Source organism: Amphiprion ocellaris, chromosome 1 (assembly GCF_022539595.1).
Source record: "Amphiprion ocellaris isolate individual 3 ecotype Okinawa chromosome 1, ASM2253959v1, whole genome shotgun sequence".
NCBI lineage: Eukaryota > Metazoa > Chordata > Actinopteri > Pomacentridae > Amphiprion > Amphiprion ocellaris.
This window is the reverse complement of record NC_072766.1, coordinates 41092995-41155118: the sequence shown is the minus strand read 5'-3', so window position 1 is coordinate 41155118 and position 62124 is coordinate 41092995. Positions and strand designations below refer to the sequence as shown.

Sequence of the window (62124 nt, the reverse complement as noted above, 5' to 3'; positions counted from 1 at the left end):
ATTTTAGCGTTTTCTGAGAAAATTAAGGTCTGTGTTTGCGGCGCTCTCTCCTTCCAAGGGCCTGTGTAACGTTCTCGAAGCCAAAAGTGATTCACCCCGGATAAAAGAGCAATAAAATGCAGTCTTGATTTTTATGTTCTTCAGGAGCAGTGACTTCAGTCGGCACACAAAGATGCAGTTTAATTTCTAAACAGAGATGAGATTGTGTTTATTTCAATAGCAACCAAACTCTGATGTGGAAAAATAAAGCAGAAATGCTGAAATCTGCAGTTCCTCTCATGACCACTAGGGGGAAATTCAGGAAATTCAGGAATTTAGGAAATTAGTCGATTCCCATAGACTTCCATGTTAAAATCTTTAACTTTACAGCAGACATAAACATGTTTTCAGCTTGATATGAATAACAGTTTTGGTTTCTGGAGGTTATTTTACGTAATCATGGCGACTGTAGGAGGTTGAGCCTTTTTATAAATCACCTGTTTAAATGTATTATGGCTTAAAGTTCTGCTTAATTAAGGCTGCTTTGGGTGACAGGTTGGTATCATCACAGGACAATCTGTTTTTCAGGAAATCTACATTTAAAAATAAAGATAGACAAACAGTACAGTAGCTAGCTTAGCTTTTGGCACTTTGGGAAATACTGCACTACAGCCAGTTAGCTTAGCAGATAGCATAACATTTGCAAGATTGGGAAAAACGGGCTACTGAGGAAACACAAGAGCAAAATGATGTAAAAATGGTGTATCGATCATAATTTAAGACATTTAGATTGAACTTGACAGCAGAGAAGCTGTTTTTATTAATAGTTTGTTGCTATTTTGGAGAATATAAAATATACAAATCGAGTTTGTGAAGTCATCTCGGATTTATTAAGTATAAAATCCAAATTCCAATGGTGTTTTCTTATATTTTAACTAGTCAGATACCGGAAATTCCAAGTTTCTAGTTCACTGTATGTGAACATTACTTCATAAATCAGTTTCAGTTGTACAAAAACTAAAATTTCTTAGTTTTGAGGCAGAAAATGCTTTGAACTGCGAACCATGAAGTCTTTATTTCAGTTATCTGATGATGTTTTATCTTTTCACTACTATGTATATTATGTTAGAACACCACTTAGTAATTTTCCAAGTTTAAAGTCAATTACAAGCCACAATTCACACCTTATCTTCGATTACATTACTCACAAAATAATCAATTAAATTAGCATTTTCATTCATCCAAACTCACACTTGAGCAGAAGCGATTTTATCTGCTGGTTGTTATTCTTATGATGCATGTAATACTGAAAAATAAAACACAACACCAACAGAAACTGAAAGGAAAGCAGATGCCTGCTGATAGCTTTAGTGGTGCGCGACAAACTGCACAATAATATCAACACAACTGAATTTAAAAAGATAAATCTGCTCAATTAATCACGCTGTGGAGGCAAAAGAACAGAAAAAAAACCTCGCAAACCTCTTTATTAAGAGATTCTGAAGCTGGACTGCAGTCAAAGTGTTCCTGCGTCACTCGTCCTCCTCCGACTGATCACACACTTTATGTTCCTTGTACTCGCTCCAACAGTGACTTCAGCTATTTAACTGCACAATTACTGCTATAAAAGGCCCAACAGTGACTGAAAGGACCTCTGCGATAGAGCAACTTCTGAAGTTAAATTGGGAGCAGCGTCGAGATAAAACCCCAGTAGCTAAACGGACGTCTCCATTTTAATAGGGTTCATTCTGCAGCATAATATCCTCCGTTTAAATAATGATTCTGGGTGTTGTAAAGGGACTCTACTCCAGAATACAGTCGCAGGAAGAGGAGAATGTGATACCCAGAATAGATTGAAGGGGAAATGGCGAATACACACTACTGGGCAAAAGTTTCAAGACATTCAAGTCTAATGAAGAGCTTGAAATGGTACAAAGGTGAGTGGTGAACCGCCAGAGCAATGGAGGTTGATCAAGCCTTGGAAGTTGGTGCTACCAAACCCTACAGGTGTCCCAACTTTTCCAGATTACTTCCAACCCCCTCTTTTCTACAGAGAAACTGCAAAGAAAATCATTGTGTCAGTGAGTCCAGTTTTCTTCACCATCAAAAGACACTCAGAAACTGGAGGAAACTCTGACAGGAAGAGGTTTGGAAGACCCAAAGACAACAGAATCAGAAGACACGTTTCTGAGAGTCAACAGCTTCAAGCATAGATTAATAGTGGTTGTAGTTTCAACTTGAAAATCTGCCCAATACAACTTGAATTGTGGCCAAAATAACACAATATCTGTTTAAAACAACTTAAAATGTGATTAAAATGACAAAACCTGTCCCAAATTACTAAAAATCATCCAAAACAACTTAAAATGTGGCCAAAATGACATAAAAACCTGTCCAAAATGACTGGAAATCTGCCCAAAACAAGTAATATGTAGCTACAACAACACAAAATCTGTCCATAACAACCTAAAATGTTGCTAAAATGACCAAACCTGTCCAAAATTTCTTTGGATTTTTCCAAAAAATATTTCAAATCTGTCTACTTTAAACTTTGAGTCCAAAAATGACTTAAAGTTTGTCAAAATGACTTAAAATGAGTTGAAATTTGACCAAAATGACTTCAGTTCCACTAAAAACTAAACAAATTGTAGCCAGAATAACTAAAGAATGTGTAGAAAACAACCTAAAACGTGGCTGAAATCACAAAACCTGTCCTCATTCCTAGTTGGTCAGTTGGTTTTGCATCTTCTCGTGTCATTTGTGCATCGTTTTGTGTTATTTTTGCATCTTTTAGTGTCGTTTTTGGATTTTTAAGTGTCATTTTTGATCTTTCAGTGTCATTTTTGGATTTTTTGTGGCAATTTTTGGATCTTTCAGTGTCATTTTTGGGTATTTTGGGGTCATTTTTGGATCTTTAAGTGTCATTTTTGGATATTTTGGGGTCATTTTTGGATCTTTAAGTGTCATTTTTGGATATTTTGGGGTCATTTTTGGATCTTTTAGTGTCATTTTTGGATCTTCTGTGGTAATTTTTGGATCTTTCAGTCATTTTTGGACATTTTGGGGTCATTTTTGGATCTTTTAGTGTCGTTTGTGCATCGTTTAGTGTGTGTTTTCTTTTTTTTACGTTTTAGAGTCTTTCTTGTCTTTCAGTGTCATTTTTACATCTTTTTGTGTAATGTCTGTCTTTTATTGTCACTTTGGCATCTTTTAGTGCTGTTTGTGTGTCTTGTAGTGTAATTTTTCCATCTTTTAGTGTGATTTTTGGATTTTTTGAGGTAATTTTTGGATCTTGTGCCATTTTTGGATCCTTTGGGGTAATTTTTGGATCTTTCAGTGTCATTTTTGAATCTTTCAGTGTCGTTTGTACATCTCTTAGTGTGTGAAATCAACTGTCAAACATGGAGGAGGAAGTGTGATTGTCTGGGACTGTTTTTCTGGATCCAGGGTTGGTGACTTGTACAGAGCAAGAGGAACCCTGAATCTGAACTGCTACCACAGCATTCTGCAGCACCATGCAGAACCCTCTGGTATGTTCCTAGTTGATCAGGGGTTCATCCTACAGCAGATAATGACCCAGAACATCAGTCCAAGCTATGCCAGAACTACCTTAGGAAAAAAGAACAAGATAGCTTGAAAACATGGAGTGGCAGCACAGTCTCCAGACTGAAACCCCATGGAGCTGGTTTGGGATGAACTGGACAGAAGAGTGAAAGCAAAGCAACCTCCAAGAACCACACATTTATGGGAACTTCTGCTGCAGAGTTGGAACAACTTTCTGAAGAATATTTGGTTTCCATTGTGGAAAGAATGCCACGAGTGTGTTCAGCTGTTATATCGGCCAAAATGATATTCATTTGTTAATTTGTTCTATGCTTTCCTTTCAGAGTACAATGAGACATAAACGTGCATAATTTCCAATAAAAAAAAACGGTAAAACTGGGGCGTTCTAAGACTTTTGAGAGCTGAGATGTGACCACGTCCACGTCGAACCTGCAGAACTGATAATACTTTACACATGCAGTCAGGGATCGCGTCATTCACTTGGTAATGACTTCAGGGAAGCATAACTAACGCACGACATCGTATGCGGCAGGAAATTTGGAAAAACAAACATCGACGGCAGCCAATTAATTCTGCACCACTCAATTTTTATGATGAAAACCATAACCAGCGAGGGTCAGGAGCCAAATGTGCTGATTGCGGTTTTATGTTCACCGGCGGTATTGGCAGGTCGGACTGAAGGCTGTTGTTGTTTTCTAAGTGTGTGTTTGAGCCGGCAGAAGTTATAAACTCCTGCAGACGCTGTGCGATTAGTCTGAATGTCATGGAGGGTTAAGAGTTGACATCCGCCAGGAGGCTTTCGGGGGTTTGGATCTGTGGCACCAGCAGAAATTTTAAGTTTCTTATTTGGATATTTTCTTAGCTTAGGATAACATCTCAGACACAACAAGCTCCTAAATACACGAAATGTCGATCAGGAGTCGACTGAGTATCAGCCTCATCGAATATCAGAACCAATATTTAGCATTTTTCTGATGATCTGTTGTTGTTTTAATCCATTTCTGATTAAACAAATCAATAAAAAATGCTCTGATGCAGCAACTCTGTGGTTTGATTGGTCACATGTCACAAGCAACAACTAATCAGTGGTAAAAGATAAATGCTAAACGTTAATGGTTTAATTAAACATTCAGAAAGCAGAAATTAATAGGCATTTCAATGAAACTTTGGGTTGCAGTTTGTGCACCAAGACTTTCATTTTACTGCAAGCGTACAGTTCTAAGTATCGTTTTTTGGTCTCCTTGATTACTAATAATCAATAGGGATGTTCCGATCTCATGTCAAAATCAGGATTGAGACTGATTAAAAAGCATTTTTTAACCGATTAGCTTTCTTGAGTTGGAATTTAAGTCCAATCCTTTGTTTTTATCTCCCAAGTATTGTAAAGGGATAGCACAGTTTGTAGCAGGATGTTAGGGAAGCAAACTGGCGACATCAATAATCAATAACCAATAACAGGAATTTTGTCAATAGGACAAAGGAATGCTGTTCAAGTCATTTCAGTCTTGTCCTAAATACATGAGTTCTGGTTGGAGGTCATTAACCGCCTCAGAAGTCTTTGTCATGGTGCCCGTTGCTAGTTAAACTCCCACAATGCTGTCTGCTTGCCAATGTGAGCTGTAATCTGAGTGACACCTTCTTTGGTTTCTACAGTATTAAACAGTAAGAGGTTCCACCTGGTGGAACAACCAGATACTACAGTTGATCTACAACGTATTACGGGGGGCTCTTGACTTAAGTTGGAAATCCGTTGCTATGGCGCGATGCAATGCAATTTTCGCTGTAAGTCGGAACTCGTGTACGTAAGTACCTATGTCACTCATCTACACTAACAGAGAGATAAAATCAGAATCTAGGACATAAAAACACTGTTCAGTAAAAATACTCAATAAATTAAGAAAAAGAGAACAATTCAATTACAATCTGCAAATGTGAACAAAGCCGTCTTCCTTGTATAGCACCGCGTGACGACGTATTCATCCACGCCTTTCGCCAACTACTTTATGCACAAAATTAGTTTTAACGTTCAAACGTCGGAAGTCGGAATGATGGAACAAGACTTTCTTAATAAATTTATGGGAGATGATGACATAACCACAAAACACTGTAAGACGAGGACGTCGTAAACCGAGGACCTGCTGTACTGACATGCACGACCTTCTTCTTCTGCCGAATCAGTTACAATACTATCAGTCACTTAAATTATTACCAGAAATTAATTAACTAACTGTTAACAATCAACATCCCACTGACACTAGTGTCACTGGAAAAAAAGAACAAAACTTTGATTTGAAGAAGATTTTGGAACCCTATCTGAATGATATGGATTATCAGTCATGTTTTTGTTGAACATTTTTGGATGATAAGAATCTTTGTTTTAGTTTTTTCCCAGTGTTATGATCATCACTGTTACAAAGTGTTTTGTCATCTGGTGTAAAAGACACAACATAAAGACATGTTAAAAAAATCTCTACAGAATGTGTGCAGGGTGGAAATATGTTAAACTGGAAAACAACAGCTGCTTGTAAAATCCGCAACTCAAGGATTGTGAGGAGCAGTGGACATGCAGCTGCTGTACATTCAATTCTACCACTTCAACACAGCATCTAAACCAGTGGTGGGCAATTAATTTTCATATGGGGCCAAATGAGAAACTTTGACGGTTGTTAAGGGCCGGACCAGTACACTTAAAAGCTCTGCTCAATATATATCTCAATAAAAACAGTAAATGAAACAATACAATGATGTACAATGCCCAACTCTTGAATCTCTGCTCTCAGATCCCAAACTCGTTTAAGCATCTTGTCCAGGCTGATCCATCTGACAGCTGTCTGGTAACCAAGGTCACCATGTTCACTATCATCTCCTCCACAAAGACAACAAACTGTCTGTAATTCAATGCTCTTGCCCTGATGAAGTTAACTACTTTAGTTACAACATCAGTCACGTGGTTGATTTTTAGCACTGACTTACACACCACCTCCTGATGTATAATACAATGCAAAAATATCAGTTTCTGTTCTGGGTTTATTTCAGTCACTTTATCTTGCATCCGTTTCAAAAGTCCAACATTTTTCTCTGTCAAATTTGGACAGCCATCAGTTGTAACACCAACCAAATTCTCCCATTTTAGTCCCAGCTTGTTCATGCATGTATTTACCTCAGTGAACAAATTACTCACCGTCGTGGTTCCTTCATTGGCTGCACAGCTGCCAGCTCCTCCGTCATCTCAAAGGTTTTTGTTAATCCACGTACAAAGATGAGTAACTGGGCTGTGTCACGGACATCACAGCTCTCGTCCAGAGCCAAGGAGAAAACGTCAAAATCGTCCACTTTTTTGTGCAGCTGAAGCTCCAGATTTTCGGCGCTGCTCTCCACCCGCCTCGTTACGGTTCGCCTCCAAAGGGTCACATTAACGAACGCTCCTTTCTTCTCCGGGCATATAAACGCTGCAGAGTCCACCAGACATTCTTTTATAAACTCTCCATCAGAGAATGGCTTACTGTTTTTGGCGATTTTGTAGGATATTACAAACTCGTCTTGACTGCTGCATCCCTTGATGTGAGCTTTGGTAAAACAAAGTCATTGCTGCTTTAGCAGTTTAGCTAGCAAACCTTCAGACATCCTCCCCGCTCTGCATCAGTCAATGTTTGTACTTCTCCGCCATGTTTGGTCTCTAATGTGGATTCAGATTAATATCCTTGAGCACCGCGATCTGTTCGCCACAAACTAGCCCACAGATTTACCTCTGACTTCAGTAAAGAAATACTTGGAAGTCCACACCTTGTTAAAAACTCTGCATTCGGAATCAATCTTTCTTTTTTGCCGTTTTTTGCTGAAGCTGACCAACAAACCAACCAGCGAAGTATGGAAAGCACGCGCGACAAAACGTTAATTTAGCAGATCTTTCAAAATAAAAGCAATGCAGGCGTATTGCTTGCATGTATTGTGATGAGATATATTTGCATTGACTTTTAATATTTTCCAGTGACCTCATACGGGCCAGTCAGGGTCATCCAGCGGGCCGTAGGATGCCCAGGTCTGATCTAAACAGTAAACACTTACTAGAATGCTGTGAAATCACTCGGGTATTCAGCTGTCAAGCATATAAAGTGGATTGATTTCAATGACTTTAAGGTACTTGAAGAGAGAATCATTTAGGAAAATGGTGCCAGATTAGGACTCAAACGTTACTAAATATTAAGTGAATCATATCAAATTAGGTGCAAAAAACCTTGATTTGGACATTAGTGGTTATTACAAAAACATGTTAGTCGACCCTTAACCCTTGTGTTCTTCTGCGGGTCAAATTGACCTGTTTTAAAGTTTGAAAATGTGGAAAAAAATATCTTTTCACAGTGAAACTTCTGATGTCCACATTTGCAACATTTTTGGGAAGTTTTGGAACATTTTTTTGGGGAAAAAAAGAAATGTTTAAAATGTTTCTTTAAGAACATTCACAAAAAATCAACCAAAATCCAGCGAATTTCGCTGGATTTTGGTTGATTTTTTGTGAATGTTCTTAAAGAAAACATAACAAGTTTTACTGATATATATGGAATCACTTTAGATATTTGTAGGATTTTTTTGGAAGATTTACTCATTTTTAAAAAATATTTACAAGAATTTTCTTGCCAAATTTGGGGGATTTTTAAAAAAAATAAACCTTTTAAGGAATTATTGGAATTTTCTTCCTAAAGGTTTTGCAAATTTCCGGAATTTTTTTGCTGAATTTCTGGATTTTTTTTAGACAAGGAAACAATATCTTTTGGTGACTGTAAATGATGACAACAGGAGGGTTAATGTCTGTTTGTAGCTAACAGGGAACTCTCACTATCTTTACCTCTAAGAGTTGAAAATGGAAAACTGTGTTCCTTCATCGCTGCTGTCAGTCCTGCTGATGACTCTAACAGTGTTGCTGGAAGCTGACACCAGATGCAAACGTCTGCTTCTAAACATTATTTATTTGTTTGGGTTGGCAGCTTCTCCTGGGCCTGACATCTCTCAGCAGGTTCCTCTACCAGGTTTCCTTCAAACCGAGAAACTCTGCACTCTTAGAGCTCAAATAAAGAGATATTTCTGCAGAGTTATGCTCACATTATTTCCATGTAAAGACATACCCTCAAGGTAGTGCTGCTGGAAACTCTCAGCCACTGTGCATTCATTTTACAGATAAGCCAGGCTGAAATTCTTTCCTATCATTTCAAACTAAATATATGAACATTTTCTACATTCCTGCACCAACAAGACAAGAGAGTATTATGTTCCTTAATTACCTGTGTTTAAGGAAGAATGAAGGACAGCAGCTTATTTAATGTCCTCAAACAGCCACACTGAGTTTCAAATATTGACTGAGACAACAAGTCATGAAGGACTGCATGAGGTGAATTCAGCAAAATAAAGTCTATGAAAACCAGCTGCAGGAGTGCAGTAAGTGACGACAGTAGCTTATATTTGTGTTTGACCTGAAAACTTCTGGTATTTTCCTGTCAAACTGAATGAGCTCTGCTATAGATGGCTAAAGGAAAGTGTCAAAGATCAGTTGTAACCGACCTACATCTCCTGGAAAGGCAGAAGATAGAATTTTCAACATCCTAAAAGATCGAAAAATTGGGCAATCTTTTATGAACTGGATGATAAAGTGATACAAGGAGACAGGAAGTGTTAATAATGGACTAAAATCAGGTCGTCCACACAGTGTCTTAACACCAAGACTCAGGAAAAGCATCAGATTCCAGGTGAAACCTTGGAAGTCCTTGAGAAAAATGGTTGTCTGTTACATCCATAGCTCAACTGTTTGTCTAAGTATTTGTAATTTTAAAGGTTTATTCCAACCAAATTGTACTTTCTAACTAGCATGTTATGGTCTTAAAGGTTTAATCCACCCAAAATACCACTTTCTGGTCTGTTACACACCCATAACCCAACTTTTTGTCCAAGTATTTACAATTTTTAAGGTTTGTCTCATCCAAATTGTACTTTCTAACTAACAAGTTATGGTTTTATTGGTTTGTTCCATCCAAAATACTACTTTCTGACCATTTACTTTTAATTTCAATGGTTTGTTCTACCCATATAGTACTTTTTAACAAACAAGTTCAGGACCTTTTTTCTCTGAGTGAGGAAAATAAAAAAGAAAGTAAGAACCAGAAGCTCTGAGACTAAACTAACCTAATAATGCTGTCAGATACCAGGTTTTCCATGATGCCCTGTTCTGATCTGTGTGGGAGTCTGCAGCAGCGAAGACGTCACCGTCCAGGGAATAGACTGGTCCACATCCACAGGAAAATGGGTAAGAAATGCAGAAAACCACACTGCAGTGTTGTGTCATCTTTTAAACAATGACCAGGCCTGAACAATCGGTTTCATTTTATTAACGAAGTGAGCCGCCAGCGTGGACTGTTTAGATGGCAACGAGAACAGAGACAGAATGAAGATTAGAGGAACACATGGAGCGAATGCCACTGTTTAGGAGCAACACTCGGCCATTTCTCTGCAAAACAACGCAATTAATCCTGAAGACAGATGGACGTTAGGTGGAAAAACGGAGGGATGAGTCAGACGCTACAACTCGCTGACAGTTTCAGAGAGAAGAATGGAATCAGAGAATGATTCAGTGAATGAGTCGATATGGAGCGTAGCAAACACAAATGACTCATATTCCACCCAAGAATGAGAATAAATCCACTTTAAAAAGGCGTAAAAACCTCCACAGATCTTTCCTCTCCTCTGTCAAATATGAACGCTGATTTTTAGAATTCATTTAAAATGTTTGACTGTAAAATTACACCGTTTATTTTTCACTCTATTTAAATCTGGAGCCTGAAAATGAACGATTGGAAAACGGTGAATGATTATTCTAACTGGAAAAATCATACCAAAAAAAATATTGATTCACATATTAGTTGCAAATACGAATATGAATAATAAAATCAGACAAAAATTAATTCATTCCAAATTAAAAATCTGTATTTTTTTGTTTATCCATAAAAATGTAATACTATTTTATTATTAAATTTAAATTTGAACTTGTTTTTATTGATTTGGTTTCTTTTTATTAATTTAGAACTTATTGATTTCTCTATTTACACATTGATTGATCTGATTTATTTGATGAATTTTGTTAATTTATTTTTCTTCTTAGAGATAATTTAGTTTATTTATTTATCTATGTTTTCATTCATTTGCATAGTTTAGTTTGTTTAATGTACAGTTTATTATTAGTTTTAAATTATTTTTAAAAACTTTTTTGATTGATTTGGTTTATTGTGTTAATTTATAGCTCATGTAGAACGAATTTCTTTATTTTATTTCTTTGTTTTATTCATCAATTTTTTCATTTATTGGCATAATTTAGTCTATTCAAAATACACTTTATTACTTAGATTTTTTTAAGTAAAATTTTGAATTTTTTGATTGATTTGGTTTATTTGATTTCTAATTTTTTTAGAACTAATTATTTAGAACTAATTCATTTATTGATTTGTTTATTTACACATGGATTGATTTGACTTATTTCATGGATTTTATATTTATTAATTACTCTTCATAGCTTTTATTTACTGATATATATAATATTCACCTATTTACACATTTTATTTACTATTTATTATTTCATTTAAAAATTCATTTGAGTTTGATTTATTTAATTTTAATTTATTTTCTCTCATCAGGTGTTTCCTCTTTGCATGCGTTATTTATAATAATGTTTTCCTCTGTTTTAGGGTTTTTCATTTGAAACATGATGTTTAATTTGTTTCTCTTGTTTTACTGGATTTTAATTCCCTCCATCTGTTTGTGTTCGATGTCATTTGTATAAAAACGACCATATAAATAAAGTCTGACTAATTGATGGATTGATTTTTAAACAGAAAAACTACATCCAGAGGAGACTAAAAACCTTTTTAGTCCAGACTGAGGAGTTTCTCTGTTTGGACGGAGCCTCAGAAATGATCTTTTATTCACTTGTGACACATTAAACCAGAACTGGACCAACATCAGCCGGATTCCTCCTGATGTGAGGAAACATCTGGATTCCTCATCTGGTTTTTCTACTTATTAGCATCTTTCTGCTAAAGGTGACGATTAATGAATCCAGAAAATGAACACAATCACTCTGAGATTAGAGGAAAACAATAAAGATTACGTCTGGGGTCCGTTTCACGAAGCAGGTTCAACAAACTCTGAGTTTAACCCTGAACTCTGAGTTGATCTACTCTGAGATGGAAAACTCTGAGTTTCCCTCATTTCAGGGTTAATAAACTCAGAGTTTTCACTAAACCTGCTTCGTGAAACGGGCCCCTGATCTTTGTAAAAATCACATTTACCTGAATCCAAACAAGGTTTTAAAAGCAGCGGAACTTTCTAAAAACTCTGATCTCATTCATGATCCTCAGTACTTCATTATTTTCTCGTTCAGTGCAACAGACTTGTGGGAAATGTTTGCTTTTTCCAACAGAAGTAAAATGAGACCATTAATGTCCAGCAGGTGAGGATTTAACCTTCATTTAACCCTCGTGTCGTCCTACGGGTCACAATGAACCGTTTTAAAGTTTGAAAATGTGGGGAAAAAAATGTAAATTTTCACAGTGAAACTTCTGATGTCCACATTCTCAACATTTTTGGGAAATTTTTGAACATTTTTTGGTGGAAAGAAAGAAATGTTAAAAATGTTTCTTAAGAATATTCACCAAAAAATCTACCAAAATCCAACGAATTTCGCAGAATTTTGGTCGATTTTTATGTGAATGTTCTTAAAGAAAATATTAGAAGCTTTACTGATATATATGTGATCATTTTAGATATTTTTAGGATTAGTTTGGAAGTTTTCACCGTGAAAATATTTTTTTCCCACATTTTCAAACTTTAAAACGGGTCAGTTTTGACCTGCAGGACGACACAAGGGTTAAACAAACATTTAGGTACTTTTATTAAATCAACTCTTCATTTCCTGATCATTTTATTTCTGTTCTTCACCAACAGAACTCAGCAGAACATCTTGTGGTTCTTCATCCTCCTGACTCTCAGAGAAACGCGATTTCCTGCTTCCAGGTTTTGAGTTTTTACGATGCGTGTCGCTGCTCTCTGAGGTCAACAGGTTCTGAACTCTGCAACTGCCGTTTGTTCCGACACACTTCTAGGAATCCGTTTACATTTCAGACTCCAGCAGCAGATTAAAGCAAGAAACCTGACAGTTATCTCAACAGTGATTTAAAAAAGTAGAATTTTCATGACAAATGTGCCTCATGCCATGATAAATATTATTAATTATCACTGAAAGCTGACTTTCTGTTGACATCGTTTAGTGTCATCATTAATAAATTTATTTCGCTGATTTTTGTACTTCACTGCTGTACCATGATACTGTTGTATTGCAGTTAATTATGTTGTCTTATGCAACACTGAAAAATGTATTATTATTAGGTGGAATATTTACTTCTTATTTGAAATATTTACTTTGACTTTAATTTAATTTTAACGGTTTCTATTTTATTATATTTTATTTAGATTTATTTTATTGATCTTTGGTTTAAAAAAAAGGTATTCAGACAAAATTTTATTGGTGAATTAATTAATTAATTAATTAATTTTAAAAAACTACTGAAGAAAATGTAGTTGAAGCAAATTAATTTTTAAAATGTTTGTCAACTTATGTAACATTGAGAAACTAATTTTAATAATGTGGAATATTCTTATTCTGTTTTTAATTTTTTAATATAAATTTTGACCTTTATTTTTCCCTTCACCAATCTATTTTAATAATGGGTTTTTAATTTAATTTAATTTAATTTAATTTTAGCTGTTTCTATTTTATTACATTTGATTGATTTTTTGATTTATTTTATTTGTCTTCTTCTTTTTGTCTTTTTTAAAAAGGCAATCAGATGAAATTTTATTGGTGAACAAATTAAATTTTTACAAAAAAATTACTGAAGAAAATTTGTTTTTAATGCATGTTTAAAGTACACATTTTCAAAATGTTTGTTAACTTACATAACACTGAAAAATTAATTATAATAATGTGGAATATTCTTATTCTTTTTTTTTAAAAATAAATTTTGACTTTGACTTTAATTTAATTTAGTTGAACGGTTTTTATTTTATTACCTGTTTTATTTCTTTTTTAAAAAAGATAACTGTTTTTGGTGAATGAATTAAATTGTTACAAAAAAACTACTGAATAAAATGTAATTTCAAGCAAATTCATTTTCAAAATGTTTGCCAGCTTTTGTAACACTGAAAAGTTCACCGTGGAAATACTAGTTGGAACAGTTTAATTTGTATGATTAATCATCTTGAACACTGGTGCTTATGCTTGCAAATATTAAATAAACAAAAATATCTTTGATTGTAGAAGACAAGCTAATTCTCTGAACTCAAAATTGTTCTTTAGTTGAACATAATCTCATTTAGTTTTCCGGTTTTATGATGTTTCTGAACTCCATCACCTTAAAATTACGAAGAAACTAGTGTGTAAATTGCGATTAAAATGTGAAAAATGATGTTTACTTTTCCATTTCCATATTTCTCAGAATTATTTCATTTCATTTCATTTCATTTCATTTATTCATTTATTTTTTAAATGGGACAATTTGTATTAATGTACATTTTCATGTAAATATGATAGATTGTAGCCATACGGCTAATTTCCGTCTCAAATTTCTGCCACAGAGTTAAAAAGATGGACAGAACAGTGTGTATGAAGACAAAAATATGTTTTGAATTTTATGTTTGGGTAATTCAAAGTTGATTTTGATTAAAATAAAGTTGCAGCAGTGTTAATTTTAAAGGAATTAAATGTTTTAGGTCCATCTCAGTTAAACCTTTATAAACTAATTTGAATAAACTCAATTAAATTGTGTGTTTTAAATGAAGTAAATCAGTTAAATTTGTTCAAAAATTCTGTTTTTTACAGGTTAGAAATCATCAAAACTGATTAAAACTGATGCAAACAGCTGCTTTTAGGTCTGTTTATGCAGTGAAATAACATTTAAAGTCAGATAATGATATTAAAATCCATGTTTTTACTGCAGAACAGCAGTTATTCGTCTTTATTCTGAGCTTCCATGACAGGATTAGCTGGAGGCAGAGAAAAGAGGAGCTAATTATTCTGATTATCCAGAGGAAAAGGTCACATCTGGAGGGATTAAAGCCAGCGGTTAACCTGAGCGCTAATGGAGATAAATCCCAGAATCCCATCAGAAAGTCGTTCAGAGGCGATTTAAAGCTGAAAAACTGGAGCTGCTCACTTCATTTTTCCTTTATTTATAGAAAAAGGATCAACTGAGGCTTAATATCAGGATATTTAAGTTAAATCAAACCAGATGAGGAGCTGCTAATAAAAACTGTTTTAATTAGAGCTGCTTATTCTGCTTGTATTTGTACTTATGCATTTAATTTAACTGATTTTTCCTGTTTATTTTATCTGTAATTTAACAAACAAATCTCTATAATGACAGTAAATTATTCAGTTTTTTTACAGTGTAGTTTTAAAACCATAAACACAGCATAAACTCCTCTAATCAAAGAGTTTTAGTAGCTGTAACATGTAAATTAATACTTTTTTCTGTAATTTTATGAGATATTATCAGTAATCTAGCAAAATAAATCTGTAAAATACCAGTAAATTAATAAAAATTTAGCTAAATGTACTTGTAAACTGTTTTACAGTGTAGTTTTAAACAGTACACAGCATGAACTGCTCAAATTTAAGAGTTTTAGTAATAGCAATGCTTCGTTAAAATTTCACCTAAATGTAGAAAAAAAGCTGTAATTCAATTTCATTTGTTTCAGTGTGAACTATTTAAGACAAAAACTGTTTATAAATAATTTTTTTCAATATAAGCAGAAGTACACTTAAATACATCTAAATAATTTACTGTTGTTTGAGATAAATCTCTACATTACAGTCAAAACCTCATTTAGTTGCCATTCTTTCTACTGTATTTATATAAAACTAATAATAAATTAATGTTTCTTTACAGATTTTTAAGTTAAATCAAACCAGGTGTTGAAACAGTTTGATTAAAGCTGTTAATGCTGCAGGTTTTCTTTAAAATTTCCATTCAAACGCAGGACAGCAGAGTATTCAGCTGTTTATTCTGAGTGTTCTGTTAAAACTCCACTCAGACGGAGGACAGTAGAGTTCTGTAGTAGATTTTACTGTGTTCTACTACAGTAGAGTTCTGTAGTAGATTTTACTGTGTTCTACTACAGTAGAGTTCTGTAGCAGATTTTACCGTGTTCTACTACAGTAGAGTTTTGTAGTAGATTTTACCGTGTTCTACTACAGTAGAGTTCTGTAGTAGATTTTACCGTGTTCTACTACAGTAGAGTTCTGTAGTAGATTTTACCGTGTTCTACTACAGTAGAGTTTTGTAGTAGATTTCACCGTGTTCTACTACAGTAGAGTTCTGTAGCAGATTTTACCGTGTTCTACTACAGTAGAGTTCTGTAGCAGATTTTACCGTGTTCTACTACAGTAGAGTTCTGTAGTAGATTTTACCGTGTTCTACTACAGTAGAGTTCTGTAGCAGATTTTACCGTGTTCTACTACAGTAGAGTTCTGTAGCAGATTTTACCGTGTTCTACTACAGTAGAGTTCTGTAGCAGATTTTACCGTGTTCTACTACAGTAGAGTTCTGTAGTAGATTTTACCGTGTTCTACTACAGTAGAGTTCTGTAGCAGATTTTACCGTGTTCTACTACAGTAGAGTTCTGTAGCAGATTTTACCGTGTTCTACTACAGTAGAGTTCTGTAGCAGATTTTACCGTGTTCTACTACAGTAGAGTTCTGTAGTAGATTTTACCGTGTTCTACTACAGTAGAGTTCTGTAGCAGATTTTACCGTGTTCTACTACAGTAGAGTTCTGTAGTAGATTTCACAGCGTCTGATGTTCCGAAGCAGCGTCTGATGCTCTGAAGCAGCGTCTGATGCTCTGAAGCAGCGTCTGATGCTCTGAAGCAGCTTCTGATGCTGCAGTCGTCCTGCGACTGAATGCTTTCCATGTTGTTATCCTCTGGTTTCTGGCAGATCTGCAGCTCTGTGGTTGTTTTTCTGGATTGAGCTGCTGATGAATGAATCTCTGAGATCACAGTTTAGGAACGACGTCTGCCGTCACCCAGAACATACAGAACCTCCAAACCTCCAGAACCTCTAGACCTTCAGAACCTCTAAACCTCCAGAACCTCTAGACCTTCAGAACCTCTAAACCTTCAGAACCTCTAAACCTCCAGAACCTCTAGACCTTCAGAACCTCTAAACCTTCAGAACCTCCAGAACCTCTAAACCTCCAGAACCTCCAGAACCTCTAAACCTTGTGAACCTTCTGAACCTCTAAATCTCCAGACTCTCAGCGGTTTTTATTTCTCTTCCAGATATTTTACTAGAGGATCTTCATGAAGGGGCTGCACAGTGGTGTAGTGGTTAGCACTTTCGCCTTGCAGCTAGAAGATCCCTGGTTCCCGGCTTCCCTGGGATCTTTCTGCATGGAGTTTCCATGTTCTCCCTGTGCATGCGTGGGTTTTCTCCGGGTACTCCGGCTTCCTCCCACAGTCCAAAAATATGCTGAGGTTAATTGATCATTCTAAATTGCCCGTAGGTGTGAATGTGAGAGTGATTGTTTGTCTCTGTATGTAGCCCTGTGACAGACTGGTGACCTGTCTAGGGTGTCCCCTGCCTTCACCTGAGTCAGCTGGGATAGACTCCAGCCCCCCATGACCCTAGTGAGGATTAAGCAGTGTATAGATAATGGATGGATCTTCATGAAGCTCTGAAAACTTCCAAAACGTCTCAACTCACAGGGAAAATTCCATCTACATGTTTTAAAGATGTTTTAAGGAAGCAAACGTTCAAAAAAGTTTTAAGGATATTTATTTTTAAATTTTAGTCCTTCACTGTAAAAAAAAACAGGGAAAATTTTAATGGCGATTTTATGAAAAATTTAGTATTTTTTTGACATACTTTCCCTGTTTTGTTAAAATTATGTAATGTTTATATAATATATAGTAAAAGTATAAAAGTCAAATTTAATGATTGAACAACAATATCAATATAAATTTAGTTAGTTATATTGATATTGTTGTTCAAACATTAAATTTGACTTTTTGTTAAAATACAGATAATATTCAGTAAAAGAAAATAATGGTAACAAAATGGTAAATAATGTCCACAGCAAAAATCTGCATTTTTATTATTAGTTTTTTTTTTGCAAAGCTTGACTGTGAAATTACTTTTTTTTTTACTGTATTTAAATCTGCAAACAATATTATCATTTTACTGATATTTTGGATTATTAGAAAGACAAATTATGTATGCTAATAACTGAAAAAAATGATCAATTATTTTCACGTTATTATTACTATACAGATATTTTCTATTATTAGAAAAAATATTTAGATTAATAACAAAAATATCATATTTTTTTTCACTTGTTAATTTATTGATTTTTCTGTTTTGTTAAAATTATATATAGCAAAATTCTAGAAAAAAATATGAATTTACACATGAACTATTTCATTATTTTTATTGGAAAGAAAAATGCTGGATATTAAGGATAAAAAATAGCAATTTTACCTATTATTTAACAGATTTTTCCTGGTTTGTTAAATTACAGATAATAACTAATAAGATTTCTGCTGTTCAAATATTAAATTTCAACATGCAGAAAAATAACATGAATAAAATCAAAACACCAAAAAAGTGCTGACACTAACTTCACGACTAATTATTTTAAAATCATTTCTCTTGGAAAGTACTTTATATATGAAGCTAAAATTGCACAAATATCTTCATAAAATCTATATTTTATGCTATAAAAGATTCAGAGAAATCAGACATTGTTAAGAAGAAAATTTTCTAAAAATGTGAAGAATTGAGACGTAAAAAAAACCTCAAAATGTTCCTGCAGAAGAAGCTGAAGCTGTCAGACCTGTGGAGCTCCTTCCGTTGTGGTTTTCCAGCTCCAGTTTAAAGAACCTTTGACTCGTTTACATCCTTCAGTTACATAAGAGCAGAAAAAAGCCCTTCTGGGCATCTGGCCACTGAACGTTAACCTCCAACATCTGGGCTGCAGCTCCACACGTTCCTCAGAAGCTCATTAAAGCGATGCAGTCATTTAATTCTAGTTTGATTTCTTCTGTTAGCTCCATTCATGCTGCAGGTCTGGGTTTGGTTTAAAAGCTGCTTCATGTTGAACTAAAACGACACGTGAGGCGGATTTTCCCCTGAATGTTCTGATATAGAAACTTGAAATGAACAAATAAACGGTTCTTTCTGTGTTCTCATTAAATCTCACAGCTGTAGAAGTTCAATTTCTGCAGATATTAAACCTTTAAAATGGATTTCCAGGTTTGACTTTTTGTTGAGGATGAAAATAGAAAAATTCTCGGGTCTGAAATTCTCAAAATTCAGCCAAAATCTTTCTACAGAGCTTAGTTTTGAGTTTCAAATAAGAAAATGTTGGATTATGAAGCAATATTTTTATCCAAAATGACACAAACTGACTCTTATTTCTCTTTTCTGGAAGGAAAACATTTTGGCTTAACTTCTGTTATTTGAGAGATTTGACTTTCTATTGCAGAAAAAATATCTGTTTTGAGTTGCTGCAGGAGTTTACAGAGTTTTGTTTCTTATTTATTTATTGATGTTCTTTACATTTGTTTTTTTCTGTCCAGATTTACATGTTGCACCAACATCCTGCTTATTCTGTTTTATGTTCTAATAATGACAGTCAAGTGTCAAAATAAATTGCATCTAAAATGTTTCACTTTGCAAACTAAACGAATGTGAAAGAGTTGAATCTCTGCAGACTTCAGCTGCAAAAACACACAGAAAAGGAGATAAATCAGTGCAGTAAAGCATGAAAATCTGACTTTTATCCATTATTTATCAGATTATTTAAATAGAAGAGAGCTGGTTTGCTCTGCTGGAGTTTCATTTCAGTGATGGCAGCTGTGAAAAATTGGACAGATCACAATGAATAAAATAAACTGCATCTAAATTTGTCCCTTTGCAAATCAAACTCATCTCAAAACGTCTGTACACTTCACTTACAACAACACGCGGTAAAGGTGATTAAATGTGAGTTTTATGCTTAGTTTACCAGATTAAGATGCAGTTTGTTCCATCTCAGAGTTCATTTCCATTAAAACACCTTTTCTAACCTGATTCTTAAAACACTGAAGGTCTTTCTCATGTGATCTAAATGACTCAAACATGGGCTACCAGGGAGCACATGAGGTAACCGCCGTGGTTTCGGTGTCGTGAAACAAATCTTTCCCAGTTCTGCTCCAGCCGAGGTGCTGCAGACGCAACTCTTTCCGTTCAGGACCTGATCCAGACCCTGATCCAGATCCAGATCCTGCAGGACGTTTTCCCGGACGGAGCCGGGCATGTCTGAGGATGATCTCATGGAGGAGGCTCCAGTGGAGGTGTCGTAGAGCAGATCAGACCTGTTCCAGTTCCAGTAAATCTGTAGAAACCAGCGCTGACCTCCAGTTAAACATGGAGGAACCAGGAACATCTCCAGATCCGCCTGGAGGCCAAAGACAGACTTCATCCAACAGTCAGAGCCGTAAATCCACCACAGAGTTGTTCTAGTGTTACACAACTCCTAAAGTCCACACGTTTAGCTGCTAATTACAGCTGAAGGAGGCTGGAGGTGGATGTTTCTACCTGTCACAGGAAGGAGACTGATTTGATCCAATTTCCTTAAAGGTCTCCTTGTGGAAGAAGTTCAATTACATCTAATGAGACCCGCATGTTTCTTGCTTTTTTACTTCTTTACACCCTCATGTCGTCCTGCGGGTCAAATTAACCCGTTTTAAAGTTTGAACATGTGGAAACAAAACATGTTTTCACAGTGAAACTTCTGATGTCCACATTTTCAGGAAATTTTTGAAAATGTTTTGGTGGAAAAAAAGAAATGTTAAAACTGTTTCTTAAGAACATTCACATAAAAATCAACCAAAATCCAGCAAATTTCGCTGTGATAAAAGTTCAAAATAATCTGCAAAAAGTGGAACAAGCTGCACAGTGAAGCATTAAAATCTGAGTTTTGCAGAAAAAGGGTTAGAGTTAGGGTTAGATTTTTGCACGAACAGTTCTAAAAATTACAAATTTTGGCGCATTCTGTCCAGATTTGGATGCTGCACCAACATCCTACTTACTCTGTTATGTTTTATTAATGACAATCAAGCACCAGATTAATTTGCATCTAATTTTTTCCACTTTGCGAACAAAACTAATGTCAAAGAGCTGAATGTTTGCAGACTTCAGCTGCAAAAATTTGTGGAAAAGGTGATAAAAGGTGAAATAAGGTGCAAAAAGGTGCAACAAAATGTGGAATAAAGCATTAAAATCTGAGCTTTGCAGAAAAGCTTTGAAAATTTTTTCTGAATTTTGTAGAAAAAACTTTGAAAAATATAGGATTTTTTTGCACTAAAAGCTTGGAAAAAACAAAACTTTTGGTTCTTTCTGTCCAGATTTGCATGTTGCACCAACATCCTACTGATTCTGTTCCATGTTTTATTAATGACAATCAAATGCACAATTAAACTTCATTCAAACTTTTCAGTTTTCAAACCAAACGAAAGTAAAAGAGTTGAATGTCTGCAGACTTCAGATGCAAAAAAAACCCCAGAAAAGGTGATAAAAGGTGAAAATAAACTGTAAAAAGTTCAACAAACTGTGCAGCGAAGCATTAAAATCTGAGTTTTGAAGCAAAAGCTTAAAAAAAAATATCAGAATTTTGCACAAAAGGTTTGAACATTTTGAGATTTTTGTACTAAAAGCTTGGAAAACATACAGCTCTTGTCTCTTTCTGTCCAGGTTTGCATGCTGCACTAACATTATATTTATTCTATTTCATGTTTTATTCACGTGAATCAAGTGTCAAAATTAATTGCATCTAAAATTTTCCACTTTTCAAACTAAATTAACCCTCCTGTTGTCCTCAATTACAGGCACCAAAAATATAGTTTCCTTGTCTGAAAAAAATCCAAAAATTCAGCAAAAAAATCCCCCAAGTTTCCGAAAATTTGCAAAACCTTCAGGAAGAAAATTCCAATAATTCCTTAAAAGTTTCCCTTAAAAGTTTTATTAAAAAAAAAAAAAAAAAAAAAAAAAGCAAATATATCACGAAAATTCTTGTAAATATTTTCAAAAAATGAGCAAAAAATCTTCCAAAAATAAATCCTTAAAATATTTAAAGTGATTTTTTCCCTCCACATTTTCAAACATTAAATTTGCAAAACCTTCAGGAAGAAAATTCCAATAATTCCTTAAAAGTTTCCCTTAAAAGTTTATATATATATATATATATATATATATATATATATATATATATATATATATATATATATATATATATATATATATATATATAAAAATCCCGCAAATTTGGCAAGAAAATTCTTGTAAAAATTTTCAAAAAATGAGTAAAAATCCTCAAAAAAATCCTAAAAATATCTAAAGTGATTCCATATATATCAGTAAAACTTCTGATTTTTTTTAAAAGAACATTCATGTAAAAAAATCTACCAAAATCCAGCGAAATTTGTTGGATTTTGGTTGATTTTTTTTTGAATGTTCTTAAAGAAACATTATTTTTAACATTTCTTTTTTTCCACCGAAAAGATTTCCCTAAAATGTTGAAAATGTGGACATCAGAACTTTCACTGTGAAAATATCTTTTTTCTCCACATTTTCAAACGACATGAGGGTTAATGAAAAAGAGTTGAATATTTTCCATCTATCAGCTGCAAAAACACCTGAAAAGGTGATAAATCAGTGCAGTTAACGATTAAAATGTGACTTTATTTAACAGATTATTTAAGTAGAAGAGGCCGCGTCGCTCTGCTGGAGTTTTCATTTCAGTTTCACAGACGGTGAAAATGTGACGGATTCCATGAAGGACTGGATCCCAGTGAAGCGTTTCCAGCACAGATTGGAGTCAGAAGAAGTGAACTCTTCCTGGATGAGTCTCCAGGAGATTTCCTCACAGAAGATCCTAAAAACCTGCTTCCTTTAATCTGTTGGACTTCACACGTTCCTTTCTGCTTCTTCTCATTAATATTCAGGGAACTGCAGATTCTAATTGTGAAATATTAAAAAGTGTAAAAACCACAACGATGAATGTTCTGCAGATCTTTCAACATGTTCTCCAGCTGACAAAATGATTTAAAAATGCATTTTTCTACAAACTCGTCAACAGTATTTATTCATTTAGCATTAAAAATGAATCACACAGGAATACTTTACGGCGCTGAATTATTAAATAAATGCCGACAGCTGCCAGAAATCTGACAGATTTGATTCTAAAACGTTCTGGATTCATTCTGACTCCGTAGATCTCACCGTGCTGTTTTATAAATGTCGTTCTGTTACCAGAAAAAAGTAAAAGTTTGGAGGATTTTTCAGCCACAACATTAAAACCACCGACAGATGAAGTTAGAATGAAAAGTTCTGCTGCAAAACCTTGACTCTTGATGTTAATATTGATGTTTATTTCGATATTTTTATAGATTGATCACATCCACTGACTGCAGCAGGTTAAAAAACACAAAAACTACTTTAAAAAAGGCTTGAGGAACCTGACCAAGAGCTCAAAATGTGGTTAAATCAAGTCATGCTGTGTTTTAATTCTGTGTTAATGTAAATTAATACTTTTTTCTGTGATTTTCACAGATATTATCTGTAATTTAACAAAACAGACACATTCTGTAAAATAACCATTTAAAAAATTATTATTTTTTAATCCTGAACATACACAATTTTTGCAGCAAAAATTTATTAAAATTTTTTAAAAAAGCAAAAAAAAAAAAACCCTTGTTATCAAATATTGTACAAGAATAAATAGAGAAAAGAATTATTTTTTAAAAATACAGATTTTTAAAATGTGGATATTATTTAGTTTTGGCATGTTTTTATTACTATTAACATGTAATTAATACTTTTTTCGGTGATTTCACAAGATACTATCTGTAATTTTACAAAGCAGAGGAAATCTGTAACAAAAGCCAGTATCTTTATTTTATTTTTTACTATTTTTAATCCTTAACATACACAATTTTTAATTTCAAATAACGACAAATATCTGTAAAATAATTAGATTTTTGCTGATTTAAAAATAGTAAAAAATGTTTAATTTTTGCATTTAAACATAGTAAAAAAATAAATGATTAATTTTTAAAAATATTGGTTTTTAGGTATATTATTTACAGTATTAGACTGTTTTTTAATTGTTTTTTTTATTAACATGTAAATTAATCCTTTTGTCTGTGATTCTGCTCTTCATTATCTGAAATTTAAAAAAAAAAAAAACCTGTGAAAGTCTGTAAAATAACGATTAATAACAATCTCTTTGTGTTCCTGCAGTTTCACAGCGGAAACCTCGAAGTGATCGGTGTTTGTTGGAAGTGTAAGAGCAGAAAATCTGAGCAGAAATGAAGACTTTTTAAGTTTTTACAGACATTTTTGCTGTTTTCTTGCATCCTTCGACTGCTGCTTTAGATTTTCATGCTTTTTTCTGCACGTTTTTCTCTCCTGAGCTTCATTTTTCCACATAAAACCTGCAGTCTGAGGTCTAATCTGAGTCTTGGATGACTTTAAAATGCAGAAAAGCCTCATGCAGATGTGAAGGTGAGTCGGTTATCAGGAGGAATCTGCTGACATCTAGTGGTGAAATGCAGCGTGTTGAAAACCGTTCAAACGAAATAAATCTGAATAAAATAAACACCTGGAATGAAACATAACAGTCTTTCTTCAGCAGGATGCGTTCCTGTGACCTCTGCATTATTCAGAGCTTGTTTTAGCTCCACCACAACACCGACAACGACTTATTTAACGCCTGTTTCTGCATTTTAACGCTCTAATTAAGGGAGCATTTTCAATTATTTTTATATCCAAATAAAACTCACTCCACAAGAAGCGATTAAATGCAGGACTTTACGAGTTAAACTGCACTAATGAAGCTCTAAAGGCCTTTAACGCCAACAGAAATCTAATTAAATGAGTTAAAAATGCAGCAGACACAAAAGAGTTTGATTCTGAGTAAAAATCTGAGTATTTCAGACATTTCTGCAACTAAATTTGGGGTTTTGTTAATGTTTAATTGCAAAATACTCTATTAAAATCAGCAATACAGGCACACAATTGTTAAAATAATTCAAAATACTGCAGAAAAATAGGTTTAGTTATTAATTTTTTAAGTCTAAAATAGACAATAGACATTTTGCATAATGGCTTTTCAGACAGTAAACATAAATTTGATGATATATACAAACTAAAACCAGAAAATTTAAACATTTGATCCATTTCTGCCACTAAAGTTGGGGTTTTGTTGATGTTTAATTACAATAGAATCCATTAAAATCAGTCATACAAGCACACGGTTGTTATAATAATTCAAAATATTGCAGAGAAATCTGCTTAGCAACTGATTTTTACAGTTTTTTATTTAATCTCAAAGAGATGTTAGACATTTTGCATCATGTTAGATCCAAATATGATGATATATATGAGGTAAAAGCTGTAGATTTCAAAGAAAACACAGAAGAGTTGTGTAAAAATATGAATACTGTAGCCATTTTTGCCACTAAATTTGGGGTTTTGTTAATGTTAATTACAACAGAATCCATTAAAATCAGTGACGTGCACAGAGTTGTTATAATATTTTAAACACTGCCGAAAATTAGGTTTAGTTAGTGATTTTACAGTTGTTGTTTAATCTAAAAGAGATTTTAGACGTTTTGCATCATGTTAAATACAAGTTTAATGATATATATTTTAACTAAAACTTGCAGATTTGAAAGGAAACGAAAGATTTGTGTAAAAATGTGAATATTTTCTGCCACTAAATTTGGGATTTTATTAATGTTAAACTGCAATAGAATGCACTAAAATCAGTCATACAAGCACACGGTTGTTATAATAATCTAAAATACTGCAGAAAAATGTGCTTAGTTACTGACTGTACAGGTTTTTATTTACAGTAGATATATGACGTCTACACACCCCTGGTAAAATGCCAGGTTTTTGTGATGTAAATAAATGAAGGGGCAGTGCCCAGAATTGGTCAGAATTTGTCCAAAATGACTTAAAATGTGGCCACAATGACTCATAACTCACCCAAAATGAATTAAATTGTGTTAAAAATTACTTAAATTTGTCCAAAATTACTCATAAACTCTAAGAATCTCCAATAAACTCTAATAAACTCTAATAAATTAATAAAGTCTAATAAAGCCTAATAAAGTGTAATAAACTTGAATAAACTCTAATAAACTCTAAAAAACTCTGATTTAAACCAACAAACCAGGAAAACTGGGAGCAGGAAGCCAAAAAATAAAAGTGTGCAGATTTTTCTCTGAGTTCCACATGATAGGTTTAAAAAAACAACATAAATAAATTAAAATAAATAAAAATTTTATATATATTGTTGAGAAACATGGAGGTATGAGATCCCAGAATCAGCCACAAGGGGGAGACACTGGCAGAATAACAGCTAAATAAGGGAACATTGTGATATTATAACCTGTGATTTATAAGTGATTCATGCTATAACCTAATAAATGTGTTAAATCTAACTCAAATACCTATTTTTATAATCTTTGTTTAAGAAGTAACTAAGTCAGAATAGCAGCTCACTGTGAAAAGTGATGATTTTGATTAATGTGAGGAACTGATGCTTTATGAAATGGAAATGCTTTTAAGAGTTTGGATTATTATTACTAATTATCATTTGTAAAAAAAATGCGGATTGTTGATTTGGACATTATGTACAGTTTTGTGATGTTTTATTTATTATAAACCTGTAAATTATAAAATAAATTATATTTTTAAGATTTGTTTTCATATTCATTGTAACTTAACCTTAATACACTGTAAAAAAATAAATAAGTAATAAAATAGTAAAATCTGGAAAAATATGTTAAGAATCTGGCAGCAAGAGGGACAGAAAATGAAAGTTAAAAAATGAGATTTTAAAAAGAAACAAAAATTGAGAGATCACTAAAACATTTAAAACAGGAAAAATGTCTGTCAATAACAGTTTTTAAAAACATTATTTACTATTTTTCAGTTTGACTAAACAAAACAACAAATTAAAATTGTAAAATTACATTTTTTTGCTGATTTTAATCCAGTTAAACGCTAATGTTATGGTAGAATTTGTAAAGATACAGATTGTTGATTTAGACATTCTGTACAGCTTTGTCCTTTTTATTTATTACAAACCTGTAAATTATTTTAAAAAAGGCACATAAATATTTGTTTTCATTAATTTTTTTTCACATTTAACAACATTGTTGTTCATATTACTTGTAACTTAACCTTAATACACTGTAAAAGATAAATAAATAAATTTGGAAAAATATGTTGAAAATCAGGCAGGAAGAGGGACAGAAACTGTAAGCCTAAAATTAAATAATAATTTCTAAATCAACAACCTGTACTTTAAATTCGACCGTAAAATTACAGTTTTGCTGCATTAAAATCAGCAACAACAACAACAAAGTTACTTTTACAGATGGTTGTTGTTTTGTTGAGTGAAACTGAAAAAGAGTAAATCATTTTAAAAAATTATTTACAGATTTTCTCTCTTTTTTAATGTTTTAGTAATCTTCCAGTTGTCTTATTTTCATTTTATCTAGCTTAACAAACAAAACAAAAAAACCTATAAAACAACAATTAAAAAATATTTACCATTTTTCAAATATCTATGAAGTGTCCTGTTGTCTTCATTTATGGCACCAAAAAATATCGTTTCCTTCCAAAAATTCTGCAAAAAAATTCCCCAAATTTCTGAAAATTTGCAAAACCTTCAGGAAGAAAATTCCAATAATTCTTTAAAAGTTTCCCTGAAAAATTTTATTAAAAAAAAAAAAAAAAAAAAAAAAAAAAAAAAAAAAAAAAAATAATAATAATAATAATAATAATAATAATAATAATAATAAAAAATGTCCCCAAATTTGGCAAGAAAATTCTTGTAAATATTTTTCAAAAATGAGTAAAAATCTTCCAAAAAAAATCCTAAAAATATCTAAAGTGATTCCATATATATCAGTAAAACTTCTGTTTTCTTGAAGAACATTCACATGAAAATGTGAATGTTCTTAAGAAACATTTTCAACATTTTTTTCCACCAAAAAGTTTATTTTTGCACTTAAAATCTAAAGTGATACTAAATTTCAGGGATTTTAATTGAATATTGAACCAAACCTTCTAGTCTTATAAATGTTATAATTAAATTCAATCCATTATTTTGATGGTTAACGTAAAAATGCTGCATCAACTGAATATCATGAACAATTTTAACTCACATTCATGCATTAATTGATTGAAAACTTCATGAAATTGGCCCGAAAACTTGACTTTTCTCCTGCTAACGTTGCTAATGCTGTAAAATCCAACCAGAAATCCAAAAACTTCTACAAACAGACTGAAGACAAAGAGGAAGTTGGAGGAAAACTCTTCTGGCTGCAGGAAACTGAGCTGTTCTGGACTCGCCTCAGCGACCATCTTGACTCTTTAAGCAGCCAATCAGATCGTCCGCCAGCTGACCAATCACCTCTTCTGGCTTCAGCAGCACAAAGTAAACAACAGACTGAGCTGTCTGGTTTTTATTTATTTTATCTAAAGCCTCCAGGATTAGTCCACGTCGTGTTTTCAGTCCAGGATTTTGGTTTTACTTCAGTTTAATTTAACAAATGTGTGTTTTTTCTGCAGATTAACTGTAAAAGTTTCAACATTTCTGGCTCCAGAGCTGCAGATTTAGAGAAATCAAATAAAGTCTGACTGATTATCTGATCTGCTCCACATGTCCGGGTTTATTGTAGTTTCTGATAAAGAGAAGTAGAGAAATATTCAAGTTTTACAAATTTAAGAAGCAGAAAATATAAAATATGTCCTAAAATATCAACATAAGTAGAAAAATATGTACATAAAATATGAAAATGTGCATTACAATAGGAAAATAAAAGTATAAATGTGCAGTGTAATAAACAGTAATGGAGTTATAGGAAAGGAAACAAAAGAGAGTTTGATTTTGTGTAAAAATGTGAATATTTGATCCATTTCTGCCACTAAAGTGACTGTTTTGTTCATGTTTAACTACAATAGAATCCAAAAATGTTGAATTCTGGAGAGAAGTACGTTTAATTACTGATTTTTATAGTTGTTATTTAATCTAAAAGAGATGTTAGACATTTTGCATGATGGTTTTTAAGATGATACATAAATAAATCTGTGATATATATGAAATAAAACCTGCAGATTTCAAAGGAAACGCAGAAGATCTGTATAAAAAAAATGAATATTTTAGCCATTTCTGACTAAATTTGGGGTTTTCTTAACGTTTAATTGCAAAAGTATCCATTAAACTCAGTCATACATGCTCACATTTGCTATAATAATTAAAAATACTGCAAAATATGTCTAATTATTGATTTTAGATTTTTTTTTTATCTAAACGAGATATTAGACATTTTGAATCATGTTTTTTTTTAGATTCCAAATTTAAAATTCAGTGATAAAAACCCAAAAAGTCCCTGCAGAGTTGATAGAAAGTTTGATTTTGGGTAAAAATGTGTGCCATTTTTACCACTAATTTTACTATTTTGTTAACGTTTAATGACAACGGAATCCATTAAAATCAGTCACACATGCATACAATTGTTAAAATAATGCAAAAATACTCCAAATTTAATAATATATCTGAACTAAAACCTGCAGATTTTAAAGGAAACTTTAAAAATATTTGTATCTATTGTATATTTGACTATTTATTATCTATATTATGTACAATTTTTCAGGTATTTATAATCCTACATACATCTTTACATGCATTATGTCATTTAAATATCACATATTCTTATATTTTTTTATATTCATTGCATTTATACTGTTCAATATTGTTATTTTCTACATTTAGAGGAACATCTAGATCAGGGATCACCAACCTTTTTGAACCTGAGAGCAACTTCAAGGGTACTGAGTCGTACGAAGGACACCTTGTTTGATACAAACTTCCTCAATAGCAAACTTGCGCCATCATCTTTAAACAATAATAATAATGAAAATAACATGTAAAAAGACTGTCTCATCACATTTATGCTAATTATTCCTTACAATAATTATTCACGACGACTTCCACAACAATGACGGTCAGAAACACACACACACACACACACACACACACACACACACACACACACACACACACACACACATATATATGGAAATCTGTTCCAATATTTAAAAGTCAGAGGTATCCCATCTCTGAAACTTTGGTAAATATCTTTCTTGGCAGTTTTGTATGAATCAACATATTTGCAGCATTTTGTTCAAAATCACACCAGCTACATTTCTGTGCAAATTATCACTTCTAACATTTTTAGGAAATCATTAACTGTCATCAAATCATGCTTCATTTGTGCAAACCACTACCTTTGTAACATTTTTGAACAATTCATGAACTCTGTCTCAAGAAAATCTGTAAAATGTCAGATTTTTTAATGCATTTTTTTGTTTTGTTTTTCCAATTTTTCAATCCCTAATATGCATAATGTTTCTTTCAAATAATTACACATATCTGTAAAATAACGATTTTTTTTTGCTGATTTAAATGCAGAAAAAAAATTGGCATTTTATTGTCAAATATTGTAAAAGAATAAATGATCATTAACCCTTATGTCGTCCTGCGGGTCAGATTGACTGGCAAATTTCACTGGATTTTGGTTGATTTTTTGTGAATGTTCTTAAAGAAAATATTACAAGTTTTACGGATATATATGGAATCACTTTAGATATTTTTAGGATTAGTTCGGTAGATTTTTACAAATTTTTTGAAAATATTTACAAGAGTTTTCTTGCCAAATTTGGGGAATTTAAAAAAAAAAACGTTTAACAGAAACTTTTAAGGAATTATTGGAATTTTCTTCCTGAAGGTTTTGCAAATTTTCAGAAATTTGGGGGATTTTTTTGCAGATTTTTTTCAGACAAGGAAACAATATTTTTTGGTGCCTGTAAATGAGGACAACAGGAGGGTTGTTGTTATGCATAATTTAAACTCAAATTCCTGCATTTGCAGACTGAAAGCTAAACCCAAGTTTAGGTAATTTAATAAAATTGGTTTAATAATTTCTGTTTTCTTCACCTTTACTTCAGAATTTCAAATCTCCTCCCCAACATTTTTAACAACTTTAAACTTGTGTTCAGAATTATTGTACTTAACTACATAAGACCTTAAAAGTGCTTTTGAAACACTTCTTAGAACGATTTAATGTTAATGAATAATCAACTTAACTTGTGTTTATGCTACCAATCATTAAGTAATTACAAAATACCTTTGGTTGCAGTGAAGAAGCTGCTTCTTTTTACCCTCGTGTCGTCCTGCAGGTCAAATTGACCCGTTTTAAAGTTTGAAAATGTGGAGGAAAAAAAACTTCACAGTGAAACTTCTCATGTCCACATTTTCAACATTTTTGGGAAATTTTTGAACATTTTTTTGGGGAAAATAAGAAATGTTAAAAATGTTTCTTAAGAACATTCAGAAAAAAATCAACCAAAATCCAGTGAATTTCGCTGGATTTTGGTTGATTTTATGTGAATGTTCTTAACGAAAATATTAAAAGTTTTACTGATATGTATGGAATCACTTTAGAGATTTTTAGGATTTTTTTGGAAGATTTTTACCTGCAGTTTTCAAACATTTTCTATCAATTTTATTGGCAAATTTGACCTAAATTCTGCACACGAATTGATTGTTGTTCGTATTACTGCTGAAAATATCAAGCCAATTTTGATGAAGTTACTTAAATTATTTAGTTTTCAGTCAACTAAAGCATCAATTAGAGTTTAAATTAAACATAATATTAAGTTGATGCAACTTTATTTTGTCAACAGAAGCCTTGAAAATAAAGTTTGCAGCTTTAAAGGTGAAACAAAATCAGTAAATTAGATTTTTTTCTGATTAAAGGAGCTTTGAGTGACTCTTCAGGGCGTAAATTAAAACACTGATTTCCTATTTTAATGTGTCTTTACAGGCGGCTCTGAGTCCCTGATTTTTTAATTACATGTTTTCACCTCAGACTGATTTTTCTTTTTCCTCTTCTGGAGGAAAATTACTGCAAAATTTCATTTTCACTGAGAGCCAGAAACCATTAAAACCTCCTCTGAGGGAAATTATGTATTTTTTTATGATCCATGGAGGAATTAAACAAGAACGAAGCAGTTTTTATTTTCATTACGTCTCTAAAGATTCAAACTGAGGATCAGAATCTGCAGCAAACAGGAAAAAACACAAACTCATGCTAGAGGAAAACTTTTTAAACCAAACAGACAAAACTGTAGCTCACATTTATAATGAGGAAAATGGAAAATAAATGGAAAAAACGATTTAAAATCATGTCCCTTAATGTTTTATTTCTCTGATTTTATTACATATGATCTGTAATTTTTTTATTTCTGTAATTTGTTTTTCCATCCCTAACTACACATTTTTAAAAAAATTTATAAATGTATTATAAAATAGAATAGAATAAACAGAATTTTTGGCCAGTTTTTCTTTTCTTTCTTGCAGTTAACAGACAAATTGATACGATATGAAGCTGCAGTTTGAAAAAACAGGAAAAATCTGAAAAAATTCAAGGATAATTTACCATTTTTAAAAATCCTTACACTTTTTTTAAAACACAACAGCAAATAACTGTAAAATAATAATATATTTTTAAACAGATTTTAATAGATTTAGTACAGATTTTTAATGTGGATGTGAATTACAGTTTTGCCCTGTTAAATGTATGTATGGTTATGTCAATAATATATTATTTTTTGTGATTTTATTAGTTATTGTCTGATATTTAAGAAAACAGGAAAAATCTGTGTCATATCCATCACAAAAATGGTAAAATAACATCTTTTGCTTATTTAAATGAGAAATTTCCAGCTGTGGAGTGAAAATCTTTGAAGCTTTTTCTTCCGTTTTAAGCAGCAAAGCTTCAGAAATATTTGTCTCCAGTGTTGAAAATGGACATTTTTCGCTGATAAAATAAACATTTGTGTTGAACATAAACAGTGTGAAGCTTGTCTGACAATGAGAAGATCTGGTTTCCTGAGATTAAACAGAATTTATGCAGAAACGTGAAACATGAATGAATAAATTCAGATTTCTGGCACATATGAATGAATAAATGAATGAAGCAGATTTATTAAAGTCTTTCCTCTGCTCTCGTTATTCCCTCTGTGTGATTTTTATATTTTAGCTTAACGAACAAAGATCCAGACTGGATGCGTCTACCTCCATGGATCTGATGAAACCTTTCTTTTCTGTTTCTTCATGCAAAAAAACTCAGCAGAGGAGAATCTGCAGCTTCATCTGGCTTCAATAAAACACTCTAACATCATGTGTTTGGAAAATTAAAAGGATAAAATTAAATCTGCATGTCATCGGCTACGACGTGTGAAATGTTTTCTGGCTCCAGAATAAAGCTGAAGAATCACAGCCTCTGACAGAATCAGGAAAATGAGTGAAACCAGATGTGGAGGATGAATTTATTGTGTCGTTTGTTGTGTTTTAAGTGATTAAAACTCATTTAGAGAATCAAAGTCGCATTTTAATAAAAGAAATCTGCACCAGAATTAGAAATGTGTCACCTTGGAACAAACCCAGTCTTCTCCTAATAAAGATTTATTACTGAACTAAACAGAATATTGAAATTATATCAATGAAAAAAACTTTGAAACCCAAACTGTAGAAGACCGTTAAAACCAATACAGTATAAAACTGGTGGTAGCAGTGCAACAGAATGAAGGAACAAATACTGTAAAAAATGGTGCAACAAGGGTGGAAAAAATGTAAAAATTACACAAAAAAATAACAGTAAATGCCTCTAAAATTATATATGTATATATAGATATGTCCCAGGTTCGACAGTTGGTCGGAGCCTCCCTTCCAGCACCCTAGAGTGAACTTTCCTGGGGAGGCTGAGAAGTGTGATACCTGGTAGGTGAAGACACTCTACGGTCCCCCTTTCTGAAAATGGGAACCACCACCCTGGTCTGCTACTCCACAGGTACCGTACCCGATGCCCACAACATTGTAGAAACGTGTCAGCCAAGACAGTCCAACAATGTCCAGAGCCTTCAGCATCTCAGGGCGGATCTCATCCACACCTGGCGCCACCGAGGAGCTTCTTCACTACCTCAGTGACCTCTGCCACAGATATGGATGAAGATTCCTTCGAGTCTTCATTCTCTGCCTCCTCCATGGAGGACATGTTTACCGGGTTCAGGAGTTCCTCAAAGAGCTCTTTCCACTGCTTGACGATGTCCCCAGTACGGGTCAACAGTTCTCCACCCCGACTGTACACAGCCTGAATAAAGCCCTGCCTCTCCTTCCTGAGGCACTGAACGGTTTGCCAGAACTTCCTTGAGGCCAACCGAAAGTCCTTCTCCATAACCTCCCTGAACTCCTCCCACACCTGAGTTTTAGCTTCTACAACTGCTGCAGCTGCAGCCCTGTTGGCCGACTGGTACCTGTCAGCTGCTTCAGGAGACCCCCGAGTCAATCAGGCCTGAAAGGCCTCCTTCTTCAGTCCAATGGCTTCCCTCAATGGTGTCCACCAGCAGGTTTTTTGGGTTGACAGGCACCAGTGACCTTCTGGCCACAGCTCCTAATAGCTGCTTCTACAATGGAGGCTTTGAACATGGACCACTCAGACTCCATGTCCCCAACCTGCCCCGGGATGCAGGAGAAACTCTTCCAGAGGTGGGAGTTGAAAACCCCATGGACAAGGTCCTCCACCAGATGTTCCCAGTTCTCCTTCACTACAGGTTTGGGTTTACCAGGTCTGTCCAGCAGCCTTCCATCAGATCCAACTCACCACCAGGTGGTGATCATTTGACAGCTCTGCTCCTCCAAAACATAGGACTGCAGGGCTGATGATACGACTATGAAGTCGATCATGGACCTTTGGTCTAAGGTGTTCTGGTACCAGGTCCACTTATGAGAACCTGATGCTCCAACATGGTGTTTGTTATGGACAATCTATGACCAGCACAGAAGTCCAATAACAGAACACCACTCGGGTTCAGATCAGACCGTTCCTCCCAATCACCTCCTCCAGGTTTCTCCATCGTTTCCCACGTGGGCGTTGAAGTCCTCCAGGAGAACTATGGAGTCCCCAGGCGGTCCCCCTTCCAGGAACCACCCAGAGACTCCAAGAAGGCTGAATACTCTGAACTGCTGTTTGAATCATAAGCACAACAACAGTCAGAGTTTTCCCCTCCTCAACAGGAAGTCAGAGAGAGGCGACCCTCTCGTTCTCCTGGAGAACTCCAACAAAGCAACACTCAGCCAGGGGTTCGTGAGAATCTCCACACCCACCCAGAGCCTCTCACCCTGGAGAGAGTCCAACCCCTCTCCAGGGATAGTTGGGCTCTCCAGGTGAACCCAACTACATCTATCCGGTATCGCTCCACCTCCACCTAGCACCCGACCTGATTTATAATTTCATGTCCATTAATAGAATACTTCACATGTAAATTTAAGATGTTCTGGTTTTGTCAGATGCTGTTTTTTCCTCCATTAAACTCTCTTTATTGTGATTTTTTGCCCATAAAAAATGAACCAGACGTCTTATTGTGGTTGCAGCAGGTTGAGTAATGTGTGTTAAATCTTGTCGCTGCCTTTTAATCCTGAAGTTTTATTTATAAAGTATTTATAGGAGACTTCAGACCGGTTAACTTTTCACAGTTCATCCTCAGTTCAGGGTTTCTATTATTCAGGTCCCTGATGAGGCCACATGATCCGTTAGAGTCCAATAACGAGGCTTTTACTGCAGCTAAATGTCACCTGGATGTCTAAGTGCACATTTACCTGCTGTGGGATTAATAAAGGCTCATCTTATCTCATCTCTTCTTAAAATAAAAGAAAATGAAATAAAAATGTAATTAAATTAAATTAAAATGAATAAAATTTGAATAAAATAACATAAAAAAGAAAAAACAACAAAAAGGAAAAGAAAAATCAAATTTAATTAAAATTAAATAAAATGAAATAAGGTAAATAATAAAAATAAACTAAAAATGAAAGTAAAATAAAATAAAATGAATAAAACAAAACAACTTAAAATGAAATTAGATTAAAAAATAAAAATTACATTGATTTAAAATAAAGTGAAATAAGATAAAAATTTAAATAAAAATGGAAAAACTTAAATAAAAACAACATAAAGTAAATGTTAAAAAAATAAATAAAATAAATCAAAAACTAAAGCAAAAGAAAATAAAAATAAAATAAATGAATAAAAAGAAAAGAAAATAAGATAAAAATGAAAATAAATTTTAAAAATTTTATTAAATTAAAATAAAGTGTAATAAGATAAAAAAATAGAAAACTAAAATAAAATAAAATGAAAAAAATGAATAAAAATAAAACAAAACACAATCAGACAAAAATAAAATAAAAATTAAACCAAAGTTAAATTGAGTTAAATTGAAATAAAATGAAATAAGATCACAAATAAAATAACAATTAAAGAAAAATAAATTACTAACTTAAATTAAAATAAAAAAGTCAAATAATAACAGAATAAAATAAAAGTAAAATAAAATTAAATGTAACTAAATTAAATTAAAATTGAAATAATGTGCAATAAGGTAAAAATATGTAAACTATAATCTAGAAAAAAATCAACAATAGTGACAGTGCTGGTTTGTTTTTAAAGCGTCAACAGAAATGTGTGCCATAAGAAGGTGCTGATAACAGTTAAATAGCATTAAGAGGTTTTGTTTTGGTTTTTCTTTGTGCCGGTTCTCTAACGACGTGATGGAAACTGGGTTATGACAGCTGAACAAGCCACACCTCCGGTGTCACCTCACCTGCTCAGGTGAATCCTTCATGACTCACTTCACGAGGAATGAAACTAAAAAAAACTGAACAAAAACAATCCGGCTCTTCTGACGTCAGACCAGTAGCCCGATCCGCAGAGGAGACAAAGGTGTGGATGAAATCCGAGCCTGCTTCCCGTTACCATGACGACCACCTGGCTAGAAAGAACAAGCTCCGCCCACCAAGGGGGGAATTCACAGACCTGGCAACCCGGCAGCAGCCCTGGCAACCAGAAATGGACGCAATCGGCTGGTTTAGGTGAAAATAACGAGGAGGGACGAAATAATTCTGCCTCACCTGGGCGTGTTTCAGGTGCAGCAGCAGGTCCAGCAGCAGGTCCAGCAGGTCCTCCTCCCCCTGCTGCCGGCCGCTCAGAGACCAGCTTTAGAGTCCTGAACACCTGTTCTCACCTGGAACAGTCCGACAAGAAGGTAAGGAAGCTGGATTTAGTCGCTTTTATGATCTCAGGGGAGGTTTGAGGACATTTTTCACCTCCTAAATGTGTTTTACTGAGATTTAAGCTGCTGTTATATTGGTAAATAATTTAAAAAATCACATTCAACCTCATTTTAAGGGAAAATATACCAGTATAAAGATAGATATGGGAGGTTTTGATGCACATATTTCTTTTTCAAGACTAAAAATAGAACATCAGAAACAGAAAAGCTTCTATTTTCAGTGCAAAAAGAACCAAAACATCACAGCAACAAGTGACATAACTTTAATTAGAAGTTGTTTACGGTTATGTTTTCACTCTTTTTTGTTAAATTATGGATAATAACGATTAAAAAAAGAGAAAAGGTCTTAATTTGCTCGTTAATGAAGCCAAAACTTAAAAAAGAGCCAAAATTATCTCTTTTATTTTCCAAAAAAACCTCATCTTAATGGAAATATTTTAGTAGAAAGTCATTTTTTCACTATATTCGTCTTTTTCATGACTAAAAATAGAGCAGAAACAGAAAAGCTTCTATTTTCAGTGTATAAACAAAGAAAGTTTGCTGCTCGGTCATTTTTTCAGTAATTTACTGTTATTCTTCCACAATTAATTTGCTTGTTAATGAGGCAAAAACTTAAAAAAAAAAAAAAAAACACCAAAACTTTACATAATACTCTCAAAACTTCATGCTTTCAGGGAAAGTTTGAGGCTTAAACTAGATGGGAAAGGTCTATTTTTGACTTCAAGCATTTGAAATGTAAAAAGTAAATCACAAATACCCTCATTTTGAGGGAAATATTTCAGAATAAAGTCTTTATTTATCCTGCATTCGGCCACTTCAATATGAATAACTAAAAAAAAGATTTAAATTGCCGTTGCTGCTATGTTTTAATACATATATATATATGTCACAATAAATGGGAGGAAAATGTATAATATTGATCTCTGAGGTTTTAGACTAAAGGTGAAAAAAGGCAGAAAATGGAAATAATAATCTATGCAGCATGAAAGCTGTGATTTTGACACAGATATTGAAATTTCTATGACGCATACTTACGAAAGAAATAATTTATTCTTATTTAATCCATTTTAGTCAGAAAGTGTAAAAACGGAAAAAAACCACAGGATTTTAAACTTTACAACGGTCCTGAACTACTCATCTGTAATGTGCCATCATGTGGGGAAACTTTACAAAATTCACTTTTTTCTACATGTCATGTAAAAATTCACCTAAAATAAAGTCTTTCAACCAACCAGATTCCATAAAAACCTAAAAATTCTGTGTTCCTCAACACAACTGGGAAAATATTCGTCATCTATCTGTGACCAACAGTGACGTGACAAAAATTCAGCTAGTTTTGAGTTGAACTGCAGGAAGTGTTTCCACAAAGTGGAGAAGAAGCAAATATGGAAGCCAGGATGTGATGAACAATTTCATGCGTTATGACACTGATGCAGTGAAAATAATAAACTTATAATAAATTAATATGATAGTAAATTTAATTTTATCTAATATATTTTAATCAGAAACTGTAAAAGCTGAAAAAATTACAGGGTATTTAACTTCACCAACGGTCCTTGAACTACTCATCTGTAATGTGCCATCATGTCAGGAAAATTAACAAAACTCATATTTTTCTACACGTGTCATGTAAAAATTCACCTAAAATAAACTCTCTGAATCAACCAGATTCTGTAAAAAAAAAAAAATAAATTCTGCGTTTCTCTATGCAACCGTGAAAATATGAGTGATCTATCAGACAGAGAGGAGATAAATATGGAAAGCAGCAGTGAAATAATAAACCAGAGTTATGAAATAAAGATCTAATTTCAGTCATAAAGTGGATTTATGCTGAGGGTTTAAATAAACACAAACCTTCCTCTAATATCTCCACAGTTTGAGGCTAGAAAATCATCTGAACGATTTTCTAAATAATCCTGATGCTTTGTGAGGATTAAATCTCCGTGAGGTCTGAGGATCTGACAGAAATAAACCAAATAAACCAGTTATCATTGAACCAGTTCAACAGGTTCTGCTTTCATTTGTGTCTCTGAATGTAGAAATAATCCCAGTTATGCAAACACTGGACTGTTTCTAAACAGGAAACTGTGAGCTGTAATTCATATCTGTGGTGTTAAATTTCAAACTGTCTGCTGTAAAAACGTCTCGTCTGTCTGGAATTTGAATGAAAAAAACAGCAGAAAATGATCATTTCTGACCGTTAGAGTGGAAAGCAGCCTCGACTTTATAGAAAAACAGAAATATCCAGACAGACGCTCAAAAAGACTGAAGGAAACACAAATAAAACAACCTGGAAACACCTTTTAACACCTTTAAACAACTTTTAACACCTGGAAATACATTTAAACCCGCACACATTTATGCTGTTAATTTTCTTCTTTAATTCTAAATATATTACTGGACTTTAAGTGCACTGTAAAAAGTAATATGTAAAACAAAATCAAAAAATAAACATAAAAATCTGACAGCAAAGGTGCCAGAAAAAATGCTTTGAAACAGTGTGAAAAAAACAAACAAAAAAACTAAAATCCTGTTAAATTTTAACTCTAAAATAATATTGTTGTTTTTCTTGTTTATTTTTTTAAGCTTTTTTAAATACAGTAAAATAATATGAATTCATGGCCACACATTGGAAAAGACTGAACCACTATTTGTGAAGAAACAAATGAAAGAAACTTTAAAAATACTGAATTTTAAGGCAGATATTTTTAGTCTGAACAAAGCATCACAGATGAGCAGTTCAAGGACTGTTGGAAAGTTGACAATCTTGTGATTTTTTTTCTATTTTTAAAGTTTCTGTCCAACACAGATGGCATAAAACCCAGAGGCTAAATCTCATAACTCAATTGAACACTCCCTTAATTTTCGTCACGTGACTGTTGGTCACAGATAGATCTTTAATATTTTCATGGTTGCGTCGAGGAATGCAGAATTTTTTGCTTTTTACAGAATCTGAATGGTTCAAAGAATTTATTTTATATTCATTTTTACATGATACAAATCAAAATATCACATTTATATCTTATATTTGGGTAATTTTCCAGACTCAACAATGTATCACAGATGAGCAGCTCAAGGACTGTTGGAAAGTTGAAAATCTTGTGATTTTTTTCTATTTTCACAGTTTCTGGCTTTAATAAAGGCTGTAATTTTGGCAGTTTTTAAAAAAGATATCTTGCCGATGGATTTTGAAGTTTAAAAGGTTGAAAGAACATTAGTCCTGATGAAATCCTGCGTGTATTTTAACCCTCAGGCTGAATCTCTGCTCAGAAATGAGCTTCCACTTTAGGACTGGAAGGTAGATGATAAACTAGCTCTTCATTTCATAATTCCAGTTTATTATTTTCACTGCTACAGTCTTATAAAGCTTAAATTTGCCTATACCCTGGTTTCCACACTTGTCTCCTCACTGCTCTGTGCAAAAGTCAATAAAATAAGTAAATAAAGCCGCAGTTCACTGATTTTTTGTCATGTGATCACTGGTCACAGCTGAGTCAGTCATAACTTCAAGGTTTTGCACATGAGCTCAGAATTTTTTGGTTTTTACTGAATAGGGTTATTTTAAAGACTTTATTTTTTATATATACATTTTTGCATTAAACAAGAAGAAAAAAGTGTATTTGCTGAAATATCACAATTTCAAATTCAGATTTTGTTCATTTTCTCAACAGAAAGCTAGAGATGAGTAATTCAAGGACTGTCAGAAAGTTGAAAATTTGACAAGGTGCAATTTTGGCATTTTTAAAAACATTTACAGGACTTTCTACCCCGCCGTCGGATTGTAGTTGTTCACAGAGTTAAACAGGAGATGATTTCTCTTTAAATCTATTTTCAGTGAGCGTTAGTGTAATTAAATGTGTTCAAAAAGATGAAAGTAGGTCAGTATTAGAACAGGTGAAACCAGAAAGCCCTGCAGGTTTGTGTGTTCAGACGTCATTATCTCCGTAAACTGAAGCTGCTGCTCTGATTCCAAACAGCAGAACAAAGAAAGTTTTCCTGCAGGAGTCTGAGGACTGAAGCCGAGGGCAGAACAAGAAGCTCTGGGGTTAATTCACACCGTCAGGAAGTCACATATCTCACTGGGAAGAGAGTTTGGACTGAACAGCAGATGGTGTGTTCAGGCGTCAGTTTGAAAGACGCTTTTCTTATTCCGGGAAGGCGGTGAAAAGACTTTCATTAGAATTCAGAAAGCTTTTGTTGTCTTTACATTTCCACAAATATCAAGCAAATGTCAAAAGCTGACATTCAGAAAACTCTACAAAAAATGTGAAATTAAGCAAATAAAGAACAGAAAAATAACTTGCAGTTATCACAGTTCACAATAATCTGGATAAAACATATTTAAATTCACTCTTTGCTGCTTATTTCAGGTTTGTTGACCTCAATCAGCTGAATAATTGGTCCAATTAAACGTCATTTTTAGATAATAGGCATTAGGTGATTATCAGACAGGCTACTGGGGCTGGACTACACTGTAAAAAAATGTTTTAAAGAAAAACTGAAATTGAAAATGAAGAAAATAACAACAAATATCTGTAAAATTCAGATTTTTTTGACAATTTAAATGCATAAAAATTGATAATTTTACAGTCACATGTTGTAAAAAATTAATATTTATAATGAAAAAAATTCTGTTAAAAAATGCGGAAAACTGTTGCGTTCAGAAACAAAAAATGTGGAAAGTACCGGCAAATACATGTAATGATTTTTTTGCTAATTTAAACACAGTAAAACTGTATAATTTTACAGCCACACGTCATAAAAAAATTAATATTTATAAAGAAAAAAATCTGTTAAAAAAGAAGGAAAAATGTAGCATTCACAAACAAGAAATGCAAGAAATATCTGTACAATAATGGTTTTTTTTGCTAATTTAAATGCAGTCAAACTGTATCATTTTATAGTCATATACTGTAAAAAAATAAATTGAAAAGAAAAAAGAATTGTTTAAAAAAAGGCAGAATACAGTAGCATTCAGAAACTAAAAATATGGAAAACATCATTTTCTTGGCTAATTTAAATGCAGTAAAATTGTATAATTTTACAGCCACATGTTATAAAATATTACTATTTATAAAAAAATACTGTTAAAAAAGGCAAAATATGTAGCGTTCAGACACTAAAAATGTGAAAAATAACAACAAATATCTGTAGAAAAATATATTTTTGTGCCAATTTAAATGCAATAAAGATGTTTGCAGTCTCACGCTGTAAAAAAATGTATATTTACAAAGAAAAAAATTATCTGTTTAAAAAAGCGGAATACTGTAGCATTCATAAACTTAAAATCTGGAAAGAAATGACAAATATGTGTAAAATAATGTTTTTTTGCCAATTTAAATGCAGTAAAACTATAATTTTACTTTATAATTCACACATTATAAAAGAATAAATGAATATTTATAAAAACAGATTGTTGATGTGAGCATTGATTGCAATTTATGTTGTCAAACAGAGCACTGTTAGCTATCAGCAGGCACCATGACAGAGACTCGTGTGGTGGTTAATGACCTCTGACCAGAACCCATGTTTAAACAGGGATCGACTTTGTTTTTCACTTAAAATAGTGACTAAGGGACTATTTTAGCATGAAAGGACGTGAGAACTGTCATTAAAATACATAATTTACGGGAAAATAACCAGCATCTGCTCAGTTTCCTGCAGTTTTTCCTGAAAATTTTGAAAACGACAACTTGAAATCGAAGAATAATAGAAGACAGCAGCGTAAAATATGCAGAAATCTACATTCTTTCTTTTAGACTTTATCGCATGAGATGCAAAAAACAACAACAACAACATGACAAACAAAAAACAAACCCACTAATAAAAGCGCGATATGATCAGTAAGTCTTGCCCAAATTAGCATTAATTGCAACTTGTTAAATACATTCAAAATCTAATAAAACAATGACAAACCTCAACTTTCTCTCTTGTTCTGGAGCTCTCAACTGTTTTACATGGTCTTCGCTAAGAGAAGAGGTTTGCTTAGTTGTATTTGCACAATGTCCTTGGGTGTCTTGAAAAGCTCATATAAATAAAGTGTATTATTATTATTATTATTATTATTATTATTATTATTATTATTATTATTATTATTATTATTATTATTAATAAAGTGTGGATATTCACGTGTACTATCATTTTGTGATTTCTCGGTTAATTTTTAATCTTTGAAACAGCAGCATACAAAGCCAATTTAACTCAAAGTCCACTTACTTTCCTTCTATGGAGCTTTTGACCAGTTTAGTCTTTAAACCTACAATGGAAACTTTTAAGAGAATGAGAAAAAAAATCCTAAAAGTGGTTGTAATCAGGGGAAATTGGAGCAAATTTAATGACAATGTGAGCAATTTGTTTACAATAGATTGTACCTATTTGTAGAAGTAATATAAAGTTTGGTCTTTTGTGTCTCAGATTTAAACTGAACGGAAAATGAAGCTTCTAAAAACCACAGCGGTCGTCCTCCTGCTCATCCAAACCTTCCACCTGGCGTCTCTGCAGGACTCGACCGACTCTCCGGGTCGTACGATCGATAAAAGCTGGTGGCGTGATCGCCCCAAAAACGAAATCCCCAAACAAGTCGCAGACAGCGATCAGGGAAACGATGGCGATTACAGCGGAATAGCGTCCGGCTCCATGGTGATGAACAGCGAAGAGGAGCGGAACATCGCTGGAGAAGCGAATGAAACAGAATCCGACGTCACAACCGCCTCGCCTCACGTGTTCCACAACGGCATGAAAAAGAAGCATAAACACCAGAAAACCACCGTTTCTCTGACTATGACGGCCGCAAATGCCACAAACTCAAACCACTCGGTCGAAGCGAAGGAAGCTAACTTGACAGCGACGTCGCAAAACTCCACCGGATCTCCGGAAGTGCCGTCGACCACCACGCAAAACTCCACAACAGAGTTAGCTAACGGCACGGGAAGCGCCAACGCAACATCTGCACCGACCCCAGCAGCACCAGACGTCAACGAAATGATGACGAATTCGTCCACAGGAGAGTTTCCTCCAAAGACGTCAGATCAGAACTCGACTGCTGCTTTGAACGCAACTGGAAATGGGCCGACCAATGCAAACCCCAACGTACTGGAAGATACAACGACCACAAACCCCAACGTACCCGAAGACCCAATGACCACAAACCCCAGCTTACCCGAAGACACAACGAACATAAACCCCAACGTATCCGAAGATGCAACGAGCGCTGCTAATCCAAATATGCCTGAAAATGCGTCGTCCGCAGCTCCGGTCCCGCCCGAGAAGTCCAACAACACCGACAAAAGTGCTGGAGGTTCAGGAAGCAGCTCAGAAAGAGGTAAGAACTTCCACAGTTTCAGGTGTTAAAACATCTCATTGTGTTTCTTCCCCGAAATTTATAGAGTAACATGAGGAAAAAGTAAAGTTTGTGAGAAACTCCAAGAGAAATTCTTGGTATACGGTGACCAAACAGGGTCACAATACCTCAGAGATCACCCTGGAAAGTGTTTTTGAGTGACGGTTGAAGGACTTTTCGATGGAATCTCATTGATCTTCCTGCTTTGGTGAAAGACGTTGACTTTTGTGGTTTCTACAAATGTGAAATTACAGTTTGTCTCTTTAAACTGGTGCTCTAACTTCACAAAAAGTGCGGAAAGAGGAAAGAACCTAGACAGTTTCAGGTGTCACAGTGTCTCATTGTGTTTCTTTCCATAATTTATAGAGAAATACAAGGGAAAAAGTAAAGTGTGTGTGAAATTCCAAGAGAATTTTCTCATATATGGCGACAAAACAGGCTCATAATACCCCAGAGATCACCCTGGATGCTGTTTAAAATATCCATATTTTATGATATAAACGTGGGATCAATAAAGGTTTAATCTGTCTGTCTGTCTGTCTGTCTGTCTGTCTGTCTGTCTGTCTGTCTGTCTGTCTGTCTGTCTGTCTGTCTGTCTGTCTGTCTATCTATCTATCTATCTATCTCAAGCAAATCAGAGATGTTTGAGCAGATGTTTAAAGGTTAAATAACTCAAGTTAAAACAAAAGAAACTTTAAGTTGATTTTCTGTAAAATACATCTACAAAAATGCTAATATGAGAGGAATCAAATGATTTAAGTTCATCTATTTTAAACCAGTTCCATTAATATTAGTTCTTTACTCACTTTGGATGAACTTGTTGGTAAACTTGGTCAATCTTTTCTGTTTTTTCAGTGTAAAACGACACTTATTACTAAAGTTATATCACCATTTTGTCTTTTTTACGCCCTTTCCCTGACCCACATTCGCCTACGTCTATTTTCCCACTAGCGGAGGACAAACGGCCCTTCATTCACAGGAAAAGGTCGGCTTGTGTTTCAGCCGCTATCGATGTGGAATCCATTACAGCGGCACAATGAGACTCTGTTTTAGTCGCAAAGAAACACCTGAGAGAGAAGCCGAAGGGTTGAGGTCAGAGATACCGAGACTGGAAAAAGGGCTGCAAATCAAGCAAACGTTTGATATCCGTCCACTCAAAAAGCTGCTTTTCCTGCAGAAATATGTGGCATCTTTGGAGAGCTGCTGCAGGATTAAAATAAAACTGTGGACAGATGCGACAGCTAACGCTAACAGATGATGGCAGTAAACACAAGGGAGGAGAAAAAATAAAATAAAAAACAGCTTCTCAGTTATCACGACAGGTCCAGCGTGTTCTCAAAAACACCGACTGCTGGCTGCAGATAAACACCGAGGCTATAAATATGAGGAAATAAAAATAGCCGCCAGCTCCAGGTGCTTGACCTCAGTCGACTACTGTGAATCCTGCAGCTAAATGCTAACATCACCAGCTCCATCTTAGCGTAACGAGCTAAGAGGTTCGGTGCTAATTTAGTGCTAATTAGCAGCAATTAAACTCAGTGGACAACAGAAATGGGTGGAAATGAAATTAGTGCTGCACGTATACATGAAAATATCACCAACGTTTGTGAAAAATGCACCGCAAAGCCTCAAAAACACAAATATACTACAGCAGAAATATCCAAAATATAAAAATATGGTGAATTCCAACTCATCCAGTGTCTTTCTTCTGTCTGAAAATGACCTGAACAAACCACAAAAGACAAGAAAGACAGAAGTTAATGGTAATTATGGATTATTTCTGTCTAAATCTCATGTCCAAGATTATTTACGTACCTTGAAATGATTCTAATTTTAAAAAATTTAAAAAATAAAAGCAGCTTCTTTCTCAAATAAAATGGTTCTTACACTATTACATAAATGAAATGACATAAACAAGCAACAAAAGATCATCGAATATTGTGTTAGATGTGTTTCCTTTTATGAACTTTGTTTTTATGTTTTTAAAAATATGTTTGGTCTAAATCTAATGTACAAGATTATTTATACCTTGAAATTATCACAACTATACTTAAAAAATAGCTTCTATTGAAGATTTTATATTTTAAAATACATTATAATAATATCATTATGAATAAAAAATAATAGTTTTCACTGTGACCGTTATAAAAAGTGTCAAAAACTTGAAATTATTACAGGTTTTTGAGAACATGATAGTTTTCACTTACATTTTAAAAAATGACATAAAAAATAACAAAAGATAGTAAAACTCTGTGTTAGACATGTAATAATTATAATTTATGAACTATTTCATTGTTTTCTGTTTTTAAAAACATTTTTAGTATGAAAATCGTGCCTAAAATGATTCAAACCACTAGAAATTATCCCAAATTATTGGTAAAATGCTGTTTCTTTCCAATTTAAAGTGGCTCTGGTCGTTTCCATCATGTTCTAGAACATTCTAAGGCACCATAAACTGAGAAGAAGTCGACTGCAAGTCATTCCAAAAATGAGTTACGCACCGTTGCTGCTTGCAAGATGGGATAAAGGCTTTAAAGTCATCTCCAAGTGTTTTCAAGTGTTTGTGGTCACAATTCAAAGCAGAATCAAGAGGTACAAGGAGTTCCGCACTGTAGGAAAACAAACGTAAACACTGCAGTGGAAAGAAGAGTCCAAGAATCATAACCAAGGGCTTCCTGATGGATGTTAGCAGTTCTGGTAGCAACAAGGCAATGAGGACTCCATTTCTGCCCAAAGACGAAAGTTTCTAGTTGTCAAATCTGTGGTTGGATGGAATGAAAATGGAGTCTTTTGGACACAAGAAGCTTCTAACCCTAAGAACGCCTTCCACACATTAAGACATTTTAATGGGAATGTGGTGCTTCGGAGGTGTTTTTAAGTCTTGTCAGAGTAGGACAACAACAACAACATTAAGGTTGTGAAGGAAAACATGAGGCGGTCTGCAGAAAAAAAAGTCCTTCCAACAACTCAAAGATCTGGAACCAAAGTAGTGAAGAAATGGTGAACAGAAAACAATGTGAAGGTGTTGGAGTCAAGACTGGAATCCATCAAGAATCTGTTCTACTGAGGTAGCGAGAGTTAAATAAGTCCTCCATAGAATGCAGTGAACAACCAACTTTCTTCTGGACGGTGGTGATGATCCTCAGGGAAGTGGTGATGATCCTCTGGATGGTGGTGATGATGGTCCACAAAATTACATTCATCTACAACTACACTAAATTCTCAGTGACCTACTGAGGGGAACGAAGTCTTGTTTAAATGTATTTTCTGTCGTAGGACATCATGGGAAATGCGTCCAGTCTGAAAGAGCCACAAAGTTTTCCAGAAAGCCAGAGTTCGACCAAGGTTAAAATTTAGTTTTTGTGTCGTTTCTGTCTATTTTTTACTCTTTCAGGTTTAGTTTAGGTAAATGTCATGCTTTGGGAGACACTTTTACATGTTGGAAGCTTGATTAAGTTTAGACACCAAAAAAACTTGGAAAAATGTTTTGGTTTTGGTTAAAGTATGACTGTTTTACTACATTTTTAAAGCTTGTTCGTCATTTGCTGGGTTACCGGTGTCACAAGTATAGTGATTAGAAACATATTTCTGATATTTCAGAAACAAATGTAATTTAGCAGAAAATATTTAGCCATAAAATGCAACTGAACATGCAGTTCAGTTGCAGTGGAGGACAATATTGTGGAGATCTTAAAGACCTGGAGAGGTTTAAAACACCTTGTCAGCAATTTTAGGAAGTACTTGATATGATTGAAAAAGAACAGTTTTCCACTTAATGCTGAGAAAAGATATGAAGAATTTTGATCTAGACATTAGTACAAATGCAAACAAACCCTAGAATATAAAAAAATATATAAAAATCTCTTAAAATTTGTGTTGGACATGTCTAACACAACTCTCACCATCTTCTGAAGCTTATCAGTCAAATGAAAACTCATTAGAAATCAAAATTTTTGATTGTATACCAATAATTTTGGGCTCAACTGTAAATATCAACCTCGTGGTGGTGGCGCTCCATCCATAGAAAGGAAAACCCCATTAAATGACCAAAAACTCGCTTAATGTGTACTTTCCAGTAACGTTTAAAAACCGCAGCAGAAGAAAATGGAAATAAACTTCATGAAAAAGGTCTTTCTGCTCAGACTGAGGGTAAAATAGATTCAAGCAAGTGAGTAATTTGTAGATAAACAGAGTTATTTATTTACACAAATCCTAATCAGATGTTGTATTTCTGAGGACAATTCTGTCACTTCTTCATCTAGAAACCAAACAGGAAGAAGAAGAAAGTTGTGAAGGACGAACTTTATACCCAGTTAGAACTCTAACTGATGAGCATGAGATCTTCTTAATGAAAGACTCTTTATCTTTTCACACCTGTGCAGCTGCAGAGACAGATGTTGCCTTCTGATTAGCTCTGTGCTATATTTAAAGAACTATAGATTGGTGAGAAACTTAATGATTCAGACGACGAATGCAGCCTTCAAATATTCAGATGTATTCCAGAAATTATCATGATTTCGTCTCATTAATTGTATTAATTATCTTGGGGTGTGCTAACACTGTTGATTTCAAAAATTAGCCGTAATCAGAGGACAATTAGCCCTGAAAGATGGCAGCTGATGTAAATCATTTGACGACTTATTTATCGCCCTGATAAAGGTGTGGCGTCGGACCCCAACAAGAGCACGAGGAAGGGGGCGTGGGGCGCCGTCCTGGGGACCGCCGTGGCCGTGGCCCTGGTGGGGTTGGTGGCCTACCTCATCCTGAAGAAGAGGCACCAGAAGGCCTTTTCTCACAGGAAACTGGTCGAGGATTTCCCTGCAGATCCAGGTACGTTAGCGTTTAGCTGCTGTACAGGAACAGAATGCTTGATTTGACGTAAAGACGTCCAACTTCTGTGGAAATCAGGCTTTTTGTTGGCTTGTTAGCATGATTGGAAGGTGTCTTTTAGGTGCAAAATAATGCAAAAATAAGAATTTGCATCAATATTTTTGAGCTAAAACTTCATGAAACCTACTTTAAACAGAGGAATTAGCTTTGTCGTTGACAATCAAAAGTATTTTTAATTGCCAGTTTAAGTTTTAACCCTCCTGTTGTCCTCATTTACAGGCACCAAAAAAATTGTTTCCTTGTCTGAAAAAAATGCAAAAATTCAGCAAAACAAATTCCCCAAATTTCTGAAAATTTGTAAAACCTTCAGGAAGAAAATTCCAATAATTCCTTAGAAGTTTCCCTTAAAAGTTTTATTTAAAAAAACAAAATACCCGAAATTTGGCAAGAAAATTCTTGTAAATATTTTCAAAAAATGAGTAAAAATCTTCCAAAAAAATCCTAAAAATATCTAAAGTGATTCCATATATATCAGTAAAACTTCTAATATTTTCTTTAAGAACAACCACATAAAAATCAACCAAAATCCAGCAAAATTTGTTGGATTTTGGTTGATTTTTATGCGAATGCTCTTAGGAAACATTTTTAACATTTATTTTTTCCACCAAAAAATGTTCAAAAATTTCCCAAAAATGTTGGAAATGTGGACATCAGAAGTTTCATTGTGAAAATATATATCTTTTCCACATTTTCAAGCTTTAAATGAAATGGGAAAATCAACTAACACATACATTTGAGTTCAAATTACAAATGCTATAAAGTTAATGCAATTATTATTTTATTATTACTATTACTGTTATTATTATTACTATGACAACAACTCATAGAAATAATCTTTGTAACTTAAATAGTTCCTCTAAATCTGTAAATTAGAATCTCTTCATTTAATTAAATGGTTCTAAAAGGTTCTTTCGACCACTTTTTAGAGTGCAGAGTTGAACATTTCCACCTTAAAACTGCAGTGTACCGACATGAACATGAATTCAGAACAAATTTAGAGAATTTATTGACTTTCTGTATCATTATTCTCCTTTAGGTGGGTGAAGCTGAAGTACATCTAATTAATTTAAGGCAAGAATTGATTATTTTCATAAAAAAAAAAAACGTGTAAATATGTAAATCTGGAACCCAGAAGAGAGGAGTTCATATACAAATATAAATTAAAAACAAATACAACTCCCTTATTATTATTAGTGCATAAAGTATTTCCCTCTAGTTCTACACTGCTGGGAAATAAGCTGATGTACATGTGGAGCGGTGAGCTGGATTAAAGGAACTCGGGTTAATTACAGCGCTGCAGGGCTGCTGCAGGCTTCAGGTAACTTTCTGCAGCGACAGATTCAACGTCCAGACACCAGGGAACGATATCGATCCACTTATAGAACGTACAGCACCGAGAAAATAAATGCATTTACAACAAACTGTCCTCTGTTTTTATAGCTCCCACATCCACAGCTCTTTAATGAGGCAGCCATCCCATAATAAGGTAACCCGGCATGCAGAATGGGATCATGTATGATGACAGTTTGTCATCCCGGTTTCCCTCCACTCTGCCTCACTTAACCTCGTTAAGCTGCAGCGTAATTAAACGGCAGCAGGTTCACTCAGGAGGTTTCACAGGATCGTCATTAGCTGCAGTACATCAGAAAAAAGATGAAAAGAAAACCTGTAAACACTGAAAAATACGGTGTTTTAACAGTAATTTACTGTTTATTCACAGGTTTCTTCTGGTATGTGAAATTACAGATAATAACTAGAAAATTACAGGTTAACTAAAAAAAACAGGTCAAAACGACAAATAAAATTTGTATTTTTGCAAAAACTATTTCACTCTTTTACATTTAATATACTCACAGTTTTATACTGTTTTTAAATCAACAAAAAAAAATCAAACTATTTTACAGATATTTGCTATTAAAAATGTCTTTTATGTTTTTTATGTTTTTAAATGTTTTTGTTGCATAAGTTACAGATTATACGAAGTAAATCACAGCTAAAAGTAGTAATTTACACGTTAACTATAAAAAAGAGGCCAAATCTGTAAATAATTTACACATTAAATCTGTATTTTGACAAATAGTAATGTGCTGCTTTACCATGTTTGACCACAAAATGACACTATTTTTTTTCAATATTTAAATAAGCAAAAATATAATTATTCCACAATAATAACAATAATATTAATAATAATACTTATAGTTATTATTTTATTTAAATCTGAAAAAAAAATAATTATTTTACAGATATTTGCTGTATGTTAAGGATTGAAAAATTAAATCAAATAAAATCATTTTCAAAGTGATATTTTCTCCTCTTTTTGGGGTTAAATTACAGATAGTACACTATAAAATCACAGAAATAAACATTAATTTTCATGTTAATCTTAAAAAAGAAAAACAGGCTGAGGTTATGGTTAACCCAAACCTGCAGACACTGTAGAAATAAAGTGTTTTTATCTGTCATTTTTAGGACCAATTACTGTTAATGTACAGGTTTCTTCTGGTCTGTTAAATTACAGATAATAACTAGAAAATTAGAGGTTAAATATAAAAAAAGAGGTCAAAACGATAAATAAAATCTGTATTTTTGCAAAAACTATTTCACTCTTTTTCATTTAACATAATCAGTTTTACACTGTTTTTAAATCAACAAAAAAATTTTGATTATTTTACAGATATTCGCTATTAAAAATATGTCTTTTATGTTTTTAAATGTGTTATTGTTGTATAAGTTACAGATTATATGAAGTAAATCACAGCTAAAAGTAGTAATTTACATGTTACCTATAAAAAAGAGGCCAAATCTGTAAATAATTTCCACATTAAATCTATATTTTCACAAATAGTAACGTGCTGCTTTACCATCTTTGACCATAGAATTATGTTTTTTGTTTTTTTTTACTGTATTTAAATAAGCAAAAAATCTAAATTTTCTACAATTATTATTTTCATTAGAGTTGTTACTTATTTATTTTTAAATAAATAATAGTTTGGCTCGTAATGTCCCCCGTCGGACGTTACGAGCCGAACCGAATATTCGGATATTCATCATTAATAATCGGGGCCAAATATCCAGAGCCCAGAAACTGCTATTCGGGTCAGCCCTACCGCGTGACGACGTATTCGTCCGCTCCACTCGCCAGCTTGTTCCACGTAACCAGTTGAGACATAACAACGATGGCCCACCCGTAACCGGTTCTGACATAACGACGAAATGGCATACATCGTAAACTGATGACCCGCCTGCCACCGGTTACGACGTAGCGACAAAACGCCATACGTCGTAAATTGATGACCCGCCTGTCACCGGTTACGACGTAGCGACAAAACGGCATACGTCGTAAACTGATGACCCGCCTGCCATCGGTTACGACGTAGCAACAAAACGGCATACGTCGTAAACTGATGACCCGCCTGCCACCGGTTACGACGTAGCGACAAAACGGCATACGTCGTAAACTGATGACCCGCCTGCCACCGGTTACGACGGAGCGACAAAACGCCATACGTCGTAAACTGATGACCCGCCTGCCACCAGTTACGACGTAGCGACAAAATGCCATACGTCGTAAACTGATGATCCGCCTGCCACCAGTTACGACGTAGCAACGAACCAAGGACCCCCTGTACAGGGAAAGTCATTCTGATCGTTGAAATCTTCAGGAAAGACGGTAAAACTATCTCTCCCTTCCTCCTGTTCCTTTTTACTCCAGCTCATCTCCCTCTACGTCGTTCCGTAGAAATTCCTCCAGAATATCATGTCTCATCCCGGCCGTTTTGGAGAGCTCAGCGAGGTCAAGAAGCTCCTGTTGGGAGTAAATATCTGGCTGGCTCCGTTGCTCCGCAGGTAGAACTCCACTGAGCGACGGTAGCAACGGTCTTTACCACTCCATTTCTCGCTACTTACTCATCCAAGATAATCAAAAAAAGTACAATAAAAAAAAACACTCCGTCAACGAAAAACACACTAAACTGAAAAACACAGGACTAAAGAGCTGCCTTAACACGTTGCCACACCACAGGCGCCCTGTGGTTTTCTTTCCAGCTCAGAAAAATGTGTTTAAATCAGCTAAAAATATCAATATTTCACAGATATTTGCCATTATTTATGAGAAAAATATGTAGATTGAGGACTGAAAAAATATTTTTTAAAAGATAACTGTAGTATAAAAGATTTTTATGGGTTTGGTAAATTGCAGATGGTATAGACAAAAATAAAAAAAATCTGTATTACTACAAATAGTAATTTATTCTTTGACAATGTTATGTACTGTTTAAATCAGCTAAGAAATATAATTATTTTATAGAAATTATATTTATTAAGCAACAAATAAAATGATTTAGAAAATAAATTTTAAAGTGATATTTTACAGATTTCCCCAGTTTAAAAAAATGTACTAAAAAAATTTACTAATTATTTTCATTTTAGTTTAAATTACAGATGATAAACAATAAAATCACAGAAATAAACGTTAATTTACGTGTTAATCTTACAAAACAAAAACAGGCCAAAACTGTAATTAAATAAAATATTTTTATATTTTGCAAATACTATTTCATTCTTTTACAACATTTAACATAATCATAGTTTTATTTTTTTACTGTATTTAAATCAGCAGAAAATCATTATTTTACTACTATTTGCTGTAAAAACAATTTATATTAAGGATTAAAAAATGTTTTTGTGTGTTTCTATACTTCTGTTGGCTAAATTGTTCAGTAAAAAATAAAAAATAAACTTAAATTAGAGAGTTAGAGGTTAAAAGATCCTCCGAAAAACCCGTTTTTGTCACTTTTACTGATAGAAATCTTTATTTACAACCTGGAGTTTGCTACAAGTTGAGCCAGTTTTACCGAAAAAAAACCAACACTACAACTTAGACTTCAGCTTTACGAAGGAAAAAACCCTCCATGCACTTTTTGAATTTAATTTAACACAACTTGAACCTGTTGAAAAACCTGCTGGGTTCATTTTTTCCTCCTTTTGGTGAAATGGAGTCAAAATTTCCTCACTGTGGTTGGAAATCCTGCCTGCTTGTTCAGTTTAATTCACGTTCGATTCGTCTTGTGACTAATCTCGGTTAGCCGAAGCGATTTCCTACATTCAGACCCCAAAAAAAGCTTGGTGGTGCTTTTAGGTGCAGAGGAAAGCAATCATTCAGCGGGGATATAATCACGGCACATGCAGGAAAAGAGCTTTGTACTATTGATTCTTCTTTATGTTCACTCAAAATAACAGAACTCTTTGATTTTGGGGGAAGTTTTACAGTAAAAGCTTCAGTGCAGAGTCTAAATATATCAATAAGACGTCTGCATTTGGGGATAAAAACATCCCAGCTCAGAAAAACAACAAAGTCTGTTTCCCAAAATTACTTTCATATACAGCTAAAGTGATTTCTCATTTAGGTTTTGTAAGAAAAAGGGATTTTCTTCCTGAAAGTTACATTTTTTGTATGTCTTTTTGGCCTCCAATCCAGTCTGAGTCATCTAATATTTAATATCTGTACATTATGAGTCCTCATGTGATCCTGTTTTCCTGGATAAATAAAAAATTTCTAAAATTCTTGTTAATTTTTGTAGGTACAGCGAACAACAAAAAATTAACAATTAAAACCAGCATTAGCTAGCTAGGTGCTAACCTGCATCTGTGTGATTCCACCTTAAATAATCAAGGTCCTTCCACCCAAACATCTCTGATTTACTTAAAACTGTTTTTATTTTTATTACAACCTATGAATATTTTAAATGTTAGCTGTAAAATTTTACATTGATATATCCAGTACTTTTCAAAATAATTCATTTTTAAAAGTTGACCGTCGACCCAATAACTACTTGAGATGTCCCAATCTAGTTGTTATTATTATTATTATTATTATTATTATTGTTGTTATTATTATTATTATTATTATTATTATTATTATTATTATTATTATTATTATTATTATTAATATTATTATTATAACTATTATCGACCAATGTGGAGTCCCAATCTAGTACTATTCTCCAAGTAAACATAACAACATAATCCAGGAGAAAACATTTTACTCTCAAAGCATATTTGAGAATGCAGTTTACATATTTAGAAACACAATTTCTGGGAAATTGGGCTCCAAAATTATGTCAAAATACAGTCAAAATGAGCAAACTTAACCTAAATTTCCATCATTAATGGCTTCTTTTCTGCATATTACAGCTTCATAATGAGTTATTTTCAATGGAAAATCCAATGGTACCAATTATTAATGCTAGTTTGTCTCGTTTCCAGTCCACAGATTAGACAACAACGAACCTCTGGACCTGAACTTTGGCGGCTTGGCGTATTACAACCCAGCGCTGCAAGGAGACAACATCCAGATGAGCAACATCCCTGGACGCCCCTGAAACTGGAACAAAAAAACCTCCATGACCAAAGTCACGAACTCCCTCGAAAGAAAGTCGGCCAATAATTGGCTGTCGATAGACGACTTATAAAGTGGAGTTTTTGTAAATAAGACTGTATGAAAGGGACATGTGTGGGTGGGAAATACAAAAAGGGTTTATGTAGGTCTGATATGTCAGGTTCTTGTCGATTAGATTTATTATGAAAGCAATCTATGTGAAGTACACTGCAACAGCCAAAACCAACAGTCAGCCATTTACGTACGGTGCCAAAGGGAACCAAATGAAGCCTTTAACTAATGAAGGATATGCTTTGCAGTCAATGGAGGATGCTAAAACGTAATATTTGTCGTCTGATTTTAATTATTTTTTGTGAGTCTGTTAAAAATAAGCACATTAACGGAGCAGAATGCGACTCTAAAAAAGCTGGCAATCAATCAATATGCAGCGTGATTATGAAAAAAAACACATATTTGAGGTTCAATATCTCCAGAAATTTAACTCCTACAGTCTTCAAATTGGGTGAAAACACAAACAAAAACACCTCCAGTAAATCCAAATTAATAAATGGCAGCAGCAGAGGACACATTTTAAATTATTGGTTCTTAAAAATGGGAATTAGTGCCAAATTTCTAATCAAGAATGACTTTGTGTCCCCATAAAGTTCCTGTAAGTGTATATGTACAGTATGGATGGATCCGTATTTCTACTAAAATCCAGTCTTTGGTCAACATTTCACCAGTTTTTGAGGCCCGAACATTAGCAGGATTTGACATGTGGCAAATATGGCAAGACAAGGTTCCAGTTTTTCACCATTTTTGACTTGAAACTTGCCCAAAATCATAACAAAGAATAATAACTGACCCTGAAATATGGATAAAGTGCATATCATTTGAACTTCATTTGGTATTTTGACTCTAGAAAGTTCCTGTAAGTGTATATATATGGATGGATCCATATTGATTTTAATTATTTTTGCGAGTCTGTCAAAAACGAACACATTAACGGAGCAGAATGTGACTCTAAAAGCGCTGTTCAGAAGCCAAGACGAACAATAACTTCACCCACATCGACAGTCGGCTGCTGCTCCGGCGTCAGGACGCAAATAAGAAGTTAAATTTTAAACTTTCAGACATTCGACAGCCGGAGCCGGAGAGATTGAGCCGTCAAAAACTAAAGAGTGGGTTTGTTTTGGAGGTGGAGAGAGGCTGTTTTGTTATTTATAGACTTAAGCTTGTTGGTATTCAGGAAGGGAGTTCTGTATTTGGTCTTTGCACCACTCAGTAGCACCAACTATATCACCGTAACGTACTGCTTAAATCTTCTGACCTCCAGGTGTCCGAGCACAGATTTGAGTTTTCTCGTAGCGACGGCGTGCACCTCGGAGAGCGACTTAGTGTTTACCTGCTACATACCTTAGAGTGAAAACTTTTTTATTATTCCTTTTTTTGTTTTATTCTCCTAGAAGTTTGGCTTGATTGACAACCTTCGGCAAGAAAACGTGTCTCCTGAGTTTGGGGCGAGGGATTAACCGTGTTCCGCAATAAAATACTCTTTCCTGCTTTTCTATGCTGCAAAAATAACATATTTATATCTGCATGCACACCCAGAAAACACATCTTTCACTCATCATTACCTGAGTGAAGCCGGCAATCAATCAATATGCAGCATGATTATGATTGGTACGTGCCTCGGCTCGGCCTCAGAAACTCTGATTTTCCCTCTTTTTGTTTGTGGTTGAGCAGCAGCACGCCGGCTTCCTTCCTCGCTCTAATTTCAGATGTCAATCAGTGCACAGGAGGCTTTTTTTTTTGTTTTTTTAAAAAGATCACTGTGATTTCTGCCGTAATAATGCAGGGCGGAGGGATAGGAGACGCTGCTTGTAAAATGAGCTGAAACTTGCCTTAATAAACACGCAAAACACCCCCCAAAAGATGTTTTCTTTGTCTTGTGATTTCATAATCAAGTCTGAAAACCAAGATATGCCAACAGAAAGGGTTTTTAAATCAGTGCTCGGACGGGATGTTTTCCATCTTTTGTTTTATTTTGGTTTTCCTCTTTTAATCTCATCGCATAGTCTGAAAAACACTAAGAACATTTATGGTAGGTGATGGGCCACAAACAGGGACTGAAAGGATTTTTATTTACTCCCAAGTTAGATTCTTGATGTTGAATTTTCTCCAGAAATTCAGCTCTCACAGCCATGAAATTTGGTGAAGACACAAACAAAACAGTTTCCAGTTGGTTGAAATTAGTAAATGACTCCAGCAGAGGACAAATTTTAAATTACTGGCTCTTAAAAATGGATAAAAGTTTAAAATTTCCAATAAAGGGTGGTATTGTGGGCCCAGAAAATGGAAACAAGCACTAAATTTCTCAAACTACAGTGGTACTGTGTCCCCATAAAGTTCCTGTAAGTGTATATATAGGGATGGATCCATATTTCTACTGATATCCAGTCTTTGGTCAACATTTCACCAACTTTTGAGCCTCTAACATCAGTAGAATTTGATGTGTGGAAAGTTTGACAAGACAAAATTCCAGTTTTTAGGTTTTTATTATTATTTAGACTAAATATTGATGTGGACTCATTGGTAGGAAGCAGAAACTGGTGATCATAGGTCTAGATGTTGGTAGTAAATGTGCAGAGTTACAAGCTGCTTCCTTGTTGTCAGTTTCATATTTGGTGGTTTAGCAAGTAATGGGCCACCATGATAAAGACTTCTGTGATGCTTAATGACCTCTGGCCAGCACACACTTGTGAAATAAGAGCATATATTCAGCAAAATATAAGGCTTTACTGAATGTTCCCATACAGATACTTGACAGAAAAACATGGCAATTCAACACGTAATTCTTCCATTTTCGATGGCCAGAAAATCAAAAAGTGTCCTCTGCTGGTTCTGTTGTGTCATTTGAATCTACTGGCAACTGTTTTATCTATGGTTCCACCAAATTTAATGTGTGTGTAGGTTGTATTTCTGGAGATATTGAACCTGTATAATACTAAGAACGTTACATTTATCAAGACAAAAAAACTGCTAAGGTGAACATATGAATGAAATTAAGTAATAAAACACACACGTGTTAAATAGGCTACAAAAACATGCAAATGCACACTTATTAAAAATATTCTCTATTTGGGACAAGCCAGTGCCTGTTTTTAATACAACTGCTGCAGTTTGTGATTGTTTGGCAGCGAGCTTCAATCAATTAACTGACGCCGGGGCCATAATGAAGAATGTACATATTCCGATGGAGGGTATTGGCAGGTTAATTCCCACTTCCAGCTGAGCCAAATTAATTCAAATCAATTTAAATGATCGCTATCTAAATTGACGCCATGTCAATTTTACATTTTATTTTTTGGTATTGGCTAAATCTGAATTAATTCCCCGCCGATGGGTTTAACCTACAAGCCGGCGCCTGTTGCAATAACCCAAATCAATGAGTGTTTATCAGATGAGCCTCTGCAGCGGTGAGACGGTCAGCGGTGGTTTTTAATTAACACCGGCTCTCTTCATCCAACCACCAGTTTGTCTACATGAGCTTTTTTTTTTTTTAACTTCAGGACCAAAGTTGCACATTTGTTCATTTTTAAAAGGTGAAAGCATCTGCCGGCTGTGTTGGTGCTTTCAAAGCGTCGCCATGGTTACAAGCTGCCATACTTATTTTAGTATTCAGTTCAGTTCAGCGTTCCTCGCAACACAGTTAATCACTGTAGTTAAAGCCAAGCAGAAAATAGAATCCACAGATGCCAAGTGCTCCTGGCATTTGCCTTCACTAACTTGGTCAAAACTGCAAATACCAGAAAGAAATTCCACTTTTAGTTCTTCTACTGCAGTGAAATGTCACTTACATAAGACAACATCTGGTGCAAAATCTGTGTGGCTGGGCACCAAAACATATCTGTATTCATTTATATTTGCTATTTGGCACCAAAAGTTATGTTCTGTGAAATATTTTGGCTGAATTTTGAGAACATCACATGTTTTCAGAAACTTTCTCTATTTTGAATTGTAAAAAAAAAAAAAAAACCATATTTGAGGTTCAATATCTCCAGAAATTTAACTCTTCAAGTTTGGTGAAAACACAAACAGAAACACCTCCAGTAGATCCAGACTAATAAATGGCAGCAGCAGAAGACATTTTAAATTACTGGTTCTTAAAAATGGGAAAAAGTGCCAACTTTTTAGTCAATAATGGTATTGTGTCCCCATGTCCCCCCATGAATGGATCCATATTTCTACTAAAATACAGTCTTTGGTCAACATTTCACCAACTTTTGAGACTCTAACATCAGTAGAATGTGATGTGGGGCAAATATAGCAAGACAAGGTTCCATTTTTCTGCCACTTTTGACTTGAAATCTGACCAAAATTACAATAAAGAATATTTATCCTTTAAAAAAGGATGGAAAAAGTGCAGAATTTTCTAAGCAGTTTGGTATTTTGGCTCTAGAAAGTTCCTGTAAGTGTTTATAAATGGATGGATCCATGTTTCTTAGCAAAAATACAGTCTTTTGTTGACATTTCACCAACCTCTGAGGCTCTGAAATCAGTAGTATTTGATTTGTGGCAAGTATGGAACGACAAGGTCCCATTTTTCTGTCATTTTTGATTTGAAAACTGCCCAAAATCATAATAAATAATAACAATTGGTCCTTAAAAATGGAAAAAGTGCAGATTTTCTTTAACTTTGTTTGGTATTTTGGCTCTGGAAAGTTCCTGTAACTGTATATATATGGATGGATCCATGTTTCCTACCAAAAATACAGACTTTGGTTGACATTTCACCAACTTTTGAGACTCTAACATCAGTAGAATCTGATTTATAGAAAGTTGACCAGACATGGTTCCAGTTTTTAGATATTTAGACTAAATGTTGATGTGGACTCATTGGTAGGAACCAGAACCTGGTGTTCATAGAGGTGTAGATGTTGGTGTTCATAGAGGTCTAAATGTTCATAGAGGTCTAGATGTTGGTGTTCATAGAGGTCTAGGTGTTCATAGAGGCTGTCGAATCCTAGGGCCAGTAACCTCCTAAATCAATCAAATTAATTAATTAACTATCAGAGAATTACTGGACCAGCTCTCCATCTAACGGGTCCGGTTCCCGTAGCCCAGAGGGTCTAACCCAGATGGGATCTGAGGAACGTTTAAGCTGGTAAGCGAGAAAATTCGCCTAGCTTCTAACTGCCTCCATCCAGACGCCTATCCTGCTTCCTCTGATAACTAACTCAACTGAGTAGCCACTTTCCAATGGTCAAATTAATTACCAGTCACGTCTGTTAACAGCAGCTTTTCTCTCATCGGATTCTGCACTTGGTAAGTTGCTAGGTTTAAATTTAGAGGTTAAGGAATGGATAACCCCAAGGATAAGTTTAGAAAAGGCCACCCTCGGCCCCAACGACTAGGTAACCTGACAGAACCTGTTTAGATGTAAAGCACACAATAACCTGACTTTTTACAAACTGAGAAGATATATGTGGTTAATTCATCATCATGATAAAAATAAATAGAATTTCCAATCTGTTAACTTTAATTGCAGGATGAATACTTTATTATAAAGTTTCAGCAGGAAAATAACAATAGCCCATAAATCATCAGACAACCAATTAAACATTAATTCTTATAACAATCCTCTAATATGACTCCTAAGTGGAACTATGCTTTTATCTAAGAAGAGCGATAATCACCCAAACTATGTAATTTGGAGGGAGAGAGCAGACGGTGTGGCCACACCTGGCTGCTCACCTGAAGACCGACGCCCCGCTGGGGCTCACCGACTCCAGGGAGGAAGTGGAGGGGGTTCGGTCCAGATTTAGATCTGCTTGTATCCATTTTTGTCTTTTAGGGCCAGTAAAAAATTTGTTAATCCATTCTGGTGTTAATCCTTTGGAAATAGTAGAGTTCAGTAATGTTCCTTCAGTCAGCGTTATTTTTAGATCACAGTCTTTCGTAATCCTCAAACAGTGCAGAAAGAGCACTCCTTCAGTCCATAATTCCAATAGAACAGATATTCCTTTGCAGATCATGTTGAATCCCCCGTCCGAGTTACGTGGTAAAATCCCCTTTGCTCAGAGCATTTCTACCCTGGATTGCAACCAGTGACCACCTCGCAACGACTCCCAACTCGTGTCTCGATCCAGTGCAATTTATACAACAACTGAACCTGTTGCATATGCAATAACTGCACCCTTAATTAACATACGTGATGACAGCATCCATCCCCCTCCTTACTCGTGCACTACTCCCATCCACTGACCTCATGGCGTCTGTGTGCTCTGGAGGAACTAAAACCATCTATTCTGGACTGTTCCACCAGCTCCCCCCCAACTCATCCTAAGACCCCTCCATGTTTGAGGAACTCAAACTAACTGTTTGGACTGTTTGGACCCTTCCACTCAGTCTCACTTCTCTATTAATGTATTTGTTCCATCTGCAGCTCAGAGCAGGCCTCTGGTCAGGAAACAGATGTCAGACTCACAAAAATCCCTGACGTCTATTTCGAGCTTAATAACCTTTACTGTGAACACTTGACCCCAGTTCACCTTAGCTCTTGACTTCTCACTTCATTACTAAGTTAAAAACCTTAGTTTAACAGTAATCAAGACTCTTTCTAAA

At 34.3% G+C, this 62124-nt stretch overlaps 1 protein-coding gene across 2 annotated transcripts; it reads left to right on the top strand.

Moving 5' to 3' along the window:
- Positions 1-36622: 36622 nt before the first annotated feature.
- muc15 (mucin 15, cell surface associated) lies at positions 36623-57431 on the top strand. 2 transcript variants are annotated; one of them, XM_055013720.1, is made up of 5 exons: positions 36623-36865; positions 43307-44213; positions 48891-49061; positions 52834-52967; positions 55386-57431. In XM_055013720.1, exons 2-5 carry the CDS (start codon positions 43325-43327, stop codon positions 55395-55397), a joined length of 1206 nt encoding a protein of 401 aa, XP_054869695.1. In that variant the 5' UTR covers positions 36623-36865; positions 43307-43324; the 3' UTR covers positions 55398-57431. The 2 variants fall into 2 exon arrangements, with proteins under 2 accessions (XP_054869695.1, XP_054869697.1); XM_055013722.1 differs by lacking the exon at positions 52834-52967 and having other exon boundaries at positions 36626-36865.
- Positions 57432-62124: the final 4693 nt, after the last annotated feature.

Bases quoted from the DNA above. Each gene is read 5' to 3' on its own strand.
- muc15 (XM_055013720.1), top strand. From the start codon at position 43,325: ATGAAGCTTCTAAAAACCACAGCGGTCGTCCTCCTGCTCATCCAAACC. The intron at 44,214-48,890 runs GTAAGAACTTCC...GCCCTGATAAAG, and splicing joins AGGAAGCAGCTCAGAAAGAG to GTGTGGCGTCGGACCCCAAC. The intron at 49,062-52,833 runs GTACGTTAGCGT...TTTTTACTCCAG, and splicing joins GGATTTCCCTGCAGATCCAG to CTCATCTCCCTCTACGTCGT.